The sequence below is a fragment of the Carassius auratus genome, chromosome 15 (assembly GCF_003368295.1).
Source record: "Carassius auratus strain Wakin chromosome 15, ASM336829v1, whole genome shotgun sequence".
Lineage (NCBI taxonomy): Eukaryota > Metazoa > Chordata > Actinopteri > Cypriniformes > Cyprinidae > Carassius > Carassius auratus.
This window is the reverse complement of record NC_039257.1, coordinates 24922537-24994625: the sequence shown is the minus strand read 5'-3', so window position 1 is coordinate 24994625 and position 72089 is coordinate 24922537. Positions and strand designations below refer to the sequence as shown.

General features: G+C 41.0%; 2 protein-coding genes across 10 annotated transcripts in view; both read left to right on the top strand.

The window, feature by feature from the left end:
• The first annotated feature begins 28953 nt into the window (after nucleotides 1-28953).
• Nucleotides 28954-35762, top strand: LOC113115458 (uncharacterized). 5 transcript variants are annotated; one of them, XR_003293891.1, is made up of 5 exons: nucleotides 28954-29138; nucleotides 29237-29305; nucleotides 29559-35322; nucleotides 35421-35489; nucleotides 35743-35762. XR_003293891.1 is itself a non-coding variant. In XM_026283041.1 (3 exons), the coding sequence occupies exon 3, from the start codon at nucleotides 31338-31340 to the stop codon at nucleotides 32466-32468; it is 1131 nt and encodes a 376-aa protein (XP_026138826.1). In that variant the 5' UTR covers nucleotides 28954-29138; nucleotides 29237-29305; nucleotides 29559-31337; the 3' UTR covers nucleotides 32469-35729. The 5 variants fall into 5 exon arrangements, 2 of the variants coding, with proteins under 2 accessions (XP_026138826.1, XP_026138825.1); XR_003293890.1 differs by having other exon boundaries at nucleotides 29559-35489; nucleotides 35743-35758; XR_003293889.1 differs by lacking the exon at nucleotides 35743-35762 and having other exon boundaries at nucleotides 35421-35724.
• Nucleotides 35763-59883: 24121 nt separating this feature from the next.
• Nucleotides 59884-72089, top strand: part of LOC113115457 (elastin-like) — a 64896-nt gene continuing 52690 nt past the window's right edge. For 2 of the 5 annotated variants that reach the window (XM_026283036.1, XM_026283037.1), the window contains exons 1-4: nucleotides 59885-60250; nucleotides 70673-70750; nucleotides 71418-71456; nucleotides 71990-72055. In XM_026283036.1, coding sequence (XP_026138821.1) covers nucleotides 60175-60250; nucleotides 70673-70750; nucleotides 71418-71456; nucleotides 71990-72055 — 259 coding nt within the window. In that variant the 5' untranslated portion in view covers nucleotides 59885-60174. Of the gene's footprint in view, nucleotides 60251-70672; nucleotides 70751-71417; nucleotides 71457-71989; nucleotides 72056-72089 lie in introns of all 5 variants that reach the window. The other 3 variants (XM_026283035.1, XM_026283034.1, XM_026283038.1) reach the window with 3 other exon arrangements.

The window sequence follows — 72089 nt, the reverse complement described above, 5'->3', positions numbered from 1 at the left end:
TGGCAGATATTGGGAAGTCAATGCTTAGGTTTCGCCTTCTGAACTTTTTGGTATTTCTGTTGAGACGGTGATCGAGAGGTTCAGGGAGATGAAGGCGCGCTCCGCTGCTTTCAGATCCTTCGTTCCACGAAGGTCCAGGTCTGAGCCTGAACAACATAGGGGTCCTGGCCTGTCTTAAACTTAGGATCAAATACATGCACCAACGGCTAGTGTCACGACTTGTGCTCCTCCCCCACCTGTGAGCAGGGGTAAGAGGAAACGTGGGTCACAAGGAGGTAAGCAGAAAGACATGTGATCCAGATGAGTCAGCGTTCTCGTGAGCGCGTCAGATACTTAGCCTAATCAACACAGGGGGACCATAATCAAGTAATCAATCCCATAGTATAAATATCGCTGACTTACCTCTATCCATTGACGGTTTATCAGCATGCTGGTTCGCTTCGTCAGTCACCTTATCACAGACCCAATTTTCGTACCAACGAAGAGTGCTACAAAAGGGATTTATAAGACCTGCTGCTTTTGCCGGACCCAAGATCATTTCTACCAAGCCAAACAAGGCCGTTGAGCAGCATTAAGCGCCATCGCGACAGCTGCTCTCCTCGCTAAGCCACACATCGTGGCCAATAGTCCGTGCAAGCTCCATGCTCGCCTCCATCGATACACGATCGTGCCGCCCGAGACCAAGCTCTCGTCGAGCGCTGGATTGCAGCAGAAAGAATCCAACCAGCCTGGGCTGAACAGTTCTAACCACGGCTCAGTCTTTCATCACGGTGTTCCGGCCGAGTGGCAGTTTGAGGCCGCTTCCTCTAGCGGTGCAGACTGCACAACGTTAACCAATACATTTCCAGGCGAAAACACTAAAAACAGTTTCTTATTTTTCTTCTTTGGATTTTTACGGCAGTTGGCATCCAAAGTGTTGCATCTGAAAGCAGGTTCGCGGCTAAAGTTTGTTAAACGACGTCATGACATAGTTCCGTCTTCTTCTACTAGTGTTTTATGGTGGTTTTGGCAAACCAGCGTAAAGGTGCATTACCGCCACCCGCTGATCTGGAGTGTGGATCGCGCATAGATTTGGACTACAGATACAAACGTTCCGTCAGATGATGATGCCACTTTTAACCACGAAGCCAAGGCATTACATTCGCCTTACCGCTCATGTTTAAACCTCACCGAAATGATACAGACATAAGTTCCATGATATATTAAAAAAATAAAAATAAAAAAAACCTTGTAAGTCTCCGGATAAAAGCGTCTGCTAAATAATTAATTTAATTTTAAATTTTAATTTCCATGCAAGTCTTCTGGTAGGACCAAATCATTTAGGGACCTATTTCACCATTCACTGGCGTGATCACTCAAAAATTCATCTAAAACGCATCTGCCCTCGTGTTTTGATGCAGGATAGCAAAGGCCAAATGAGAGGAAAGATGCTTTTCCGACAGGAACATAATAAGGTGGACAAGGATTGAGGAATTGTCAAATCAAGCAACCAATTGCTAAGCTGGTAACACAGTAGGCTACCATTTTCATCTTACCCCATCAAATGTTGCTAACCCTTTTTACTCTTCCCACAGCCAACATCTACAGCAGCCGAAGCAAGTAGCCTTTCCTGTACCTCCTCACTTCTGCAGCAGTGTCTGCTCCCGCAGGAGCCTTTCCCGTTCTCCCCACTGCCGCGCAGTGTCTGCTCCCGCAGGAGCCTTTCCCGTACCTCCTCACTGCTGCAGCAGTGTCTGCTCCCGCAGGAGCCTTTCCCGTATCTCCCCACTGCCGCAGCAGTGTCTGCTCCCGCAGGAGGCTTTCCTATACCTAAATATATATTATATAAAAAATAAAAAAAAATCACACATCACCTCCGCTTAAAGGCATGCCATGCATCCGAGGTTGCGGTGATCGCATCATGTATCGACAATAGCCAAGACGATATTAGGCCCATCCTCCAACCAACGTTTTTTATAATAATCATTAGGCGGCCTACCATAATTCGGCTATCAAACCGCTCCGTTATCCCATCTCAGCACTGCATTTCACGCTCGCCTGTGCTCTCAAAGGATGATGTGAGCCTGTAGGTGGCAAAAAAAGTCTCCATCCACAAATAGACATACATCGTTTGCCGATATAAGGTATTCCATCGTACTTTAACAGGTAATCCGATACGTGCCATTTTTTTAAAGGAGCTCTCACTAACAGAGTTAATGCCACAGTTACATTAGAACGCATCTCATTCTGGTTTCAGGGGTGGCACGTCGGTCCTATCATGAGGCATGTGGTCCAGAGCGCGTATGACCAAGGCATCATTTAAACTGAACTCACTCCAAATATACGAACTTACCGGTTTTTGAATACCTTATATTTAAGGCATTAGTTTACGTCCATATTCGGGTTAAATCGTTGGACTTTAAATGGAATCTACTATCGTATATTTAAAAAAATAAAAATAAAAATTCACAGGACAAGCGAGATGACAGTAGTGCCGACTACATGAACTAGCAGTATTTAAATATAGTATTTTATACTTAATGCCAGTTTATCAGTACATCCGATTATTTGTGATTCCATAGGCTCTTTTCCATAGATTACTTTTTTAAGGGAAGTCGTGGCCTAATGGTTAGAGGGTGGACTCCCAATCGAAGGGTTGTTAGTTCTAGTCTCGGGCCGGACGGAATTGTGGGTGGGGATAGTGCATGAACAGCTCTCTCTCCACCTTCAATACCACAACTTAGGTGCCCTTGAGCAAGGCATCGAACCCCCAACTGCTCCCCGGGCGCCGCAGCATAAATGGCTGCCCACTGCTCCGGGTGTGTGCTCACAGTGTGTGTGTGTGTGTTTACTGCTCTGTGTGTGTGCATTTCGGATGGGTTAAATGCAGAGCACAAATTCTGAGTATGGGTCACCATACTTGGCTGAATGTCACTTCACTTTCACTTTTCACTTTTCGTGCAACTGCATGGTCAAAATGGCAAATAGTAAGCTCAGAGAAGTATACCATACCTCAGCTAATTATATGTAAGCGTGAACTAGTGAAACACACGTCAGCACCAGCCATCTGGGCTCAATGTTCCAGTATTAGGCAGCTGAGATCACAGGTTTCTGCAGGAGCCTCCTTGATCATCAGGCCTGGCACAGCACTGCAGGGAATTTCATGGATGTCCGGCCAGGTCAAACTGAGGGGTCTCCTGGCCACTTAGTTGTGCTGTCTCATCCAGCGGGAAGAGGAGGTGGCAGTTACAGATGTCTTCTTGTATATGCTGCCTGAGGTGATGCTCCCTCGCCAAAGGTGTGCAAAATTTGAGCTTGCCTCTCCTGTGCGGTTCAACACCTCTGCAATGCTTAGGAACATTTAGGTACGCTAACCTCTGTGTTCTTTCTGAAAACCACATGGTGGTCAGTGTGCACGTGAACAGTTTGCGCACTTTCTAAAATCCTGTACGGTAAGGGTTACGCGCTCTGCCTCGTTCCGTTTCTTGAGGCCTTGGTTCTTTGGGCTCAATTCAGCCAGTATGTATTTGCTTATACACTTCAAGCATCGCTTCTCTCAAAATGAGGGGCTATTTGGGGCGATTCTCTTGGTAGTTTAATAGCATTCCCCTCTTCCAAGAAGGTTTGCCTATGAGTGCCCTACTCTGAATTCTGAGTTCTCCTCTCATATGAGACTAAGATCTCTGTTTTTTTCCCCAGAGTGCTCCAGCATTATTTCCACAGATCGAGTTGATGACTCTCAATCATACTGTTTTGAGATGCACCACTCCATATATGAGCTGCTCTGTCAGAGTGCCATGAGAGCCCCTCCTTAAGAACATTATTTGAAAATCCAGGCTATGGTTAGTGTGCACGTGAAGTCTTTGCACACTTCAGTTGAGATAAATCAAGCAAATTACTTGCCAATCTGTCTTTGGTGGCTGGAACAACAGTTCTGCCCAGACGGTAACGCTGAGACATATAGTTAATATCAGTGATACGCAGCATGCACGATACAAGGAAATGGTCGGTAACATCATCACTTTGAGGTACAATATCTATATCAGTAAGATCGATTCCATGCGATATAATTAAATCTAGTTTATGATTAAAACGATGAGTTGATTAGATCAGTAAACAAGTCCTAATGCATAATTTGTATTATCAATGTGAATATTAAAATCTCTGAAAATGTGCGTTTTATCAACTGTAACCAAAAGGTCTGAGAGAAAATCTACAAATTCTTATAGGAATTCTGTAACCACCCCGGTGGTCTATACACTGTAGCCAGAGCAAGAGATACAACAGATTTCTAGAGGTATTGTAACAATGTAAATTATGTGAAAAATAATGTGATTTTCAAACAACCTAGTAATAGAGCCTGTTCTAGTACACCCCCAAAACAAAAGCAAGACTTTGCAAAAGAGCATAATAGGACCCCTTAGGGTCAGAGCCGTCATCTTATACCATGCCAGAGTATAGGGAAAAAAATGAAAGGCTAATTTCCTATTTCACACAGGATGTCTATGCAGAGTGGAATCCATATTAACATGCAAGTAAACCCCCAACCTCCACCAGAAAAGCATGGCATGGAGTAGATGAGGACAACCCAAGCAGGATCGGTAACAGCTCCTTTGTGGAAGGAGGAACAGGAGGAGCACTGCCAGAGCACTCAAAATGAGTTCCAGCAGGCTACTGGTGTGCATTTTTCTGACTAAAAGTTTAGAAACAGACTACAGAAAGACTCTTAACAAGTGTGAGCTTGATGTCCTGCAGTTGGACCTGTGATCACATCTACAGACATTGTCAAGAGTGCATGTAGGGGCCATACACACTACTAACTTGCATTGAGTTGCTCTGAAATTCATTCATGTTCAATCAACCTGTAATTCAATTTATTTATTTATTTTTGACAGTATATAATATTACCAAGGTCACACAGGTTTGTTTGCATATTTAACTTGTGTGCACATTAACACATTGACACATTTCTGTGAATTAATATGTTGTAACAAAATGAAAATGTCCCTTCCTGGTCATAGAAGGTCAAACTAAAGAAACAGCTCCAGTCACAGGCCTGTGATGATAACACTGCCCTTCTAGATGCACACAACCACTTCCATGCACTATGATTTGAATTTCAGCTGCACAAGAAGACTTGACCAACACCTGACAACATAACTGACTGTATAATAAGTACTAAACACACTCAACCTGCTCTAATTTGCTTAGTGTCCAAACTAGTCTATGGTCGATGCAGTACACCTTTCCTCCAGCCTGACCCTTAGCCCCTTAAAGCACGAAGAAGACCTCTTTCATTCTGTGTTGGCCACAACACCTCGAGCACTACTATTCTGATCACAACTTGACTCTGTGTTCTCAGTTCACTGTTATTCAGACTACTGTAACGGAAACAGGTCAATTTAGCTCAAAGGGAATCATTTAATAATTTAAAGGTGAACAGAATCACTGTTTCACGGCTGATCACTGAGACACCCTGCGATTCATTGAACAAGCCGTTTAGCATCAAATCTGCGATGTATATTAATTTCCAAAGTATAGTGAAAACACTATCAACTAGCACAGTAACAAGATCTGCAGTTTAAGACATTAACTTGTAAGCACAAAACACAAGATACTTCTCTTTTCAATATGAATAAGGCTTTATTAGACAAATCTAAGACATATAAGCTAATCTAACACATAAACGCACGCACTCACACATTCACATAAATTGCAGGATTATCGAAAGTTAGGGAAAGATGAGTTTAAGAGAATGGAAATATGGAATCTCAAGTTTACAGCAATACGTTAAATTGCATATACATGACCAACCATCAATCACGTAATTAGCCCTCGCATTGAGTTCCTCAATGAGGTTAAAATTATATTAGATACACCAGTAAAGGTCACAGTCTGGAGGTAAAGTTACTTGCGTCTCCTGTGAAAAAGGAGTCCCGTTGAAAGGGCTATCCCGAGGTCGTTGATTGGCTGGAACTTCAGTCGCTGGAGTGACGTCTTGGGGAGCCCGTGGTTGGACGTTGGCTGAAGATGGAGTGCTGTGTGTGGCTGGTTGAAGTTGAACTCGACGTTACAAACTTAACTCAGAACAGGAAACTCTCAAACGGAAAAGAAAAGAAGTAAAGTTTGACGAGACAAGGTTGTGTTCCTTCTCATCGTGGCTAAGTAGCAGCAGGCATGCAGGCTAAAGCACGCTGCAACCGCGCTCAAAGAATAGTGATGACAAACAGCATGGCTAATAGCAGCAGGATAGCTAGAGAAAAGCAAAATTTTATGGTGTCCTAAGTATTTAAACTGGCCTGTTGGCCACACCTCAAATGTTGTCTTGACCAAAAAGATATTGTCTTGGCTCGGGGGTATCATAAATCATATGTTTATCTTACCAAGCATGTGGTCCGAATTTTCCTGCTCTGGCAGGGTCTAATTTTGGACATGATTCCTATAACACGAATATGATACATGGGACAAATAAATTAGTGTCTGTACTAATTCAAGCAAGCAGATTCGATCACACAAATACCAAACATAATTATGAATCGTTAAGCTATGCCATAGTTATTAAAAGAAACATACACAATAAGTGATTATAACATGATAGTCAAATGTGTGGGTTACACATAAATGAATATGGAGTGAATCGATGGACTGATTCATTTATAAGTCCTTTTGGAGTTCATTTTGGTCCATATATATGTACAAAAGACAGTTTCTTTGTCATTCTCTGACATAGGGATGTTCTGTAGAGACCAGAGGCTACAAAGCCCTTCCCCCTTAGGAATTTCAGTCTGGTTCTGCTGGGTGGGAAGTCAATGGAAGTGTTTAACTCATGGGTTTCCATGTGATGTCCAGCGTTGCATTTCAATTATAAACAACAAATTTGACAATCTGAAAGCTGTTGTGTTGTGTGCATGTTTGTTGTTGACGGCTGTACTGCGTTTGAGCTCCGTCACTATATTCTTTTCTTTGATTATTTTTAACTTAAAAATAAATTTGATACACCATCGTTTCCGTTTATATAACGTGTGAATATATCCTCTATTGTATTCTACAACAAAAACAATCAGAGCGCCTCGCTATCACTAGTTTTATTTTGATCTCCCGGGTCCGCTATTAGCTTTTAGCCAGTTAGCATCAGCAAGCATGTTTGCTGCTAACTGCGCTTACATTGCTAATACTCTATTCACACACATTACCACTGCTGTACTCACTGTTACTTGCTTTAATGGCGGATGAATGTCTCCACTCTGTGCAGCTCGAGCTCGAGGCCGTGGGGAAGCAGATTCACGACCTGGAACAGAGGCAGGCCCAGCTGAGAGAGCGGAGAGCCGCGCTGGAATCATCCCGGGCTGACGCTCACAAGTCCGGGGTAAGTATACAGCGTGCTGTTAACAGTCCCACCACGTCTACTCCGTGTGTTTCTCTGCGCAGGCCCGGTGCACCCAGGACGCGATCTTCCCAGATGTCCTTCACTGCGACGCCGGGACACCACGGACCCTGGGTGCATCCACAGCGGAGTACGCGAGCCGGGTCCCGGGCAACGACTTCTCCCCCTCCTGCCTTCGAGATCTCCATCCACAACCGCTTCGCTCCCCTCCGCAAGACAGGACGCGACGCTGTGATCAACGGAGACTCCATCGTCCGACACGTAAGTGCTACGTTAGCCGAAGGTAAAGTGCACACTCATTGTTTGCCTGGTGCTCGTGTTCTCGATGTTTCTGCGCAGATACCCGCGATCCTGAAGGACGACGAGAGGCCCAGAGCGGTCGTGCTTCACGCCGGGGTTAACGACACCATGCTGCGGCAGACGGAGACGCTGAAGAGGGACTTCAGGAGCCTGATCGAGACGGTTCGCAGCACGACGCCCGCGGCGACGATCGTCGTGTCAGGACCACTGCCCACGTATCGACGAGGACACGAAAGGTTCAGTAGACTTTTTGCTTTAAATGAATGGTTGTTGTCATGGTGTAAAGAACAGAAACTGCTATTTGTTAATAACTGGAATCTTTTCTGGGAGCGTCCTAGACTGTTTCGCGCTGATGGATTACACCCCAGCAAAATCGGAGCGGAGCTTCTCTCTGACAACATCTCCAGGACACTTCGCTCCACGTGACTAGTAAGACAATTCTCAAATAACCATTATGATGAGTTTTGTTCCACCCGCTTAAATGCTAAAAGTACTTGCACTGTAAAAAATATTAAAACTGTGTCTGTTCCCCGAATAGTGAGGTCAAAATATAAATATAATGTAGGATCTAGAAAAAATCTTATCGTAATTAAACCAGAAAATTAAACAATTTTTAAAGTTTGGGCTCCAAAAGACACCAAAAGCAGTTATTGTAAATGAAATGATCACAGATAATAGTTTTGATTTACTCTGCTTGACTGAAACCTGGCTAATACCAAATGATTATTTTGGTCTAAATGGAGTCTACTCCACCAAACTACTGTTATAAGCATGAGCCCCATCAGACTGGTCGTGGCGGGGGTGTTGCAACAATATATAGTGATATTCTCAATGTTACCCAGAAAACAGGATACAGGTTTAACTCTTTTGAAATACTTCTGCTAAATGTTACTCTGTCAGACATGCAAAAGAAATCTAATGTATCTCTTGCTCTGGCTACTGTGTATAGACCACCAGGGCCGTATACAGAAATGATACATTAGGACTTGCGTTTACTGACCTAATAAACTCCTTTGGAGTCAAGCAAAATGTCACCGGGCCCACTCATCGTTTTAATCATACACTAGATTTAATTATATCACATGGAATCGATCTTACTGCAGTAGATATTGTACCTCAAAGTGATGATATTACAGACCATTTCCTTGTATCGTGCATGCTGCGTATAACTGATATTAACTATATGTCGCAACGATGCCGTCTGGGCAGAACTGTTGTTCCAGCCACCAAAGAAAGATTCGCAAATAACCTGCCTGATCTATCTCAACTGCTATTTGTACCCAAAAATATACATGAATTAGACGAAATTACTGACAACATGGGCACTATTTTCTCTAATACATTAGAAGCTGTTGCCCCGATCAAATTGAAAAAAGTTAGAGAAAAACGTACTGTACCATGGTATAACAGTAATACTCACTCTCTCAAGAAAGTAACTAACTTAGAAGTTTTTAGAATTGCATGGAGAAACGGTATGTCCAGCTATAGACAGGCTCTAAAAACTGCTAGGGCAGAGCATATACACAAACTCACTGAAAATAACCAAAACAATCCAATGTTTTTATTTAGCACAGTGGCTAAGTTAACAAATTAAAAATTTGCTAAGACAGAGATACTAATTATTGGACCAAAAAACACTACACAGAATCTTGTAGATTACAATCTGCAACTAGACGGATGTACTGTTACTTCCTCTACAGTCAGAAATCTGGGTGTTATATTAGACAGCAATTTGTCTTTTGAAAATCATATTTCCAATGTTACAAAAACTGCATTCTTCCATCTTAGAAACATTGCCAAGCTACGAAACATGTTATCTGTTTCTGATGCAGAAAAGCTAGTTCATGCATTCATGACCTCTAGACTGGACTATTGTAATGCACTTCTAGGTGGTTGTCCTGCTTCGTCAATAAACAAGCTACAGGTCGTCCAAAATGCAGCAGCTAGAGTCCTTACCAGGTCAAGAAAATATGATCATATTACCCCAATTTTACAGTCTCTGCACTGGCTACCTATTAAGTTCTGTATCAGTTACAAATTATCATTACTTACCTATAAGGCCCTAAATGGTTTAGCTCCTGCGTACCTAACTAGCCTTCTACCACGTTACAACCCATCACGCACCCTAAGGTCACAAAACGCTGGACTTTTGGTCGCTGACCCTCAGAGGACCTCAGATGATGCTAACCCTGAATCAACAAACAGAACTAACAATTATTGCTAAATGTGTGACTGAATCATATAATAACTTAATTAATAATATTGATAGTTCATCGTCTAGCTGACTACGTCTTGTATTATTATTATATTTTATTTTTTCTAAAAACCTGTCAAATGTGCACAAACTACTAGCTACTACTAAATATTGTAGAAACATAATTTTCTGTAAAGTTGCTTTGTAACGATTTGTTTTGTAAAAAGCGCTATACAAATAAACTTGAATGAATGAGTGTTAACAAGTTGGTTGCTCATCTTGCTTGGGACTTGTGGCACAGAATGTTTTATGACTTCCTGAGGAATTCGGCTCCGTGTTTCAAACACAGCTTTGATAGACTCTTTAATTTGTCTGGTTCGACTCATTTCTGTTACACTACTAACACACGACTGCACGGTCAAGTTAAGCTCCAAACAGAATTCAAGTTTACAGATGACACAACTGCTCTACAGAGAGGAAGTTATGGTGGCCCAGTAGTACACAACACAACGGAACTAAAAAAGCAAACATAAGCTCACAATACCAATACATTAAGCCACAACACAATGGAATTCTCAAAACACAATGTAATTAAGCCACAACACAATGGAATTCTCACAACACAACGGAATTAAGACACAACACAATGGAATTCATACAACACAACGGGATTAAGCCACAAGACAATGGAATTCTCAATACACAACGGAATTTAGCCACAACACAACGGAATTAAGCCACAACCCAACGGAATTAAGCCACAACATTGAATTCTCACAACACAACAGAATTAAGCCACAACACAACAGAATTATCAAAACACAACAGAATTAAGCCACAACCCAACGGAATTAAGCCACAACACAACAGAATTCTCAAAACACAATGGAATCATTTTCATAACACAATGGAAATGCTCCTGACCACTAGGGGGCAATTGGTCTACAGAAACGGGTAATAGATTATGTAATTCCTGTGAAATCTCAGGGCGAATAAAAGTTTCCTTTCTGTATTCTGCCGTAGTGTGAGTGCATTACCTGCCGCAAACTTTTGTCAGTAAACGATGACTATGAAACTATATATATATAATTTTTTTCTGTAATAAATATCCATAAATATCTGTGAGTGGTTTACACACTTATTGCTGTGTCCCATTTTGTGAGGCTCCTCAAAGGTTTGTCACACCTCTTCCCTGAATGAAGAAACTCGAAATAAGTGGATTCAGAGTAGTAACATTAGATGTAAGGATTTCAACATCACTTCTGATACTACAGTCTGCAGGCGCCTCTTCATGAATGACTAAAGCATGCATATCTACACTAGGTAAGATCTAAACCCTTACTACATTACCGAGCACAATGTAGGCCTATTGTGATTTTTTTTATTATTATTCAATAAGGACCACTTCAGTCAAGTATATTTAATGACAATTATAATTGCGTACAGTTAGTGTTGGTGGTATGGTTATGTTCTGGGCAACACTCCACACGTCAGGAACAGCTGACTGTCAGCTGATGCAAGCATGACCAACATGACCTGACTGAACTAACGCGATGCTCGATTTCAATCAGGACTACTTCCGTCAAGTATATTTAAAGACAATGATAATTGCATACAGTTAGTGTTGGCGGTATGGTTATGTTCTGGGGAACACTCCACATGCCTGTCCATGCAGCCATGCTCGGACAGAGCGGGGAGAGCAGCAAGACAAACCCCCAAAACCACCATATGCCAAAACTCCCCAACACAACTGATGCAATTTGAATGGCTAGCAATGAGAAATGTTGCTTGATACTATATTTATGGGGGAAGCATCACCCAAACTCGGAGAGAAGCATACAACAAGCATGTTGCTTAGCTGCTTTTGCAAAATATTTGAGAGAACAGTATGGGGGAAGCATACACCCCTAGTAGCAGCAGCAGCCTAATATGATGGAAGTTTGTTTATCATTCAATTTAAGTCTAACATGCTGAAAATCACATTAAGGTGGGGGGTTGGAGCGTCATCCAAAGTTACGCAATAGAGAATGTGCAACAAGTATGTCCTTAAAATGCTTAAGCAACTGTGATTGTAAAGGGGGAAGCATACGCCCCTAGCAGCAGCAGTCTGATATGATGGCAGTATGATCCAATTTTATGTATCTACCATGCTGTAAAAATCACAAAGGGGTAAGCGTCACCCCAAGTTAAGCAACTGAGGATGTGCAACAAGCATGTTTCTTAAAAATGCTTAAATCTCATGCCAATCCCGAGTACCCACAGAGCAGTACGAATCCCCATCTCCAAAAGTCCATAGCCAGGTTATATCTGCAAGACAAAAATACAGCTTCTGATTCTCTCTGGAAAAACCAAGCTCCTGTAGGCATGTTGTGGGCAGAGCTGTAATACTGATTTGTGTTGTTTCCATACCATATTCGCTTATGTGCTGACTTCCAACAAAAGACGGAACCTGATGCAGTTGTACTTACCTGACTGGGGTCTTCCACCATGTTTTAATAGCAAACGATGTGCAAATCCAGCGTCAACCTGGTCTTGTTTATAAAACATCCATCACTGAAATGACATGAACACCACTTGCTACACTCCATTGCTGCCCCAGAAAAGCAACTGCATCCACGGTCCATGTAACGCTAGGTTTTTTGAGAAGCGTGGTAAACTTTCCCCTCACATCCAAAACACACTTATTTGGAGACATTCTCAAACAAATCCTATGCAGCACTGCCAACGATTTCCTGATGAAGCATGTTTAGGGGCGAGGTCTCGCTATCCTCTGGTCGAGATGTGCATGGGCGTGCTTTCCCAAGAGAAATGCTCAGAAGGAGTTCCACCATCGTCTACATCATAGACCCATCATCGAAAACTACCGAAACTTGTAACACCCAGAAATAAGATTTCTCCACTCATCTGAATTGGCCATGTTTAGCATGAAAATCCATCTCTTTAACACTGAACAACTCTGAATCCATGAAAAAGCATTGTAGCCCCCCTTTAAGCAAACATGTGATACGTACGACCCCTTGCTGCTGCATGAGGAACACGTAATATGCATTAATACTGTAGATTGCATAATGGAGGGTGGTAGTCCAGCAGGGGAAGCATGCACCCTTCGGAAACTTAGAATGGCGTCCAGTATGAATGAAAATGCTCCAAAGAAACACCTCTGTCAGAATAAAAATGCCTAAACCGATATGGTAATCTGTTGAGAGGTAGGATAACCTTCTATAACCAAACTAAATTAAAATCCTGCCATGTAAACATGTTAAACTGATTACTTGTACCCATGTAATCGCATCAATAGTCGGTCATCAGAATGGGAACGTGATGTCGGCAACGCTGTGCATTCAGTGATAAGTAGACACTGACATTACAGTAGAGACTGGGAAATCGTGGACAAAGATAATAAAACTCCAGTTATACAATAACACACATTAGAATGGAATCTGGAATCTCATGACCAGAGCAGAAAGCTGATGTAATAAGTGAAGCACAATTAACTGCTTTTCAGCTTAGAAACAACACTATGGCTGCATCTGAAAACATTTTTCAGTTTTCTGATGCAGCCTATGATAGTGAATAGCTCAATGAAAACACTTGACCAAAATTTGCCTGTCATTGTATGAATTATTACAGATTCATAAACCCAGTTGTAAATGTTGTAAGATAGCTCATTGAAAGAACTCTGCATTCATAAGCTGCCCCCTCGTGATTCATGTTTTAACAAAACTTGGTGAGAATCATGTATTTTACAATTTAAATTTACCTCTTTTTTATATCATAATACAATTTATTTCAGAGCTGCATTAAAGAAGGTCTTAGGCTCCAGTTATTTCCCCTTGCTGAATTGACATGCCTTGGTGTTTTCCAGTTTCCTCTGCATGCCATTAACATTATTCTGGATGTTTTCAGCCAGCAACATTACAGAACCTTTAATGTTCTCATGTGTCACACACAATTAGAGATTGACAGTATCAATAAATCGGTGTAACATCTGAATGGATTAAGTGGTTTATCACTTTACATTGTTGTGCAAACGCAGCGCTGCGTGGGAGACTCTGCTCTTGCATTCAGCTGGCGAATGCAGTGCGTAGCACCGCCTCACACTTTTTTGCAGTTTGGTGTAATTTAGAAACGTTGCCTAAAGTGGGGGAGAATTCCCTCGCTTCGGCAATTAGCTCTCACTCAACCGGACCATAAATGTCCCGGTGCACCCGATGGCATTGAGCGGAGTTGTCTCGCTGTAGCGGACACGCGCACTCAGTAGATATTGGGCGGGGAAATACTAGTCTGTCAATTCCAAGCAAGTGCGAGCAGCTATTAAAATATTAATGCCTTTTTTTTTTTTTTTTTTTTTTTTTTTCATGTCATCGTAGCCACTTACTTCCCAAAATCGAAGCACGAGCACATGTAAACACCACATCGGATTAGTACGTCTCATGTGGTCCACCGAATCTTTAAATCTGGGTTAGGCACGTTTATACAAGCATACATTTTTGGCACGTTTTTATAACCCTAGAGCCATAGAGCGATAAATGCCTGCTTTTGAAGCTGCGTGCATCTGAAACACTCACACAGTTAATGTGACATCAACCTTAGAAATAAACACCAGTGACATTAATATTCCGCCGCTAAATACAGCGAACCCCCATTGAAACAGTTACACGAGAATGCTGGTCTCGTTTAACCCTGTTCTCATGGCCTTATCGGCGTGTCCTTAGAGCGATTGCATGCTTTATTTTTTGACGCTGTGATTTAACAATGTTAATAGTGTTAATAGATGATTCAACCAAAAATACAAATAAAGCTGTCATCATATACTCATATGTCATTGTAAACTCATATGGCTTGCTTTCTTCATTTGCATACAGAAATGTTGTAAATAATTTTACCGTCAGTCAGCTATTTAGATCCCACAGAAGAAATTCATAACAGTTTAGAATGACAGAAGGGAGAATAAGCTAAAACCACAGCTAAAGCCTTTTTACAGACCTAGCTTTTTTCCACTTGTATGTCAATACATTATACATTTTTAAAGTATCCTTCAGGTTCAGCGTAGGCAAACAAATTTTTTACATTGTTTGGTCTGTATTTTCTGAAAACACGTGTCATCCAATCTAGATTTGAGAAGTAGAACCATTTAATGGTCTTTTGGAAAGTTATTGAACCTGTATTCCACATGGTTCGTGTGTTCAGAGTGAGGACAGCTACAAAGAGGAGAGAAGTTGGAATAACCGCCAATGCAATGGTAACTGTTATTGTGATTGTATGTTTGTGGCAGAGATTTTTTTTATTATTTTATATTTATATTTACTTTTTGATGCGCGTTACATGTATGTATAATTATTCAACATTTATTTAGACAGTGTCAGTCTCTGCAGTCCATCTATGAGTTCCTCCTCTTCATAGTCCATCCTTCAGTTGGTCTTCCAGAGAAGTATCTGACCTTACACAAAAAACTTGGATGGATGGATTCATTTGGTTTTATTTGTACAGACTACAATATAAAATGTAGATTAAATATTCCAAATATATATGACTTTAATATGATTTCTTCCTCACCAGTGTAATGTAAGCATGTAAATATCCACACTTAAATTTAAGAAACTTTGATATAGTTTTAATAGTTATGTAAAATACAAACACTAATAACTAATAATAATTCATTACATTTATATATTTGTGGGGAAGTCGTGGCCTAATGGTTAGAGGGTTGGACTCCCAATCGAAGGGTTGTGAGTTCTAGTCTCGGGCCGGATGGAATTGTGGGTGGGGGTAGTGCATGAACAGCTCTCTCTCCACCTTCAATACCACGACTTAGGTGCCCTTGAGCAAGGCATCGAACCCCCAACTGCTCCCCGGGCGCCGCAGCATAAATGGCTGCCCACTGCTTCGGGTGTGTGCTCACAGTGTGTGTGTGTTCACTGCTCTGTGTGTGTGCATTTCGGATGGGTTAAATGCAGAGCACAAATTCTGAGTATGGGTTACCATACTTGGCTGAATGTCACTTCACTTATCACTTATCACTCACTTATAGCGCTTTTCTAGGCACTCATTGTGCTTTACATTGTGAGGGGGTATCTCCTCATCCACCACCAGTGTGCAGCATCCACCTGGATGATGCGACGGCAGCCATAGTGCGCCAGAACGCCCACCACACACCAGCTTACTGGTGGAGAGGAGATAATAATAATAATAATAATACGTTTTATTTATATAGCGCCTTTCCAGAGCTCAAGGACACTTAACAATAAACAACAACAATAAAGGCAATTGACAAAGAGAGCAGACAGAACAACAGTAGGCAACTGAGAGTGCAAGTACGGTATATATTAAAAAAAAAAAAACATACTGTGATCAAGCCAATCAGCGGATATGGGGATTGTTAGGAGGCCATGATGGTCAATGGGCGAATTTAGCCAGGATGCTGAGGTCACACCTCTACTCTTTTCAAAAGACATCCTGGGATTTTTACTGACCACAGAGAGTCAAGACCTCGGTTTAACGTCTCATCTGAAGGACAGTGCTTGTTGACAGTATAGTGTCCCCATCTCTACATTGGGGCGCTAGGACCCACACAGACCACAGGGAGAGCGCCCCCTGCTGGCATCACTAGCACCTCTTCCAGCAGCAACCTAGTTTTCTCAGGAGGTCTCCCATCCAGGTACTGACCAGGCTAAGCCCTCCTTAGCTTCAGTGGGAAACCAGTCTTGGGCTCCAGCATGATATGGCTGCCGGCAACTGTGTAACTGTGACTGTGTAATGGTGTGTTACTATATTTTTATAACACTAATATATTTATAACACTTCTGCCACTTGGAGGACTGATAGGTAAGGCAGATCACTGGTGATACCACTGTAAACATTATTCTGAGACGAAAAACAAAGGCATCGTGTAAATTGACCATTTAAGAAAAATAAATGTTTAATTTAAACAGTTTAAACAGTTTAATTCGAGCTGCGTCCTCTATGGGTCGCTATGGGGAACACCTCGTCGTGACCCGTGTCTGAAGCATACATTGAAAAAACACCAACTTGTTGGCTGGCTACAGCCTCTGACGTCACTACCGGCGTGACTATAAACAAGCACCAGGAGAATGCACCATTCTCTTCTTCGTCTTCACTGACTGTTCTGTTTGAAGCTTGCATCTGAAAGAACTTGCATCTCTGTATATCATGGCGACTACTAGTAAGTGTTTAGACAATGTGTGCATTTGTGTCTGAGTTATTTGACACCCGATGACACATGCGATCTTTGCATCATTTGTTTGGGTGAAGAGCGTGCACTCGATGTCTTTAAGGAGGCAATCTGCGTGCATTGTGAACGTTTTTTCAAGAAGAAAAGCTCCGCTCTCGTTCATCTCTCTTCCGGGGAAAAAAAGGCAGCCATCTGCTTTCCGTGGTTAAGGACCTGCTGCTGCTGAGGCACGGAGGAGAATGAGCTTGTGAGATGACAGGTGTATCTGTTTGAATGTTTTAAAGAGGGATTTTCCCTTTTGCGCTCGTAATTATGGCGGATGAGAGAGAGCCTCGGGAGGATGATGTTATATCTTTAACACTATCTGATACTTAGATCACTATCTGATACTTAGATGGCTTTGTTACACACGATGGTGGTGCTTCAAGCATATCAGGCTGATCTTCTAAGAGACCTGGATGGGGGCAAGGGCCTCTGATCAGGTAGCTGCGCCACCCACGGACCTATCTCCATGCTACCAAGCAGGCCATCTGTGGATGAACCTGGCAGACATCGGGAAGAAAGAAAAGGCTTTCTTCTCAAAACTCAGGTTTCACCTTCTGAATGTATCGGTATTTCCTTTGAGACAGTGATCGAGAAGTTTAGGGAGATGAAGGCGCGCTCTGCTGCCTTCAGATCCTTCGTTCCACGAAGGTCCAGGCCCGAGCCCCCGAACAACATTGGGGTCCTGGTCTGTCTCAATCTGAGGACCAAAGAGGTGCACAGAAGGCTAGTGTTGCGACTCGCGCTCCTCTCCCCCCAGCAGCAAGTGGTAGGAGGAATCGTGGGTCACAAGTAAATAAGCAGAACCGAATGGATGTGATCCAGACGAGGCAGCTTTCTCATCCGAATCTCATACCGAGGAATCTACTCGTTCCCTTCAGGGATTTTTAACTTCTGCTTTTATCCTCCCCTTCCTAATTCCCCTGTAACCACCAGTTCTCCACCTGATTGAGGTTAGGTGGAAACCTCTCGCATAACAGTTTCCCTATGCTACATCTATAATGTTTTTGGCTGTTTTTTTGTTCATAGCAACCACCTTACTGATGGTCTGAACTAAAAGGAGGTGCCCCTTGAGTTGGGCTCCAGCGCAGAAGGGTGGGTGAGAATGTAACCCTCTCTGTATATACTTATGTGTATTACATTGCTGGTGGTTATGTGTCTACTAATAAACTCTCTGAGTTTCCTTTGCAGTGCTCAATTACAATGTTTATTAAACACTTGCCAGCAATTACCAGTTCCGGTATTAGGTGGCTGAGATCACAGGCTTCTGCGGGAACCTCCTTGATCATCAGGCCTGGCACAGCACTGCAGGGAATTTCATGGATGTCCGGCCAGGTCAAACTAAGGTGTCTCCTGGCCTCTTAGTGGTGCTGTCGCATCTAGCGGGAAGTGGAGGTGGCAGTTACAGAAGTCTTGTATATCCTGCCCCATTTGAGCTTGCCTCTCCTGTGCGATTCAGTGCCTCTGCGATGCTTAGGAACCTTTAGGTACACACGCTAAGCTTTGTGTACTTTCTCAAAACCACATGATGGTAAGTGTGCATGCAAGACTCTGCGCACTTTCTGAAATCCTGTACGGTAAGGGTTTCGAGCTCTGCCTCGTTCCCTTTCTTGAGATGATTAGACCTTGGTTCCTTGGGCTCCATTCAGCCACTGTGTATTTGGTTTTACAATTGAAGCATCACTTCCCTCAATATGAGAGGCTATTTGGGTGATTCTTGTGGTTATTTAGCAGCACACCCCTTTTTCCAAAAACTGAGAACTGAGTTCTCTGTTTTTCCCAGAGTGCTCCAATATTGTTTCCATAGATCGAGTTGATGACTCTCAATCATACTGTTTTTCCATCTATGACCTGCTCTATCAGAGTGCCACGAGAGCCCCTCCTTAGAACAGCATTTGAAAATCCATGCTATGGTCAGTGTGCACGTAAAGTCTTTGCACACTTTCTGAAATCCACACGCTAGCATTCTGTGTTCTTTCTAAAATCCTATATGGTGAGAGCTTTGTGCGGTTACTCTGTGCCCTTTCTTGAGTTGGTAAAAGCCCGTTCATCTTTGGCGCCACTCCACCTATGTATCCTAGGATATCAATCTAAACAGGGTGTTGCTACTAGAGAGACTTTAGACAGCTCTTTCAGCGAAATTATTAGCAATAAATTTGGGTATGTAGCTTAGGGCTTTGGCTGTAAGGGGTACTGCCACAGACAGCAGTCTAAACATCCCAGGGGCAACTCCTGTGGAAATGGTAGAGTTGGTGCTTAGTGCTAGCCATGATTCTGGCCTGCACTCGCCTCAGCATGGCGGCGTGGGTATACTGTTCCCCATAGTGACCCCTAAAGGATGCAGTTCGAAATTCCCTTGAAAGGGAACGTCTCAGGTTACAAATGTAATCATGGTTCCCTGCATCTTCTAGCTCCCTGCCATGCTTCTTATGCAAGCTTCAGACAAAGAGGTGAATTACGTGTTCTCCCGGTGCTTTTATATAGTCGTGCCGGTAATGACATCAGAGGCTGTAGCCGGCCAACAAGTTGGTGTTTTTTCAATGTATGCTTCAGACACATGTTACGATGAGGTGTTCCCCATAGTGGCCACTAGAGGACGCAGTGTCTCGTACCCTACTCAGGGAACCATGGTTACATTCGTAACCAGAGATGATTTCCACCATCATTACAAGTTGCATGCATAATGAATGGAGCCATAATCAATATGATTGTGTTTTTGTCTTTTTTTTTCTGCCAGGATTAATCAAATAGGCACCTATATATTATGAATAAAAGCAAGATATGAAAAGATGATGAAGGCATACCTATGGGGCATGTTAATATTATAAATCATACAGTAGTTTATTAATTATGTCATACATTAAAGAATTGAATAATTCTCTTACCATTGTTCTAGGTTTGTGCCTGCTCTGTTCCACTTAGTGCAGCTCTGTACAACAGGAACTGAACACTAACTATCGATGGCTTGACTGAGGAGAGAGTCAGCAGCTCTAAATTCCTGGTGGTGTAAAACATAACAAAGTTACCCACCTAGACCAACAACACCACATCACTCTAAGAGGCCCATCAGTGCCTCCTCTTCCTGCCCCAGCTGGAAAGCAAGATTTTCTCAACCTGTCCTCACCACATTCTACAGGGCCACAATTGAGAGTGTGTTGGCCAGCTGCATCACTGTCTGGTACGGGAACTGCATGCCGGAGACTGCAAGACCCTACAGCGCACAGTGAATTCAGCCTCAAAGATCATCAGTGTCCCTCTTCCCTCCATCCTGGTTATTTTCCTTGCACAGTGTGCAAGTAAAGCCACAATTCTGCCATCAGAAAGATGGTACCGACGCATCAGAACCTGCTCTGCCATACTGCTCAACGTCTCTATTGACTTGACATCACTTGATATGTTGGCTGTGAAATGACAGTGACTTATTTGCTCACTAACATTGCTAAATGCTAACTGAAATTAAATCCATATCCTACATTTCTTAAAATCATCACCAAAATGACAACCAATTGAATTTGAAAATTGTTATACTTGCATTTATACTTTTTGGGCAATTGGTTTTTGGACAAGATTTTAAATCTTGAATTCGAATGGCTTTGTTTTAGACAATTACGTAATAGATGTACAATGATGACAAGGAAAGCCAAAGCTGATTTTTTTTTTTCATTAAACTACTCATAATCTATTTTGATTATTTTCCGGTGTAAAAATAAAAAATTAAATGCTGCAGGATTTCCCTTATGCTTATTGGACAATACCATCAAAATCTCGGAATAAGGAACTATGCTGAACTGTTTTAATAAACATTTTTTTTGCTGCAGGATCATTGTTTAAGGTACCTAAAATTATAGACGTGAAAAACAACATGGAAAACAGGAATGTTCAAAGGAGGAGAATCATCCAATATGAATAACTGTAACTATAGGCCGATTTCTAAACTGAATTTTGTCTTAAAGGTTTTTAAATCTCTCTGTAAGGAGCAACACAGCACGACCACAGACTAGGGTTATAAAAGATATCACTGAGGTGGTTGATAAAGGTCATTATTGTGTATCACTTTTATCTAATCTGTCCAAGACTTTCAATTCTGCTGATTTTAGTATATTAAAAACTAGACTGAAAAAAAAAACTGGATTGTAAAATGAAACAATCTCTTGGCTTGTAAGCTACTTAGTGGGCAGAACACAATAGCCACTTTTCCACTGTCGGGCCAGTGTGAGCCAATTCTTTCAAAGGGCACCGTTCTCTTCGCACACAGGACTTGTGCTCTTTTTTGGTAGTTTGGTTGTCTTTTCAGTTTGTGGCAACATATGACTGGAACTGTTTACAATACAACTTGAAGTTGCAGACCTTAAGTGATGGTGGTTGAGGAGAGACTCCCCACATGACTGTAAAGTGCTTTGGGTGTCCAAAAAAATACACAATAAAGCACTATATAAATGCATCATTCATTCTTTCATTCATTCATTCATTCATTCATTCATTCATTCATTCAAGTGTCAATGAAATCTTAGATTCTTGATCTATGAGCTGTTATAGAAAGAATCAACTTGTAAATATTTTTAATTGTACTTTGATACAGTGTTTTTTGTGTTCTTTTTCTTATAATGTGGCACTCCATCTTACCCAGGTCACTTCCAGGCCAGGTCAATTTTTTTACCCTGGTTAAATGAATGGATGAATTAATTTGCCTGAAATACTTTGGCACTGATGTCTGTGCTAGACAAAATAATAAACACAATGTAGCTACAGTGGATCTTAAGCCAAAGGATAATTTACAGTATATCATCTCTGTATTGTCCAGCCCTGAAAATCACTCTATGTTCCATTACTGACACCATGACTTTCTGTGTAGCTGTTTTGAAAATATATGTTCTGTGAAAAGCACTGTCCAAGTAAATTTGACTTGGCCTGAACAGACCTGTAAAATAAAGTGTTACTCAAATTCTTTTAGGGGTATTGCTTGGAGACCTTGCATATAAGTTCCACCTTGAAATCTTTTGACAATTTTCAATATTTTGGCAAAAGAACAAAACACTTCAAGGGGAGATGCATCAAACGCAAACATATAGTTTGAATAGAAAAGAGCATAAAGAAAAAATGAAGTGTGCCAAGCATCAGCCTGTGGCCACTCTCTCAGGCTAATCAATAGAGTAGTGTGACATTTATTTGGCTGCAGAATCAGAAACATATTAGCCCCTGCAGATTTCTGGGAACAGTTCTCTGTGCCGAAGACTACATGTTTTCTCTCCTAAAAGTAGCGGTGATCTCATTGACTGAGTATACAGAAAATGAGAAGAAAGAGAAAAAAGCAGAGATAGAATATTCATCAGATGGTCACAAACTGTAAAGTTATGACACCATAACATAACTTCAGACACATTTTTGGCTACACTGAATGGATTGTTCTTCGTGTGACAAGAAAGACTAAAGTGTTGATTGCATATTGTTTAGTCTCTTATGAGTTTGCATGCTTAGCTGTTGTGCATGTAGCCATGGTTTGATTTCACGAGGTCTCTGGCTTACGGAGAACACATCTGGCAGTGGAGAGCAGAAAAGAAGTCAAAATCTTGTCACGGTTGGTTGCACTGAAAAGTCAACTGTATAAAATTACAGCTCAGTCTAAACCGAAGGTTCAAGGTTTGGCCAGTTAGCATGGCCCAGTTAGTCCCTATGCTATACCTACACACAATGTTTCCAAAAACATCATATTCCATTGAAAGTTATTCAGAAGTAGCTGTGTACTGCTCTTATGGTTGCAGACACCAGGAGGGCAAAACATTTATGGATGGCTTTGTCCAGATATTAAAGCTTCTTGGTCTAAACAGGCGAAGGTGTGAATTTGTTAGTAAACACAATGGGTCTCATTCATGAAACATGAGCAGAACAAATTTTTGTGTAAATCGCGTGTAAAGTGGTTTTGGCGTAAATTTTCGGATTCGTTAAAACGTTCGTTTTGTTCAAGTCCCGGGCCGGCAGGAATTGTGGGTGGGGGGAGTGCATTTACAGTTCTCTCTCCACCTTCAATACCACTACTTAGGTGCCCTTGAGCAAGGCATTGAACCCCCAACTGCTCCCCGGACGCTGCAGCATAAATGATGAACACTGCTCCGGGTGTGTGCTCACAGTGTGTGTGTGTGTGTGTTCACTGCTCTGTGTGTGTACACTTCAAATGGGTTAAATGCAGAGCACAAATTCTGAGTATGGGTCACCATACTTGGCTGAATGTCACGTCACTTTCACATTCACTTTTTGTCACTTTAAATGACAAATTACCAGACGCCACCTGATTCAAATATTCCACCAACGTTAAATAGTAATGACTTTATGAATTTCTTCACTGATAAAATAGATAACATTAGAAATACATTAGCGAATGTAGATTCTACAACATCTAACACTTCAGTTTCATCCATCGCACCCAAAGATAAACTGCAGTGCTTTACAACCATAGGACAGGAAGAGCTAAATAAACTTATCACTGTATCTAAAACAACAACATGTTTATTAGATCCTGTACCCACTAAATTACTGAAAGAGCTGTTACCTGTAGCTGAAGAACCGCTTCTCAATATCATAAACTCGTCGTTATCTTTAGGTCACGTCCCAAAACCATTCAAGCTGGCGATTATCAAGCCTCTTAATTAAGAGACCAAAACTAGATCCTAGTGTACTGGCAAATTATAGGCCTATTTCAAATCTTCCATTTATGTCAAACATTTTAGAAAAAGTTGTGTCTACTCAATTGAGCACCTTCCTGCATAAAAATGATCTGTATGAAGAATTTCAGTCAGGTTTCAGGCCCCACCATAGCACAGAAACTGCACTTGTTAAAATCACAAATTACCTGCTCCTTGCCTCAAATCAGGGCTGCATCTCATTTCTAGTCTTACTTGATCTTAGTTCTGCGTTCGACACCATAGATCATGACATACTCATAGATAGATTACAAAACATTCAAGGGCAGGCTCTAAGATGGTTTAGATCCTACCTGTCCTATGGCTACCATTTTGTTTACTTAAATGGGTTGTCATCTCATTTATCATCAGTACAATATGGAATGCCACAAGGATCTGTCATAGGTCCCCTTCTATTTCCAATATACATGTTTCCCCTTGGTAATATTATTATACAGTCTGGATCCAGAACACCTGAGAAGAGATGATGCTGACCCTCAGAGGACCCCAGATGATGCTAACCCTGAATCAACAACAGAACTAACAAATATTGCTACAAGTGTGACTGCATCATATATCAATTATTAATTAATAATATTAATAATGTTCATCGTCTAGCTGACTACGTCTTGTATTAATTTTTTCTAAAAATCCTGTCAAACGTAACTGACAGTCACCACCATAAACTACTACTAAATATTGTAGAAACATAATTTTCTGTAAAGTTGCTTTGTAATGATCCGTATTGTAAAAAGCGCTATAGAAATAAACTTGAATTTAATTCAATTGAAAATTGCTTTCAATTATTGGTTTGGAAACCAATGAGAAATTAAGGTGTAACGGATATCCTAGATAGTTATGGATCAACTTCTGCTTGCCTTGAAAATAGCATATCTATTGTGCTTTTACTGTATATAGTTATAGAAAAAAAACAAAGCCTTACATTATTGGACACATTGCACATTTTAACTCCCACTTGGCTTGTCACTGAGGCAGAGTTATGGCTTGTGTGGGCCAGTGCAAGCAAAGGTGTTTACCGAGGAATTCTTGCACACATTTCTTTTGGTTCTTTTTCCCCTTCTTTTGAACACAATCATCTTTTGGAACATTTTGTGATTATTTGTCAATTATTTCATATTTCACCGATTTTTTTTTATTTATCGGCACTGTTAATATAACTAAGTAAATGTTTTCCTTTTACTGTAATTGCAATATTAAGTCAAATTTTATCTGTCCATCACCAAACTAAATCTCTTAAAGCTTAATACTTTTAAGTAGAATCTTTAATAATAATACATATATATATATATATATATATATATATATATATATATATATATATATATATATTAGAAAATTCCCTGCACCAAATTGGTCTGAATAGGCCTTTTAAAAGCTCCAATAGCAGATATCACACAATACATTTTCTATAGTGTAACCACTCCTATCATTACACTGTGCTGTTTTTACTTGTAAAATATGGGCCTGACTCAACGGACAGCAAGTAATCGTTTTTACATTGCCTAAAAAAATTGGCCACTTTGGTGTAATGACAGTCTCTGGTGAATTAACTTCATCATGACCTCTGTAACTTATCTACAACTTTCAATAATTTCATGCTTAATACCTCACATGTCCAAGACTGCATACCTGTGCACATGCCAAGAACAACCCTATCCTGAATAAGGCCTGTATGTTAGTACATCACTGCCATGTCATTTCTGATGGCCATAAATATGTGGGATTTCTAGAGTAATGGTTACAAGCTGGCACCAGCTCATATAGTTTGACTAAACATCTTGGCATTTGTCTGAAATGCCTTGTAAAGCTGTTGACCCTTTTTTATTTTTTTTTATTTTGAGCCGGCAGAAAGAAAAATGGCTATACAATTTGAACCGTATGTCTTATTCTCTCTTTCCCCATGATTTTATTATGAACTCAAATGGTAAAATATCGTGTGTCACAATTAATCCTACCCTTTTTAAAAGCCTTGATTTTCAGGATAGTGTTATTTGTTTATTTATTCTTGTTATCCATGCTTATTCAAATGTAATTTCAGTGATCTCTCACCCCAGACATCCACACTAATCACCAAATCACCCAAATATAGATGCAACATTTGATCCAATAAGCCCTCTTTGCATACTATTTCCTCTGCTGAGAGAAAGCATAGAGGGAGGAAGTTTTGTTCCTTTCTGAATAATTCCTCATGTTTCCACTGAGAGGAGATTGTGCTGTAGATTTCCTCCATTATCCCAGTGCAGTGCCAGCCCCTGTGGATCGAGCTGAGGTGATGGCTGAATAATATTTTTCGGATTCTAGCCAAGTACTGCATTTCATGGTGATTGATTTGACACTTAATTGGTTCCCAAAGTGATGGCCAATCCGACTCAATTGTTATAAGAGGGCTTGCTGGCAAATCATTCGCTGTACATGGGGACCCACCCTGACTTGGCGTGGGTAAATGTGAGAATAATTCAGTGAAAGAGCGGGGAGCTGATCTGGCCGTTGTCCAGCAAGTGTGTGGACAGTATCAGAAATGAGAGTTTGTATAGACGCCTGAGAAGTAGGTCAAGGATTTGAGAGCTCTGTAGTGGAGCTGGAGATGTTTTTCACTATGAGATGTTTGAAAACATGTACAGTAATTTACTTTTCACATTCAAGTTGTTTTAAACACAAATTTCTTTCCATCTATGTAACACAAAATTTTATATGTTTAGCATGCAAAACAAAATTCTCAACACGATGAATTAACAGCAGTTTATAAGTAATCAGCTATCTAATGTTGGGGATTAGTAAAATTGTGTCTTGTTCATTACATAAATCTATGAACTACTCAACAGAGTGAAGATTCTTATAAATTCTCACTTTGTACTTTAGTGCTCAAGTATAACAACAGAATACAGAAATCATTACAGAATTTGCTTTTTTTTTTTTTTCGGGTGAACTAGCCCTACAGTTAAGAACCTCTATGACATTTTTTGACTTCATTAACAACCCTCAAGCAACACCCTTTCCACAAGCAAAACAGTGATACATTTCTCCTAATCAGCTGCAGACATACAGAGATAAGCTAAGCCCTTTTCTTCACTGCTTCTAAACAAAACATTCTCAGTTTCCATGGTCTGACATGCCCTGTGCATTTGAAGAACTGAGAAAAGTGGCACAAAAAAATCTGTCTAACATGGCAGTCTCAGTGCATTCCAATAGCATTCTGATATGGCTTAGCTTTGCCAAGCATTGTAGTCGTAAGGTCTTCCTTGCGCATGATGAGCATGTGTGTATTTCTTAAACTAGATGAAGAGTTCTGTGAGAATTTGGGTGGGGAAAACGAATTGAGGGTGGGTGAAAGCTGGTGAAGAAAGATGTGAGGTTTATATGCAGACAGGATTTGAAGGTCAAGGCAAATGCTTAAGCAGAGCTGTAGGGTGGACAGAACTCAACACCCTCTTTTACTGGTCTTCATCTCATCTGTGATGGCCAAGCTATGGAGCGAGCAATTTGTAGAAAGGCACTTAGATCTTCCTGCACAATAAACTATTAGGAATCATTTCACTCAATAAAGTGTACAGTTGGTAGTTGGTAGGTCAAAAAATATGACAAAGTTAAAGAATTGTATTTGAAATATCTAATCTATTAGGAGGAAATGTGATTGACTGACTCTGCCCAGACCACTGTAATGTACATATATTGTATGGTTTTCAGTATGGGATATTGGTTTGCTGTCATCTACACTCGGCTTCTTTAATGAAGCAAAATCTCTTTTGACTTTGCTTTGGTTAGGCTGATCCCACAGGGAAATGTAATATATGACTTCTGTTCACCTATATTAAGAGTGATATTGCTACATAGGAATGGGTGATACATTGACTATTAGCGATGATATCAGAATAATTTGAAGACGATGTAAAATGTGAAAATATCGGGAATATTGAATATTTCAAATTCAAGTATACTTTCCCAAAAGAACTTCCAAAAAAGGAACATGTCCCTGTGGACTGCTCTACGTACCTCTACTACGAGAGCTTTTATGAGAGCAGTTGCCAGATAACAAGAGTTATCTGCTGAAACTGATTTAAATCCCTGAATCAGAGCTTCGCTGTTACAAGGACACATTTTCTGGCTTAGTTTGCTTATTTTAAGCAATCTGGCAACCATGAGCATGTGCTTACTCCTCATCGCGGAAGTGCTGCCGACGATGATCTGAAAACACTAACAAGCTGGAATTTAGCAATCTAATGAAAGTGTCGCTCAGCTGGTCTGTGTTCTGTCATGAGATCTCGACTGTATTGTTTGCGATTGTGATTGCTGAATTAATGCACTTACTCAATTGCTGTTTGAACAGAGAAACACAGACTATTGTCATTACTATTAGGGAAAATAAAATTAATATAAATTAGGGTTATATTTACTAGTTTTCATAATATAGACAGAGAGTGCAAAAGTATTTGGTATTCATTTACACTATATATAGAACAGTGGTGTGTAGTAGAAATTAGTAGTCAATTTAAAGCTGCTGTTTACGTGTCAAAATCAAAGTAAGGCAAGTCAAACATCTGGAAACAATTCTCATTTGTTAATGGAAAAAAATGTGTTTTATTTTGAGCATTCCCACCAGAGCATGTGATCCGAGCGGAGTGGTAATATTTCCTTTAGAGTGCTGAGCGCCTTTCTGAAGATTCCGCTCCGCTCGGTCAAAACAGCTCATAATCCAAGCCTTCTTTAAGTGCATTTTATTTTACTTTACTTTAAGTGCATCTTGTGTGTGCTTTTCACAGGCTTAATAATCTAGGTGTATTGTTTAAAGATCTACGCACATTTAATCCCGTATGTGTGCGCACGTTTGTGTTTTAAGGATTTTGAATGATCTGTTGCACAAAAATGGCAGCTATTTTCACGGAAATAAAGTGATCGAAAATCAAATACACTTCTTCAGTTTTTGCATTTTATTCAGGATATGTTTGCTAAGGTTAGATTATTACATTGGATAAATTTTAATTAGCCTTATAAAATGAAGTTTTGAAAGATTGCTATTTATCAGCATGCATTATTTTAGACAATTATGCAGGAATTTAGACATAAAGTGTATCTAGTAGGCTTAATTTATATATATATATATATATATATATATATATATATATATATATATATATATATATATATATATATATATATGTATGTAGCCAAGTGAAGAAATTTAACAAAACGTAACGTTGAGCATAAATTGGTTGCGGGTCCTTTAAGAAACTGTGTTTGCAACACTTGCTTTGCGGCACTCCCGCATGTATCGCATGTGAACGTTTTTCAGAGTGAGCAGAGCAACATAAGCAAACGGGTGCTCAAGTTTGGTGCCATTATCTTGATTTTGGCAAGGTAAATGTACATTCTTGCAGGAGTTGTGAACAAATTGCATAAAGTGTGTATATGAACATAGTATGCTACTCATGAATTTTTCATGGATCGCATTTTAGGACGTTTATGGATTTGCATGTGTGAGGTGGATCGGTTTGATCACATTTTGGGACACGTGCAAAGACTGGGTATGTACAGTGAATGTTACTGAAGTTTTATTTTCCTTATTTAAAGCCAGTGTATTTTCCTGTCGTTGAATCTGTTTACATGGAATGTTGGAATTCATGTTAGCAACAATTATGAGTGTACTTAAAACATATCATACTTTGATAAAATTAGTAGAATGTATTAAAAGATTGTGTTTTTTGTTACTCATGTATTTCATGAAAACGGTGGAGTTTACTGGTGGGCTAATGTGCTGTTATTGTTATTCAATATTAGGCTCTACCGTATTTCATTTTATTTTATTTTACTCCATTTCATTTCACTCAAGGGTGATTCAGAAATACAAAAATTACCCATATTTGTACTCTGAACTTTTAAAGTTTGAGACTATTTCTGGATTGTATTTCTCACATTTTGAAATCAGTGCTTGATCTTTTGTTTTTTTGTCAAATAAGCACAACAGAGTCCTAAGATTTACTTTATTTTATGATTGTTTTTCATCAGTACTTACTCCCATCGATCGCTGTCCTTCTGAGAGACAGCTGTCAGAATAAAACCCATAAAATATACTTTTTTTGTATTGTGTGGCGTTTCCTTATAATCCATAGGCCACATTTTGGTACCAGGAGTGAGGTATCTGACTGTTGGGAGTCTATAGTTTTTTTATGTCTTGAAATACGGTAGAGCTGAAGATAGGTGCTTGCGGAACACGGAGTGAAGGTACTGTACTGCTAAGCGAGAGGAAGAAGAGTGCCTTATCCATTGTGGTCTGCATCGTGCTTTCCGAGGAGACACCTATGAAGAGACTGTCTAAAAAGGAAGTGGGGTGTATTCTATGAGGAGCTGAGAACATATCCTTTGACTCCCAAATAATAGCGAACTGATTAAGAGACTATTTTTGTCCAAAGCAACTGTTTCCATTTTGTTAAACTGAAGAAAATTGTATACTGCAACAATGTCACAATCAGATGATGTTGCTCCACTTTTACCAGTTGATGAGTATGGTGATGAACAGGGTGCAAGTAGTGGTAGGCATGACATGTACGTACAAATTCAAGAACTTAATAGAAAGCATGAGGAAACTATGGCAGCAATTGCTAACTTAAGTAGAGAGCCAACCAGGTCTTACATTTATATACCAAGAGAACGTCACATATAACCATTCAGTGGTGATTTGAACAAAGATGGGAGATATGTTGACGAGTTTATTGAAGAGGTAGAGAGGGTGATGCATGCTAGAAGTCAGACTATGGAAGACCAGTTAGACTTTGTCCTCTCACTTCTTAAAGGGGCAGCTTTAGAGGAGGTCAGATTGCGAATGGGGAATGATGCAAAACATCCATGTGACATTTTTGAATATCTGAGAGAAGCTTTCAGAGAAAAGCGCAGTGTATCTCAGCTATTGCAAACATTCTATAGCCGTAAACAATTAGAAGGGAAGGATATTCGTGCCTACTCCCATGCACTGTCCCAGATTCTGAACTCTATTCAGAAACAATCAGCAAATGCTGTTGCAAATGCGAGCATGGCAATTCGAGATCAATTTATTGAGTGCATTAGAGACGCTAGCCTTAGGAGAGACCTTCGAAAGCTGGTTAGAGACAAGCCAGAGTCAACACTTATTGAAGTGCGAGATGAAGCTCTCACGTGGTCTTTAGAAGATCCCAAGCCTCGTGTCCCAAAAGTAATCAGCAATCATAGTGTTGTATCTGAGACCGTTGAAGCCCAATGTGCTGCTGTTGCACCTGAAACAAAAACAGTTAGTCTTGAAGAAGTTTTGAAAATTGTAGCAGAACAAGGAAGAGCTATAGGAGAGCTAACCCAAGCTGTGGAGAAACTCACCACAAAGTGCTTCAAGTCAGAGCCTGTAACCCAAAGCAACCCCAATGTGCAGCCAAGGTTTACAGATGATGGGCAGCCAATTTGTTTCCGGTGTAATGGTGTAGGACACATCGCTAAGAGGTGCATGAGAAGAAACAAACAGGCTGTTACAGACCAAGCTACTAGCTCTGGGCCCCAGGGAAACACCCGCCCTCGGTTGCTGTGAGCCAGGCAATGCGAGGGCAGTCAGTTGGCTCAACTAGTGTAGATACTAGTCGTGATAGACTACTTGAACGTGCTGTTGGAAAATGTCCTATTGCTAATCTCAAAATAAATGAGGTGAGTGCCACTTGTCTGCTGGATACAGGAAGTCAAGTCAGCACTATTTCTGAGAGTTTTTTCAGGGAACACCTGTGTGGTGAGGATAAAGATATGCTCTCAACATCAGGATGGCTGAAAATAACTGCGGCCAATGGTTTGGACATACCTTATCTCGGTTACCTTGAGTTGAAAGTTGAAACCATGGGTATTGTCCTCTCTGAATGCGGCTTCCTTGTAGTCAGAGACACACTGAACTCCCCTCTTGTACCAGCACTAATTGGCATGAATATTATCAGCAGATGCAGACAACTGGTACATGCAGAGTTTGACATCACCCTTGGTGGGAAATTGCAGTCTAATTGGAGAGAGGCATTTCAACAACTGCACCATGCAAGTAGCCAAGAGAGAAGGACAGCTGTTTGTCTAACTGGAAAAGACATGGTACACATACCTGCTTCTTCAGTTGCGACTGTGCTGGCTAAACGTACAAAACATATGTCACATGATGACTCATTTGACTACCTACTAGAGCCACTGAATATACCATTACCAGGTGGATTAATTGTTGTTCCCTGTCTGGTGGCCGCAGGGAAACAGTTGTTTCCTGTGCAAGTGGTGAATCTTTCCCCAGAAGACATCTGGTTGCGGGCCCGAACCAGGCTTGGGACTGTAACTCACATTGAGAATTTGAAATTGAATGAGACATGTGAGGTTAAGTTCCAACGTATTTCAGCTGATACTGAGGAAATAACTGTTAACACCAAAAGTGATCAGGTATTGGAGAACAGCTCAAAAGAGTTCCTCAGTAAGCTCCATATCGGTGGTACCCTTGAGCAGCAAACAGAGCCGAGTAATTTGTTGATGCAGTATTCTGATGTGTTCGCACTCGAGGATGAAGATCTTGGTTTCACTGATAAGGTGCAACATGAGATCCATGTAACCGATGATATTCCAGTGACACAGCCTTACAGGCGTATACCACCGACACAGTACAAGGAAGTTAGAGAACATATCAGTAAGCTTCTCAAGAAAGGAGTGATCTGAGAAAGTAACAGTGCTTTTGCTTCACCTATTTTACTGGTAAGAAAAACGGATGGTAGCCTCAGGCTATGCGTTGACTATAGACAGCTCAACTCTAAGACACAACGAGATGCATTCCCTTTACCTAGGATCGATGAGAGTTTTGATGCACTTCAGGGAGCAACATTTTTCTCTTCGATTGACCTGGCGAGTGGATATCATCAGGTTGCCGTTCATGAGCGTGACAGACATAAGACAGCCTTTACAACTCCATTTGGAATTTTGAGTACTGCCGTATGCCTTTTGGGGTTTGTAATGGCCCATCAACATTTCAACGTCTTATGCAGACTACAATGGGTGATCTTATTTTCCAAATCATGTTAGTATATCTGGATGACATACTAGTGTATGCACCCACTTTCGCAGAGCACTTACAGAGGTTGGAAACAGTCTTTAAGAGGTTAAAGGAAACGGGTCTCAAAGTCAAGCCTGGGAAATGCCACTTCCTGCAGCAGAAGTAATCTTTTTAGGTCATCAAGTGTCAGCTCAAGGAATTGCTACAGATCCAGGGAAAATTGAGGCAGTAAAGGAATGGAAAGTCCCCAACACAGTAAAGGAACTGCGCTCGTTCTTAGGATTCTGTAGTTACTACAGAAAGTTCATAGAGGGTTTTTCGAGAATTGCTGGTCCCCTTCATGATTTAGTGAGTCTGTGTATTAGCCAGTTCGGCCAAGAGAAGAAGAATTTCTGTGCTTTGTGGTCATCTGAGTGCCAGTCAGCATTTGAGCTACTGAAAGAGAAACTTACCACGGCTCCTGTATTAGGGTATGCAGATTTTAGTCTCCCATTCATCTTGGAGACTGATGTAAGTCATGAAGGCTTAGGGGCAATACTGTATCAGGAGCAGGGTGGTTGTAAGAGGGTCATTGCATTTGCAAGCAGAAGGCTTCGGAAAGCAGAAATAAATGACCGTTACTATAGCAGCATGAAACTTGAGTTGCTGGCTCTCAAATGGGCAATCTCTGAAAAGTTTCGTGGTTATCTGCTAGGTTCTAAGTTCATGGTTATCACAGATAACAACCCTCTGTGCCATCTTAAAACAGCCAAACTTGGTGCAGTTGAGCAAAGGTGGGTTGCTCAATTATCTGTGTTTGACTTTGAAGTTAAAAACCGCCCAGGCCGACATAATACTGCTGCTGATGCCCTCTCTAGGCAGCCTCTAGCAGGGGAGCCTACCACTCCGGACGAGTATGATGACTGTGTTGCCATCTGTAACATAATCAGTAAAGGGACATTCCTGGAACCTGACTTGGTAATTGCCAGTGAAAGGTGTTACAGAGTCCGCCAGATTCGTGCGTGGGAATCTGGTGGAGAGGCAGACAATGATAATCAGGGAAGCATACCTACTCTGCCAAGCTACACGACTGCAGAACTGGCAGATTTCCAGAAGAACGATCCTACCATCAGTTCTGTCAGACCGTTCTGGGAGAGGAGGAGACAGCCTTCCCATTGTGAAAGATCTCATCTATCAAAGTCTACATTTTCATTGATAAAGCAGTGGAAAAGTATCTGTGAACGAGATGGTTTGCTTTATCGTGTTGTAAACGATCAGCGCACTGCACCATACCGGCCTCAGGGTAATGCCCAATGTGAGCGCTTTAATCGAACGCTCCATGATCTGCTGCGCACACTACCCACTGAAAAGAAAAGGCGGTGGCCGGAACACCTAGCGGAGTTGGTTTATGCCTACAATGTCACACCACATGCAACCACTGGATACTCACCATACTACTTACTGTTTGGAGTCCATCCACACCTTCCAATTGATGCCCTGCTGGGTCATGAGCAACCTGTAGACAGAAAACAAGACTGGTTAGTGATTCATCAAGAGAGATTGAGAGAGGCTCACGAACAGGCAAGAAAATATGCTGAACACAAGGCTGCTGAGAGGTTGGCCCCTTTGAATGAAAAGGTCTATTGTCCCATTATCAATGTTGGTCAACAGGTATATCTGCGTCACCGGCCTTTGGGTAGGAACAAGATACAAGATTCATGGGGTCCTACGGTATACAAGGTTCTAGATGTGCAAGGTACTACATATACTGTTGAGCCCCTTGAGGGTGGTCCTATCAAGAGACTTCATCGAGCTGACTTGAGACCCTGTGTCAATTCTGTACCTGAGCTGGATTTCACTGAGAACTATCATCCTAAAACACAGCAAGAGAGAACAGCAGAGTCTGAGCAAGTTGAAGTTCAGTCTGATCCTGATTTTGTTGTGCTAGAAGAAGTCACTTACCCTAGTATGCAAGAGAGAAAAGCGATTGGAAGCTCTTCGGCAGAAGGTGAAGTGCTTGTAGGTCAGCCCAAAATTATTCTAGAGGATACTGACCCGAGGTATACTGAACCTGAGCAATTTATGCCTGACACCAGTGCCACTCTCAGTGTAGAGGAAACCCTGCTGAAAAAGCCTGTACCGACCCCTAGGAGAACAAAAAGAGCCAATGCGGGTGTGCATTCAAAGCCTTTCAATGAACCGAAGTCTGCATGTAATACAGTCTCACTCAGTCCTGAAGTCTTTTCACAAGTGTTGGCAAGCTTAGGGAGTGTGTTCTTTAGGGAGGCTGTTAAAGAAGTAAAAAAATGTATTTGATCATTGAGGACAATGAGGTTTAGCAGGGGAGAATGTAGCCAAGTGAAGAAATTTAACAAAACGTAACGTTGAGCATAAATTGGTTGCGGGTCCTTTAAGAAACTGTGTTTGCAACACTTGCTTTGCGGCACTCCCGCATGTATCGCATGTGAACGTTTTTCAGAGTGAGCAGAGCAACATAAGCAAACGGGTGCTCAAGTTTGGTGCCATTATCTTGATTTTGGCAAGGTAAATGTACATTCTTGCAGGAGTTGTGAACAAATTGCATAAAGTGTGTATATGAGCATAGTATGCTACTCATGAATGTTTCATGGATCGCATTTTAGGACGTTTATGGATTTGCATGTGTGAGGTGGATCGGTTTGATCACATTTTGGGACACGTGCAAAGACTGGGTATGTACAGTGAATGTTACTGAAGTTTTATTTTCCTTATTTAAAGCCAGTGTATTTTCCTGTCGTTGAATCTGTTTACATGGAATGTTGGAATTCATGTTAGCAACAATTATGAGTGTACTTAAAACATATCATACTTTGATAAAATTAGTAGAATGTATTAAAAGATTGTGTTTTTTGTTACTCATGTATTTCATGAAAACGGTGGAGTTTACTGGTGGGCTAATGTGCTGTTATTGTTATTCAATATTAGGCTCTACCGTATTTCATTTTTATTTTATTTTACTCCATTTCATTTCACTCAAGGGTGATTCAGAAATACAAAAATTGCCCATATTTGTACTCTGAACTTTTAAAGTTTGAGACTATTTCTGGATTGTATTTCTCACATTTTGAAATCAGTGCTTGATCTTTTGATTTTTTTTGTCAAATAAGCACAACAGAGTCCTAAGATTTACTTTATTTTATGATTGTTTTTCATCAGTACTTACTCCCATCGATCGCTGTCCTTCTGAGAGACAGCTGTCAGAATAAAACCCATAAAATATACTTTTTTTGTATTGTGTGGCGTTTCCTTATAATCCATAGGCCACATTTATTTATTTATTTATATATATATATATATATATATATATATAGTATTATTTATTTTCTTTTGTTTTGCAATAGCCTGTTAAGCAAGCTGTTGTGAATGTGAAATTTGTGAGTTTTTTTTTAAAGCATTGTATTTTGTTGTGTATTTGTTTTGTTGAGATTATATCTAGCATATTTTCAAAATAATCTGTTTTTATTTAATATTAAAGTTATTTTCTAGTTAATCGTTTGGTGCGTGTATACAGTAGGCCTTGCCTGCATTTGAAAAAACTGATGTGCTGCTAGTTTCGGTTTTGTTTTAATGGTTAATGTTCTATAACGCTAATAAAAAAAAAAAAACTGAACAAAAAAACAATTTATGTGTGGCACTTTGGTTTAGGATCGGTTACTTCATATTATTTAAATGCAATCATGTTTAAAATCGGTTATTCTGGATGTTAACTTGAACGAATATTGAGTACCTATCTGTACATTTTTCACAAGCTCTGAGTTAAAGTCCGCGGGAGTGGGCGGGAGTCGACACAAACATTGCGGGTGCAGGTGGGAGAGAAACACATAGTTTGTGGGAGCAGGCGGTGGTCATACATTCAGTGGGAGCGGGCGGGTGCGGGTTTAAGTAAACAGTCCTGCGCAGGGCTCTAATGTGCTTTTTTCAGATCTAGAAAGTTTCTTCCTTAACTTCCTTAACCTTAACTTTCTATTCGCTGTGTTTTAGTAATTTATTCTGATGAATGTTTACATCCCTACGCATGCGCACATGAGCTCAGCTTTACAGAAACTCTCTGATCAGATCACAGAGACAGAACAACAACACCCGGACTCTGTTCTAATAATTCTTGGGGAATTTAATAAAGTTTTAAATTCTTTAAAAGGTTTTAAATGAACTGCCAAAATACAGACAGCACATCACATGTCCCACCAGAGATATGAATATATCTATACTGAATATAGATATACCAGAATATATTTGATCACTGTTACACCACAATAAAGGATGATATCACTCTGTTCCACGAGCAGCTTTGGGGCGCTCAGATCACTGTTTGGTTCATCCTATACTGACCTACAGGCAGAAACTTAAATCAGCTAAACCTGTATTAAGGACTGTAAAAAGATGGACTAATGAAGCTTAAGTAAATGAATTGCTCCAGGATATTGGTTTGTTTTAACTCAGAGGGAGTGTCAGCCACATTAAAAAAGTTAACAGCTTAAATCATTTGTGGATTAATACTTATTGAAGACGCAAACCATTTCAAACGATTCAGTTCAATTTGGTGAACTGGTTCAGTTAAATCGAATGATTCGTTCGCGAAACAGATTTCACTAAACTGCAGTGTTGTGAACGCGCTCACAGCAGACCTGGAAGAGAAGATAATGCTGAATAAACTCATAGTTTTTGCTATTTTTGGACCAAAATGTATTTCCGATGCTACAAAAAATTCTAACTGACCCTATGATGTCACATGGAAAACTTTGAAGATGTTTTTATTACCATTCTGGACATTGACAGTATACCGTACATATATTTTCAGTGGAGGGACAGAAAGCTCTCAGACTAAATCCAAAATATCTTAAACTGTGTTCCGAAGATGAACAGAGGTCTTATGGGTTTGGAACGACATGAGGGTCAGTCATTAATGACATAATTTTAATATTTGGGTGAACTAACCCTTTAAAACTATCATCCCAAACCTTCTTCTGCCCAAACTAACTAAGCTGTCTGTGCCCACCTCCGTCTGTCAGTGGATCAACAGCTTATCTCTAAATTTTTGTTCTCTTTTTTTGCCTCATTTCATCTGAAATGTTATCATTACTATGCACCTTACAAATGCTTCAGCCAAAACCTCTGCCTTTTCTTTGTTACTAGTAACGTGTCTATTTCCACTTATTAAAACTGGTATCCTGTTAAAATGGTGAATCCCTCCCATTTTTCTAATCATGCCCTGTACATTGCTAATGTCTACATTACCAAAGTGTCCTTTCACAAACTTCCTACTTCTCTTATTCTCTGATCTAGAGAAACTTCACTGATAATGGCTGTGTCCAAATTCAGAGTCTACATCCTTCGGAGGACGCATTTGAAGGATGTTACGTCACAGCGCCGCGACGAAGGCTGTCCAAATTCGTAGGATCCTTCAAATGCGGCCCACAAATGCGTCCTCCTTTTCCCCGAATTCGAAGGATGGGTGTGATGGATCCTTTCGCGTCCTACCTATCCCATAATTCTTTTCGGCAGGACGAAGCGAGCGGTAGCGGAGTGGGGGAGGAGTATTATTTTCGATGTTTTTTAAAAACTGGCTTTTACTTTCGTAAACTAGCTTCATCCTTACTGCCTGTGTGAATATCCCCTTACACACAGCTTATTTGTTAGTGATTGAAGCTGTTTTAACGCTTCTAAGGACGAAAGAGCAGACAGAAGTGTTTATAAAGCTCCGGGGAGAGAACGATGAGCTCTTCACCCGCTTCTTGCTTGGCGCTGTCACGGTTGCTAGGCGACAGGATATGAGCAACGGTTAAGGGAGGGAACTGAAAGAAGAGTAGGCTGTCCAAATTCACAAACACCGACTTCCGGTTTTTGCGGTCGTCGGAGGACCCATCCTCCTTCAACCGGGTAGGAAGGATCCTAAGGAGGATGCAGACCCTGAATTTGGACACAGCTAATGACTCTCTAATGCCACCTTATGATTGGGAGTAAAATAACCACTCACTTTAAATAAGAAAGTAAAGTAACATCTTTCAAATCTTCTAGAGCAGGGGAGCCCAACCCCCCAGGTGTGTTTGATTAGGGTTGGAGCCAAACTTTGCAGGACAGTCGATCGCCAGGAGCAGGGTTGGGCACCCATGCTCTAGAGAATGTTGGAACTTTTCAGACCAGTTCCATGGTCCCTCCTTCTTCTTATGTGCATGGAGTGGAGCAGTATGTTCTGAAAAACATGTAATAAAGTGATGATACCACAAAGCGAGACCTAAGAATCGCTCCACTGTATTTTTTGAAGAGAGAGTGTATGGTGTACTGTGGAGTTTGGGCAAAGAGAGATACACACACAGGGCTGAGTATACGAATATCTTTATTGGAGCATTGTGTTCAGATGCATTGTGTGATGTGAAGTTAGCACCCATTGAAGATCTGCTAGGATTGCAGGAAGGAGATCGTGCTGCCAGTTGTGTCGGATGTCGGTTATCTGGAAGAGAAGTGGAAAGATCCAGTGTTAATGAAAGTGTGAGTACACTGAAATATTCGTCGTGTCAACAGTTACTTTGCAAGTGTGGAAAATCCATATACCTCTTGTGAGTTGTGACCAGTGTGAGCAGCCCCACCGTAATAGGATTGGTGGGTGAGCCGGGACCAGCAAAAAAAGGAGTCTGGTGCCTTGTCGTGGCTGTGACGTTTCCTCTGGCCGTCTGTTGCATCGGTGCCCCCTACGTCCAGGAACTAATCCCCGGTCCTATGTGGTTTTGACCCTAATTCACTGTGAGTGTGTGGAGTGCAGTGGGTGAGTCCTTTACTTTGCTGTGTGTACACTTGAAGTCTGCAGTGTCGTGCTGTGTCATGTCGTCAGCAATCACCCTCTAGGCTGGGAGAGAAAATCCTGTGGAGAAGAACGTGCACCGGTGTTGTGAGACGACCGTCTTTTATATACATGCCCGCTCGTGGCTTTGGACCCCTACTCCGCCGAGTGGTGACGTGTCAACAATAGCAAGTAAGGAACAGTGTGCATATTGTGGGGGACGACGACTGAGAGAAGTGTTGGCTGCTATACGAACATCCAGCTGTGTAGCCCTTGTTTATGAATACCTGTTTGTGGAGTGCTTTCAGAGGTTCGCCCCTGTCTAGATCTCTGGTCCGTTGTCTGGAAGAGAGGAGAGGGAAGCGAGTCATTCCTGAGGTACATACCCGGTGGCACAAACCTACCTGAAGTCACCCAGCGTGGTGGCACCAGCTGAGGCCATGGAAGGCCCAACGTGCAGCAACTTCAATCCGTACTCCTGTCCACTCTTGGTCAAATTCGAGAGGTGGTGCGTCCTTCTCCATATATTCACTGAAGCTAAGTAAATTTGTGAAGGAATTCTGTCTGTCTGTTACCAGTCCTACAGGTCTGAGCTTGAGGCTCTGAGTCGTCGTGGGAGAGTTTCCACGGTTGGAGGTGACCGTGTTGAGTGTTGGTCTGGGAAGTCTGCCCCGGTGAGGAAGACCACAGTTGTCGTGAAATATACACCCTCTCTAGACTCCTGAGCTGAAAAGTGCTTAAGCCTGACGTCCACCTCTTCGAGGGTCTGTGAGTTGTATCCATTCAGTATTGTCACTGTATACCCACCTGCATGCCCAGAGCAAGCTCCAGTTGCCCCTGTATACCTCTCTGTACGCCTAAAGTTAAGAGCCTGCGTATTGCCCTTGTATACTTACTTGTATGCCCAGAGTCAAGCTCTAGTTGCCCTTGTATTCTCACCTGTACGTCAAAAGTAAAGACCCAGTTGTCCTTCTGCATACTTACCTGTACGCTCCGAGTGAAATATCAGTGCGTCGCCCTTGCATACTCGCCTGTAAACTCCATCCATAGGGTTTACCTGGACAAAAATCAAAGTTAAGGATTGTGTATCTTTCTTGCATATTTAACTATACACCGAAGGCCAAGACCCCAATATATTCACCTGCATACTTACCTGTGGACCTTTTAGGTGTTTCCAACCGCGGACCCAGAATCTCTTGGCAAACAGCGTCAGGTATGCACCCCACCCAAATTCATCAGAATTACTTGCCTTCTTTACTCTGCGTGCAGGGACTGGAAGGCCTGCCTTCACACCTTTTTAAATAATTTAAATAAGGTTGTTTTAATTATACTCTCTCTCGTGTGTCTGGTCATTGGGGTGTTCTTGGGACCTCCTCGAGGTGGAAACTAGGGAGTAGAGGAATGGGCTCAGCACACAGCCCTGTGGTACGCCAGTGTTAAGTGTGATGGTAGTGGAGTGGGTGTGGCCTGACTGAACATGCTGAGGCCTTTTGGTCAGAAAGTCCATAATCCAATTGCAGAGGGAGGTGTTAATGTCCAGGTCTCCAAGTTTTGTGGTCAGCTTGGAGGGAATGACAGTGTTAAATGCTGAACTGAAGTCAACAAATAACATCCTAACATACGTGTTGTTATGGTCAAGTTGTGTGAATGCAGAGTGCAGCACTGTGCATACTGCATCCTCTGTGCTCCTATTTTTGCAGTTTTGTCTCTTCTGGTGTGGCAGGAAACATGCTGGTGAAATTTGGGGAGCACTGTTTTTAATTTCTTTTATTTTTTTTATATCTGCCCGGAACGTGTAGCATCCGGCTAGCTCAATAGCATTATTGGGTACGTCGCTGTGTAGCTATGTTTCTGTGAAAACCATGACATTGCAGTCCAAAAGTCTCTTACTGTGGGTGATGCGAAGTCGTAACTCATCCATTTTGTTCACCAGTGACCGCACATTAGTGGACATTAATAGAAATTGCTGAGACCTCCGCGGTTCCCCCACCTTTGTTTACGATCTCGACGCCGCCTGCAACACTTCCGCCCGGCTGGGTAGAGTGCCTAGCCTCGGGTGCTCTAGCGATCTCAGGGATGAGTATAAGATTGGTGATAAAGCTGTTGGAAAAGTCCTCACTGATATCCAAAAGCTCCTGTCGGGTGTATGATGTTAAAGCAAAGCTGTTCAGTACGTACAGACCCAAGATGAGCAGGAATAATACTGCAAAATTGCAAAAACTGGAGAGACGCTGAGCCTTGTGATGTGACCATCTCGGTCATAAACAGCGGGTTACAACATCAATGCACAACAAAGAACAAAAGCACAACATGACTAAGACAACCAAAGAGAAGATAGACTAGAAGCACAGCTTGACGCACAGCTACAGATGGCGATCGGCGAGAGTAGACGCTTGCAGTTAGGGGTGGAGTTGAAAATGTAGCCATCAAGCTGGACACTGCTCTCATTAGTAACACTCAAGCAGTGTTTGCATACTTTATCACAGATGAAGTGAATTAAATGCAATATTTGTCAAATACACAGATGTTTCAGAAACATTTTCATGATCAACAGAAACACTTTTTATATAGTGCTTAAGTGTTCCCTATTCTAAAGTGTTACCCTGTTTTAACTGATAAGTAATGGGAGTCATAAACTTAACAGGCCTTATAAAATACATTCAAATTGATGGAGAAGATTATACAATTGTTTGGGGCAGAAAAAAGTGGCATGAACCCAAACCAATAGCAAGATGCACAATATGTCTAAAACTTTGAGAGATTTGCTGAGCTTTTTGGCTGAAATGGCAGAAGCTGTCCAGACATCAACAAACTATTCAGCACTTAATGGAGTTGGCCTCTTTGGGAAGTTGATCGAAGGAAGCCACTTCTGAGAAAGGTTAACATTAAGTCATACTGGTAATTTGCTTTTGAACCCTTACACAAAACCTGAAACCTTTTGGCAAAAGAAGAATATGGTCTGATGAGCTGACCTGAAAGCACAGCATTAAGTTTGGTACAAACCAAATGCCCAAAATGGCATAAGACCATCTCTGCATTCAAGCATGGTGATGGCAGTGTGATGCTCTGGGCTAACATTTTCAGCTGAAAGGACTGGAAAACTTGTTTCCATCAAGTGCAACCAGAAGTCAAATTCAGACAAATCGCTAAAGAGATGTCATCTAGTTCTGCAAATCTACACTTAAACCAATGACACATTTTCTTTCTTGACAGTGGCCCAAAGCAGAAAGTACTTTGAAGAAATGTTGGTATTGTCCTGCTCATAGTCCAGACAAAATTCCAGTTGAAAATCCATGGTGTGACCTGATTGTTTCAGTTCACTTACTGTATTTTGCACTGGTTAGAGTTGGATTATCATACAAATAAAAATTGTTCAAAATCTGTTTGCACAAAAATAAAACATAGGCACCCAAGAAAACTGTAAACTTTTAGCAGTATGGCACCATTGTGCAAGACTGGTGTGCTAAGGAGTTTGTTGATTGTATGTTTATTCGATAAACACTTTTGAACATCAGATGGTCGGCTGAAGGACTATTTAATCAGGAACAGAATGGCTCAGAGAAAAGAGCTGCTGAGGAGGAAAAACTTCTTAATGTTTTATTATAGTGACCAAATTAGAGTACATTTCCGGTATGAGCTCACTGGAACAAAAACTGGATCGCACCTGTTTTATGTGGTAGTGTCTCCTGGATCCATCATATGTGTGTAATATCTGTGGAAAAACATGCAACTCTGCATTTCCCTGTATATCATCCATCTTCGCCTTTGGTGTAGCTGCATGGACAGACATCCATGTTGTCAAATTATAGGACTACCATCAGTTTTTTTAAGATACTTTGATACACAGAACCATTAGATGGGAGAAATAAAGTACTTTTAAACTTCAGTTGATGGTACTATAATTTTACTTTGCAGTTGCTTTGGTACACCAACTATTAAAAAAACCCATAACGATTTGCTGATTTCCAAGATGAGTTAGCTGTTTGCAGAATGCAGTTTTTAACATTCATTGTTGCTGTCCAGTAAGCATAGTGGCCAAATGATTTTTGCTCACACTTAATTTTAAGGTCCAAATCTCACTATTAACAAACCATTTATTATGACTTTTGCCTCAGTAAACTCATAAGTTGCTGCTTATTAATAGTAAGGTAGTTGTTAAGTTTATAGGTATGGGGTGGATTAGGGATGTGGAATATGGTCATGAAGAATATTTTCTTTATAAGTACTCATAAAATGCCAACATGTTAATAATAAGCATGCAAATGTGTAATAGAAGAAGATGAGTATTCCAAGACAGGAGAGAGTGGATGGCGAGTTATTGTTATCTTTGTTATCTTAGAACAGATTTATTATCACATGTTCTTAATATAATTTCATTATGTGATCTGGAGTGTCCGTTTTCTTCCACATTTGTGAGTTGTGAGTTATGGGTCAGAGCCCATTAACTCTCAAGATCCTCCGTATTAAAAAAAAAAAAATATATATATATATATATCAAGTGAAATCTATTTCTATACATGAAATATCAAAGCAAATAGACATATGATTATGACAATATATTTTCTGTATATGTTTTGTGTGCAGCTCATGCTATTTTCTAAAACAATATAGGATGTTTATGACAATAAGCAGTATGGCGTTATTGTATAAAGAGTGCTTGTCTGCCTATTGTAGAATTAAAATCAAGTACAGATCACAAGTTATTACAAGCACTTGATGATGGTTTAAAGTGGGTTTTAAGCAAAAACATTAATAATTAACATATATATTCAGATATATATTTTGTTGCCTGATGCTTCTTCTGTTTGTATTTTAAGTGTTTTCTTGTAAGCATTATGAATAGTTTGTATTTCTGGCATAGAAACAAACTTTATTATCTAATAAAATAATCTAATGCTGTATATTGAGCAGCGGACAATGTTAAAACCATGTACTGTATAAGACGAATATCTGAGGAAACATTAATTGTTGGTCAGCGCCACCTAGCTTGCAGGCATGAATTAGCAGAAGGTGATCGATCATTTTGCGCTTTGTCATCAGTGATTCGCTTTACTTTTTTGCATTGTGCTCAGTGTGAAATGGACTTTACATGTTTGTTTTGTTTAATTTTGTTTCGGTCTCCCCATTTCGTTCTGCATGATTTCCGTTGTTAGTTTCAATGGTTTTTGATTAATTAGCTCTAAACCTGTTCTGTTTTTCCCTGATTATGTTCCCTGTGTACTTAAGCCCCAGGTTTTCCTCAATTCTCTGTCCGGTTTTGTTTGTATTGATGTTTTTTACTGTGTGTTTTCTCCTTTTTTATTCAAGTACTCTTTGGATTATGTTCCTTCATTGTGTGCTTTCTATCTAGTTGTACATTACAGAATACTGGATCAAAAGTGAATAATTTGTGGCATTTCTCTTTGTTTATGTCTTTGTTTTGTTTCTCTCATCCTGGAGGAATATTCCATTGTCCAGCTCCTCCTAGAACAAGGAGATTGCTCTCTCTAGGACCAGCCTCAGCGAGCAGCTATTTGTGGAGTGGGTGCTGGAGAATAATGGACTGAATGTTTCCATCTGTCTCACAGAGGAAAGTCATGGCCTAATGATTAGAGAGTTGAACTAACCATTAGATAGTTAGAAGGAAAGCCTTCGCCACACTCCCGCCACTGTGATTGAGTTGAGCCTGTCCTCTAGAGCTTATTATGAGGAACTAAGGGACATTAAGAAAAGGACAGGAAAGGTTATCCCCAATTTACCTGCATCTCCAGCACTCCCAGAATATTCTGTGTTACTGTTGCTTCCATCCCTCTCTGAATCTCCTGAGTTTTCTAGATCTCCAGATTCTCTACTGGTTCAGCCCAGCTCCTGTTTTCCCTTCCCCCTCCATATCCTGTCTCCTCTCCTAACACCAGACAATTCATCAGCCCTGTCAGTCCTTTAGCTTGTCCTCAGTCACTGCTGTCTGAGTATCCCCTGTGTCTGCCTCCAGCCTCTGAGTCCTGGACCCCACCTCAGCCCTCCGACCCATTGGCTCCGTCATGGCTCCTTGCTCTCTCATCTTCACAATGACTCATCATCCCACTGATTCCACCGGGCTCCCTAATCCCTGTAAGTCAAGTAAAGTCACCTTTTTTATACAATGCTTTTAACAATAGAGATTGTGTCAAAGAAGGTTTACAGTTTTAAATGTGAAAATAGTGTGTATTAATGCAAAAGGACAACCCTAAACACAAAATTTTTCTGTTAAAATCAGTTCATCATTGATTCAGTGATGTCATCGTGAAGCTCAGTCCAGTTCAAATAGTATCTGTACAATCAAGTTGACCATTTTGCTGGAAATAAGTGCCTAAGTGCCCTCATTTAAGCAAGCCAGATGCGAACGCATCAAGGAAACAAAACTCCATCGCTTACAAAAATCTCCTGGCACCTGCACCCCTCGACCGGCCTCCTCAACCCAGTCCTCAATACCGAACGAAAGAGCCCCGACCACCACCCCCTCAGGAAGAAGGCCTCGACTGCAAACTCCCTCCCTGGGGCCGCGAACAGGCGAGAGAGGGCATCAAGTTTTGGTGTTCTTAGATCCCGGCCGGTACGAGAGGGTGAAGTTGAATCTGGCAAAGAAGAGTGCCCAGCGGGCCTGACGCAAGCTCAGCCTCTGGGCCGAATGGATATATTCCAGGTTCTTGTGATCCGTCCAGACCAAGAAGGGCTGCACCAACCCCTCCAACCAGTGAAACCACTTACCCAAGGCCAATCGTACCACCAACAGCTCTTTATTGCCGATGTTGTAGTTAAGTTCTGCAGGGCTGAGACGATGACAGAAGAACGCACACGGGTGGACCTTCCCGTCATGGAAGGAACGCTTAGACAGAACTGTGCCAACCCCAACGTCTGAAGCATCAACCTAGACGATGAACTGGGTCTCAGAATCTGGAACCAACAGAACAGGTGCAGAGACAAAATGGGACTTTAAAATGTCAAAGGCTACCTGCGCCTCCCGTATCCATCTGAAGGACACCTTAGTGGAGGTTAAGGCTGTGAGCGGTGCAGCGATCTGACAAAAATTCCTAATGTATCGCTGGTAGAAGTTGGCAAAACCCAGGAAACGCTGCAGAGCCTTACGGGAATCAGGGACCGGCCACTGGGCGACAGCTTCTAACTTAGTGGGATCAGGCTCGATCCCTCCCGTAGAAATAATGTGGCCAAGTAATGCAACAGACTCAGCGTGGAATTCGCACTTCTCCGCCTTGACAAACAATTGGTTTTACAGCAACTGCTGGAGAACCTGTCTGACATGCTGGGTGTGTAATTGGAGAGAGGGGGAGAAAATCAGCATATCATCCAAATACACAAAGACAAATTGATTAATCATGTCACCCAACTCGCTGTTGACGAGTCCCTGGAAAATGGCTGGAGCATTGGTAAGACCAAACGGAAGAACCAAGTACTCAAAGTGTCCTGAAGGGGTGTTAAGCGCCGTCTTCCACTCATCCACCTCCCGAATGCGCACCAAGTGGTAGGCATTGCGCAGGTCTAACTTGGTGAAGACCTGAGCTCCCTGCAACAATAAAAAGCAGAAGACATTACAGGTAGTTCTTTATAGTAATGTTATTCAAACCTTTGTAATCAAACCTGGGGCGCAGGGAGCCGTCCTTCTTCTGAACAAAGAAAAACTCAGCACCAGCGGGAAAGGAGGAATGACGGATGAGCCCAGTCTGAAGTGTCTCACGTATATACTTTTCCATGACCTCTCTCTCAGGACCCGAAAGGGAATATAAACGACCCTTAGGTGGAGAAGAGCCCGGGAAAAGATCAATTGCACAGTCGTAAGGGCGATGCGGAGGTAGCGAGGTAGTTCGGGCCCTACTGAAGACCGCCCGAAGATCATGGTACTCCGCCGTAACACCAGTCAGATCAGAGGAATCCTCCTGTGAAACACAAGACACAGAGACAGGAGGAAAAGCAACACCCAAACACGACACGTGACAAGACTGACTCCAAGCTAAAACTGAATTACTAATCCAGTCAATGTGTGGATTGTGCTTATGTAACCACAGGTGTCCCAGTATTAAATGAGCCTTCGGGGAATCAGTGATATTCAGTTCAATCTGAACCATTCAATCTGAATGGTTGCCAGCAATGTGAAGATTAATCTTGGGTGTGACATGGGTGATGGTGGTAAGGGGACTGCCCGCTAATGACCATACTCAATTCAATTCAATTCAAGTTTATTTGTATAGCGCTTTTTACAAAACAAATCGTTACAAAGCAACTTTACAGAAAATTATGTTTCTACAATATTTAGTAGTAGCTAGTAGTTCGTGCACATTTGACAGGATTTTAGAAAAAATAAAAATAATAATACAAGACGTAGTCAGCTAGACGATGAACTATCAATATTATTAATTAAGTTATTATATGATTCAGTGACACATTTAGCAATAATTGTTAGTTCTGTTTGTTGATTCAGGGTTAGCATCATCTGAGGTCCTCTGAGGGTCAGCATCATCTCTTCTCAGGTGTTCTGGATCCAGACTGAAGCTTGTTTAATCCTAGTTACCACGGGATGTAAATTCCGTGGCGAAACATAGAAACAAAATACAGACATCATTAGCATAGCTGCTGATCCAACAAAGTAAAATTAGTTTAACCCCAGCTAATGAATAAAAAAAGCACTTTTGATCAGATGCAACTACACTCACAATTTAAAAGATACATTATTCGAATGCTTGGCGAAAGAGATGTGTTTTTAATCTAGATTTAAACAGAGAGAGTGTGTCTGAACCCCGAACATTATCAGGAAGGCTATTCCAGAGTTTGGGAGCCAAATGTGAGAAAGCTCTACCTCCTTTAGTGGACTTTGCTATCCTAGGAACGACCAAAAGTCCAGTGTTTTGTGACCTTAGGGTGCGTGATGGGTTGTAACGTGGTAGAAGGCTAGTTAGGTATGCAGGAGCTAAACCATTAAGGGCCTTATAGGTAAGTAATGATAATTTGTAACAGATACTGAACTTAATAGGTAGCCAGTGCAGAGACTGTAAAATTGGGGTAATATGATCATATTTTCTTGACCTCGTAAGGACTCTAGCTGCTGCATTTTGGACTACCTGTAGCTTGTTTATTGACGAAGCAGGACAATCACCTAGAAGTGCATTACAATAGTCCAGTCTAGAGGTCATGAATGCATGAACTAGCTTTTCTGCATCAGAAACAGATAACATGTTTCGTAGCTTGGCAATGTTTCTAAGATGGAAGAATGCAGTTTTTGTAACATTGGAAATATGATTTTCAAAAGACAAATTGCTGTCTAATATAACACCCAGATTTCTGACTGTAGAGGAAGTAACAGTACATCCGTCTAGTTGCAGATTGTAATCTACAAGATTCTGTGTAGTGTTTTTTGGTCCAATAATTAGTATCTCTGTCTTATCCTAATTTAATTGGAGAAAATTATTTGTCATCCAATCTTTTACATTTTTAACACACTCTGTTAGCTTAGATAATTGGGAAGTTTCATCTGGTCTCGTTGAGATATATAGCTGAGTATCATCAGCATAACAGTGGAAGCTAATTCCGTATTTTCTAATAATATTACCAAGGGGCAACATGTATATTGAAAATAGAAGGGGACCTAGGACGGATCCTTGTGGCACTCCATATTTTACTGATGATAAATGAGATGACTCCCCATTTAAGTAAACAAAATGGGAGCGATCGGACAGGTAGGATCTAAACCATCTTAGAGCCTGCCCTTGAATACCTGTATAGTTTTGTAATCGATCTATGAGTATGTCATGATCTATGGTGTCGAACGCAGCACTAAGATCAAGTAAGACTAGAAATGAGATGCAGCCTTGGTCTGACGCAAGGAGCAAGTCATTTGTAATTTTAACAAGTGCAGTTTCTGTGCTATGGTGGGGCCTAAAACCTGACTGAAATTCTTCATACAGATCATTTTTATGTAGGAAGGTGCTCAATTGAGCAGACACAACTTTTTCTAAAATTTTAGACGTAAATGGAAGATTTGAAATAGGCCTATAATTTGCCAGTACACTAGGATCTAGTTTTGGTTTCTTAATAAGAGGCTTGATAACCGCCAGCTTGAATGGTTTTGGGACGTGTCCTAAAGATAACGACGAGTTAATGATATTGAGAAGCGGTTCTTCGGCTACAGGTTACAGCTCTTTCAGTAATTTAGTAGGTACAGGATCTAATAAACATGTTGTTGGTTTAGATACAGTGATAAGTTTATTTAGCTCTTCCTGTCCTATGGTTGTAAAGCACTGCAGTTTATCTTTGGGTGCGATGGATGAAACTGAAGTGTTAGATGCTGTAGAATCTACATTCGCTATTGTATTTCTAATGTTATCTATTTTATCAGTGAAGAAATTCATAAAGTCATTACTATTTAACGTTGGTGGAATATTTGAATCAGGTGGCGTCTGGTAATTTGTTAACTTAGCCACTGTGCTAAATAAAAACCTTGGATTGTTTTGGTTATTTTCAATGAGTTTGTGTATATGCTCTGCCCTAGCAGTTTTTAGAGCCTGTCTATAGCTGGACATACTGTTTTTCCATGCAATTCTGAAAAGTTCTAAGTTAGTTTTTCTCCATTTGCGTTCAAGACTACGAGTTACTTTCTTGAGAGAGTGAGTATTACTGTTATACCATGGTACAGTACGTTTTTCTCTAACTTTTTTCAATTTGATTGGGGCAACAGCTTCTAATGTATTAGAGAAAATAGTGCCCATGTTGTCAGTAATTTCATCTAATTCATGTGTATTTTTGGGTACAAATAGCAGTTGAGATAGATCAGGCAGGTTATTTGCGAATCTTTCCTTGGTGGCTGGAACAATAGTTCTGCCCAGACGGTATCGCTGCGACATATAGTTAATATCAGTTATACGCAGCATGCACGATATAAGGAAATGGTCTGTAATATCATCACTTTGAGGTACAATATCTATAGCAGTAAGATCGATTCCAGAATCAGAATCAGAATCAGAAAGAGCTTTATTGCCAAGTATGTTTGCGCATACAAGGAATTTGTTTTAGTGACATAAGCTTCCAGTACACAGAGACACCAACACACAGACATAAAAAAAAAAAAAAAAAAAAAAAAAAATGGTAGTCAAATAAATAAGTGTATAAAGATTGCCTGGGGGAAGAAACTGTTTTTGTGCCTTGCTGTTCTGGTATTTGCGGCTCTGAGACGCCGGCCAGATGGCAAAAGTTCAAAAATGGGGTGACTTGGATGTGAGGGATCCAGAGTGATTTTATGAGCCCTTTTCCTCACTCTGGATGTATACAGTTCTTGAAGGGTGGGCAGGGGAGCACCAATAATCCTTTCAGAAGTCCGAACAGTTCTCTGTAGTCTTCTGATGTCTGATTTTGTTGCTGAGCCAAACCAGACAGTTATAGAAGTACACAGTACAGACTCAATGACGGCTGAGTAGAACTGTTTCAGCAGCTCCTGTGGCAAGTTAAACTTCCTCAGCTGGCGAAGGAAATACAACCTTTGTTGGGCCTTTTTTACAATGGAGTCAATGTGATTGTCCCACTTCAGGTCCTGAGAGATGGTGGTTCCCAGGAATCTGAATGACTCCACTGCAGTCACAGGGCTGTTCATGATGGTGAGTGGGGAAAGTGCAGGTGGGTTTCTCCTGAAGTCCACGATCATCTCCACTGTTTTGAGGGTGTTCAGCTCCAGGTTGTTAAGACTGCACCAGACAGCCAGCTGCTCAACCTCTTGTCTGTAAGCAGACTCATCACCGTCCTGAATGAGGCCGATGACTGTAGTGTCGTCTGCAAACTTCAGGAGCTTGACAGAGGGGTCTTTAGAGGTGCAGTCGTTGGTGTACAGGGAGAAGAGCAGAGGGGAGAGAACACATCCCTGAGGGGCACCAGTGTTGGTGGAGCAGCTGTTTGATGTGAATTTCCCCAGTCTCACTAACTGTTGCCTATCTGTCAGAAAGCTGGTGATCCACTGACAGATAGAGCTAGGAACAGAGAGCTGGGTCAGTTTGGTCTGGAGGGTTGTTGGGATGATGGTGTTGAAAGCCGAACTAAAGTCCACAAACAGGATCCTCACATAAGTCCCTGTTTTGTCCAGATGTTGCAGGATGAAGTGCAATCCTATGTTGATTGCATCATCCACGGACCTGTTTGCTCGGTAAGCAAACTGCAGGGGGTCCAGTAAGGGTCCAGTGATGTCCTTCAGATAACCCAGAACCAGTTTTTCAAACGACTTCATGACGACAGACGTTAGAGCCACAGGTCTGTAGTCGTTAAGTCCTGTTATCTTGGGTTTCTTTGGGATGGGGATGATGGTGGAGTGTTTGAAGCAGGAAGGTACTTCACACAACTCCAGGGATCTGTTGAAGATCTGTGAAAAGATGGGGGCCAGCTGGTCAGCACAGATTTTCAGACAGGCTGGTGTAACACCATCTGGGCCTGGTGCTTTTCTTCTTTTGTTCTTCTTGAAGACCTGGCGCACATCATCTTCACAGATTTGAAGAGCAGTAGGTGTGGAACGGGGGATTGCAGGAGGTGTTAATGGTTGTGCAGGGAGATGGTCAGAATGGGTGTTGGGGGTTTCAAATCTGCAATAAAACTCATTCAGGTCGTTAGCAAGCCGTTGATTAGCCTCAGTGCAAGGGGATGGTGTCTTGTAGTTTGTGATGGCCCTCAGTCCTCTCCAAACTGAAGTTGAGTCGTTGGAAGAAAACTGGTCTTCCAACTTTTTAGCGTAGTTCTTTTTAGCCGCTCTGATCTCTTTGTTCAGTGTGTTCCTGGCCTGATTGTACAAGACCCTGTCCCCATTTCTGTAGGCATCCTCTTTGGCCTGACGAAGATGTCTGAGTTTTACTGTAAACCATGGCTTATCGTTGTTGAATGTTAAATAAGTCCTGGTAGGAATGCAAACATCCTCACAGAAACTAATATAGGATGTTACAGTCTCTGTGAGTTCATCCAGATCGGTGGTAGCAGCTTCAAAAACACTCCAATCAGTGAGGTCAAAACAAGATTGTAAATCCTGCTCCGTTTCGCTGGTCCATCTCTTCACAGTCCTTACTACAGGTTTAGCAGATTTAAGTTTCTGTTTGTAGGATGGTATAAGATGAATCAGACAGTGATCAGAATTTCCCAAAGCTGCTCGTGGAACAGAGTGATATGCGTCCTTTATTGTAGTGTAGCAGTGATCCAATATATTACTGTCTCTGGTGGGACATGTAACATGCTGTCTGTATTTTGGCAGTTCACGGGAGAGATTGGCTTTATTAAAGTCCCCCAGAATGATTAAAACAGAGTCCGGGTGTTGTTGTTCTGTCTCTGTGATCTGATCAGCAAGTTTCTGTAAAGCTGAGCTCACGTTCGCTTGCGGATGGATGTAAACACTAACCAGAATGAACGAGTGAAACTCCCGCGGGGAATAGAACGGCTTGCAGTTGACAAACAGCATTTCTAGATCAGGACAGCACATCTTCTTTAACACAGTTACATCTCTACACCACCGCTCATTGATGTAAAAGCATGTCCCGCCGCCGCGCGATTTCCCCGTGGATTCTGATTCGCGATCCGCTCTGAACAGCTGAAAGCCCGGCAGATAGAGCGCGCTGTCCGGTATGGTGTCATTCAGCCAGGTTTCCGTGAAACACAGAGCAGCAGACTGAGAGAAATCCTTATTTGTCCGAGAGAGCAGAAGGAGTTCGTCTGTTTTGTTGGGTAGAGAGCGGAGATTTGCCAGATGGATGCTAGGCAACGGCGTTCGAAATCCGCGCTTCCTGAGTCTGACGAGCGCTCCCGCTCGCTTCCCCCGTCTGCGCGTCCTGAAGCGCTTGATCAGCGCCGCCGCTCCTCCGATAACAACGTTCAGTAAAACGTCTGAATAATTGAAATCCGGTAAAACATCTTGTGGTGTGTTCTGCCGAATGTTCAGCAGTTCATCCCTGGTGAAACTGATAGTGTTTGTTAAACAAAAAACAGGAAAAACGAACAAAAACAGTACAAACACTGGAGAGCCAAGCACTGAAGCAGCCATGCGCGGCGCCATCGAGTATAACTCGCCATCGAGTATTCCATGCGATATAATTAAATCTAGTGTATGATTAAAACGATGAGTGGGCCCGGTGACATTTTGCTTGACTCCAAAGGAGTTTATTAGGTCAGTAAACGCAAGTCCTAATGTATCATTTGCATTATCAACGTGAATATTAAAATCTCCCATGATTAGCGCCTTATCAACTGTAACTAGAAGGTCTGAGAGGAAATCTGCAAATTCTTTTAGGAATTCTGTATACGGCCCTGGTGGTCTATACACAGTAGCCAGAGCAAGAGATACATTAGATTTCTTTTGCATGTCTGACAGAGTAACATTTAGCAGAAGTATTTCAAAAGAGTTAAACCTGTATCCTGTTTTCTGGGTAACATTGAGAATATCACTATATATTGTTGCAACACCCCCGCCACGACCAGTCTGATGGGGCTCATGCTTATAACAGTAGTTTGGTGGAGTAGACTCATTTAGACCAAAATAATCATTTGGTTTTAGCCAGGTTTCAGTCAAGCAGAGTAAATCAAAACTATTATCTGTGATCATTTCATTTACAATAACTGCTTTTGGTGTGAGTGATCTAATATTTATGAGCCCAAACTTTAAAAATTGTTTTTGTTCATTTACTTTACATTTTTCTGGTTTAATTACGATAAGATTTTTTCTAGATCCTACATTATATTTATATTTATATTTTAACCTCACTATTCGGGGAACAGACACAGTCTTAATAGGTTTTACAGCGCAAGTACTTTTAGCATTTAAGCGGGTGGAACAAAACTCATCATAATTGTTATTTGAGAATTGTCTTACTAGTCACATGGAGCGAAGTGTCCTGGAGATGTTGTCAGAGAGAAGCTCCGCTCCAATTCTGCTGGGGTGTAATCCATTAGCGCGAAACAGTCTAGGACGCTCCCAGAAAAGATTCCAGTTATTAACAAATAGCAGTTTCTGTTCTTTACACCATGACAACAACCATTCATTTAAAGCAAAAAGTCTACTGAACCTTTCGTGTCCTCGTCGATACGTGGGCAGTGGTCCTGACATGACGATCGTCTGCCACAGCGTGGTGTAGTTAACGACCGCTCTGGGGCTCTCGCCGTCCTTCAGGATCGCGGGTATCTGCGCAGAAACATCGAGAACACGAGCACCAGGCAAACAATGAGTGTGCACTTTTACCTTCAGCTAACGTAGCACTTACGTGTCGGACGATGGAGTCTCCGATGATCACAGCGTCGCGTCCTGTCTCGCGGAGGGGAGCGAAGCGGTTCTGGATGGAGATCTCGAAGGCAGGAGGGGGAGAAGTCGTCGCTGTGGATGCACCCAGGGTCCGTGGTGTCCCGGCGTCGCAGTGAAGGACATCTGGGAAGATCGCGTCCTGGGTGCACCTGGCCTGCACAGAGAAACACACGGAGTAGACGTGGTGGGACTGTTAACAGCACGCTGTATACTTACGGCATGACTTGTGAGCGTCAGCCCGGGATGATTCCAGCACGGCTCTCCGCTCTCTCAGCTGGGCCTGCCTCTGTTCCAGGTCGCGAATCTGCTTCCCCACGGCCTCGAGCTCGAGCTGCACAGAGTGGAGACATTCATCCGCCATTAAAGCAAGTAACAGTGAGTACAGCAGTGGAAATGTGTGTGAATAGAGTATAAGCAATGTAAGCGCAGTTAGCAGCAACCACGCTTGCTGATGCTAACTGGCTAAAAGCTAATAGCGGACCCGGGAGATCAAAATAAAACTAGTGATAGCGAGGCGCTCTGATTGTTTTTGTTGTAGAATACAATAGAGGATATATTCACGCGTTATATAAACGGAAACGATGATGTATAAAATTGATTTTTAAGTTTAAAAATAGTCAATGAAAAGAAGATAGTGACGGAGCTCAAACGCAGTACAGCCGTCAACAACAAACAGGAAGTGACGTCTAAACTGGCTTCCATACTGATACGGGACTAACCAGAGGAATGAGCGGCATGTTCCGTCAGTGAGCAGAAGCAGCATCGAGGAAGTTCCCCTCAGCCCCTGAATTCACAAGGGCGACTCCAGTGTGTGAATGACTCTGAAAAGAGAGTTGGAACGGCAGCTGAGTGCGTGCTGCTGGAGAGCTTGAACTGAGAATCATGACACCAGGACTCTCTGCCTCACTGGTGGGCCCTGGCTTTTAACAGGCTCTGAAGGGCAAAGTGGCCTCCTTTGCCACAGTATAGGCATGCCACCAACGACAGACGCTCCTGCTTCTGTTGTGGCATAAGCCAGAGACGACCCAATTGCATGGGCTCCTCCTTCGAGAGCTGACGGCTGGTTTCACTAGATGAAGAGGACTCCAGGTGGTGCCACGGAGAGGGAGTTTGCCATAGTTTGCAGCGGCGGCTGAGACTGCCCTCTACACGGAGTGCAATATTATCCAATTCCCGCGGGAGCTCTATGGCCACGAGTTCATCGGCAATGGTCCAGTCCAGCCCTTCAAGAAAACGTGCACGCAGCTCGCTCTCATTTCAGCCACACGCCGCGGCTAACGCCTGGAACTGGATGGCATAATCAGTGACTGAGTTTCTCCCCTGCGACAGGCCTTTGGTCTCTTCATCTGCTGGGGCTGCAGAGAGAACACCAGCGAGCACTGGGAGGGAAACGCTTGACAGGCATTTGGACCGCCTTCGTAGACTGGCGGATTGTTGGGACATGCCGGTGTGAAGAACGGACCCATCGCTTCTCGCTGAAGGCTATCAACCTGTGTGAGGAGTTAGTGGCACTAAGAGCATCCACATCCTTCAAGGTGGTGTTGAGCTGGCTGGCATGCTGACCTAATAAAACTCCCTGCTGTACGAGAGCCGAGCGAAGTGGATTAGATCCCCCTGAATCTATAATGTGGTCAGACTGTTCTGTCAGGAGAAACAGTCAGGATAAGAATTAAATTAGAAGAAATGGAGATCAGGTGGCAAACAATTAAGGTTAACAACGGAGAAACAAGGAGGGGGGGGGGGGCGGACTCAAATCAAACAGACAGATGCAGTGAGCTGTCAAACCATCCAAACACACAAGACATATTCACAACCCCAAAAAGGCAGGTGATTAGCCCCGAGACCAAACAGTTACCTCATCATTGTTTTAGTTGCTCCACCTGTGTTTCTCCCTTGCTCCCGGACTCATTTATCACAGACTATATATTCTTGTCTCACGCACCACTCTGTCTGGCTGTGTTAAATGTTACTTGTTAATTGTGTTTTGCTATGGCTCTTGTCCCTGTTTAATCTGTTTCTGTTTTGTTTTTGCCTTGTTGGCTTTTGGTTAATTAAAATTAGTTTTTCCCCTGCATTTGGACACAGACCCTTTTTCTTCTGTGGCATTTTTTGCCGTGCCGTGACAGTAAGTGTAACAGCAGCAATTACCAGGCCATTGGTGCCCTTTGCAAGCATTTGTAATAAAGCAAATTGTTAATTTTGTATTAGCTACATTATGCATTTTAACAGTGTTATTCAATGAACCCATATAACATTATTATTAATTAACCAATAATTATTGCCTCATTGTATTAAGTCATGAGAACTAGAATATTGCGTTGTTGGTGGTGGTGAAACTACATCAAAACATGTTACTAATGTCAACAGTCCAAAAAGTTTCATAGGATTAATGTAGCTACCTGAAAGTGATGCATGGGATTCATCTTGGGCTTTTTTATTTTTCTTTTCTCTGCGCTGATGTCTTTCCCCAGGTATAGGCAAGTCACCCAATAATTATGTTGATAATTTATATTCAGTCACAAACAGGAGGTGAGAAATGGCACAGACTAAATACTTGGGGTTTCAGAGGTTGGGAGCAAGAGCGGACGCGGGCGCAGATGCGGGAATGATGCGTCATGTTTGCTTATACCGCAAGCTATGTGATCCTGTATGTAATACAACGAGTCAACTAAACTTGACCTATTATTTTTAAGATATAACCACAAATACTCTGAGATGTGTCCAGACTTTTTTGAATGAACTGTTGAATGTTTTAACAGCTTAACTATTTGACAAATGCAGGTCTGGATAATATTCACATGCTCCTTGGATTCGTAAACATGCTAAGTCTTTTGGCATCCCCAATATGCTGAAAGGGCAAGCACCAGACATGAGCTAAAATAGAAAAGCTGACAAAAAAGCAGAAAAAGGTATTTGACTTTCAAAAAATGCACTTAGTGTCTTAACACGGGCTCATTAGGCAAAAGTTATTATCCTTAACCTAAACACAGGACTAATGCAGTTATGCAGGATGCAAAGAAAGTTTCAGAAAAAGTGTTCACAATTGCAAAGATGGGGGTTCTCACAAGGGTAAATCAAGCTGAAGTTGGTAAAATGTATTACAGGGTAATCATGGTTGTACTGATTGGTCAAAAATGGTTTTAAAGATCTGTCGAGTGAACAGTGAGGATCAAAGGGCAAATCTACTGAAGACATGTAAATAAATGTCCTGAAATGGCATTAAGTTAAAGTTCTATTGGAATATATATATATATATATATATATGTGTGTGTGTGTGTGTGTGTGTGTGTGTCTTTAAATTTATTTAGCTTTCTGATTAAAAACTGAAATCCACTCTCTGTCTGTCTGTCTGTCTTTATCTATGTTTCATTAGCAGCGAGAGTTCCAGTGTGACCCCCTTCTTTCCATCTTACGTAATTTCTGGGAAGAATTACACCAGAGCCATTAAAATCTGTGGAGACCAAGCTTCCTTGAGGAAATCATCCTCACCATGCTTTGATGGCCTGAAGAAGATTGAGAGAAAAAAAAAAACGAACAAAACTTGGACTTAGGCTACAATTTATTTATTTTTTGGAAGATACTAAGGCACATCACCTAGTCCATGAAGATTTTTCCTGTGACCAACCGCCTTAATTGTCACAGTCTAATAAGTCATCATCTTAGTTAAAGGAATAAATAATAAACATTGCATAAACTGTTTTGCGCCACATAGAGCACGGTGTGTTGCTTGAATACAGCTTTCTTTGAGAGGTTTTCTTGAACTGGTTGGAGTCCTGTATGTATGTCTTTGCTAGCGACATGTCTTTAGATCAGAGATAGGCAACACCGACTGGAGTGTCACTGTCCTGCAGAGTTTAGCTCCATCCCCCAAAAAACCTCACCTGCCTGTAGCCTTAGTGATCCTAAAGGCATTGATTAGCTTGTTCAGATGCATTTATTTAGGATTAGAGCAGAACAATGGCACTCCAGAACCGACGATGCCTATCCCTGCTTTGAAGGTGAAGGTGAAGTGACATTCAGCCAAGTATGGTGACCCATACTCAGAATTTGTGCTCTGCATTTAACCCATCCGAAATGCACACACACAGAGCAGTGAACACACACACACACACACACACACACACACACTGTGAGCACTCACCCGGAGCAGTGGGCAGCCATTTATGCTGCGGCGCCCGGGGAAATTGTAATAAGTATAAGGTACAAGTAAGTGAGAAGCACATACGCTCAGGCTGGCAGTGATCTCATGCTGTACTGAGTTTGGCCATCCCAGAGCATCTCTCCCATCCATTTTCTCTTTTTCTGTTTACTCTTGTTCACTCATTACGAGTGCATAATGCTTATATTTATGAGAATGATTGCTTTCTTGTAGAATGCCCAGATTTTTTCTCTTTTGACCAAGAGTTGCTCTTCTTTTCTTTCTTTTTTACTTGACCCATTAATGTCTTATTTTGTTTTCAGCTTGCAACAAGTTTGTGTGCATTTTTGAAATGCTTCATGAAGGTCTTTTATTAGAGGCAACATGCAAGCAGTCACACTTTCATGTGTAATGAGTGTCAGTACAGTTACTCCTGGCAGGTGTAACAGATGCATTTCAAAGCATTCGACATGCCCTTCTCAGAACAATGGGCTTCATTTCCCCCAAGTCTTTTAGACAAATATTGGTGAAGTTTCCCTTGACTGAGCAGCCTTTGAAAAAGAAAAAAAAGAAAAAAGACTCGTCATATTACAGGAATGAGAAGTGTTGTAACTACTTGAGGATCGATGTGATGTGCGTGAGCAGTTGTAAAGAAGAAACCCAGCGACGGAGTGAACATCATTACCCTAGTACTGATTATGTTTTATTCCTCTGCTCTTATAAAAAAGTGAGGTTCTCTTTAAGTCCATGCAAATGTCTGGCAAGACAGTGAAATTCCTCTTGGACAAGAGAGTGGGAAAGCAGGTCTCTCGCTCTCCCTGTCTCTCCTGTTCTCTCTTCCTTCTCTTCCCTCCCCTCTCTCCTGTCTTTCCTCCCTGCATGTCTCTTTCTATTTCTCTCTCTCTCACTCACTCTCTTTCTTTCTCTGGCAGGACTCAGCTTTTTTGGCAGGAGTGACCAGAATAAAAACAGCAACACCAGACATAGAAGAGAAAAAAGTGCAATGATCCATCGAACCAAAGGCTTTGCCCTTTCCTAATTACGTCGTGTCCAGTATCATTTTCTTTTTTCCTCCCCTCTTCATTTTTTTTAGACATTTTTGAAGTGGTAATTAGCTCTTGGAGAATAAAACCAGCTGATTCAGGGAGACCCAGTGCATTTTAGGGCGAGATGGCTAACAGGAGGGTGGCGTTGCTCCTTCTCGGATTCTTCCTCATCTTACAGCTGAGTCCTTCGCTGCAAGGAGGTAGGTGTGCACTTTGATGTTTCGTTTAGGAGATCCTGAGAAGCATTACTGGTGTAGCAGGGACACTGTGGGCTTCCAAAGTGCTTTTTTCTGCACATTTTGTAGAAACCTGAAGTGTGCACTATGCAGAAAGTGAAGCTGGAGGACTTGTGCAATTGACCAGCGCTAAAGGTGGTCATGTTTACTACTGATTGTAGATGTGCATTTTAACTGGAGGATACTTGATAGGATACTAATAACATGCAAGCAGCCATGCATTCAGAATAATGAGTCTCATTACATGTACCTGTGCCTGGCATGCTAACATGACAAGGATGATTACAAAACAATATTATACAAACCCTACAATGCATAACTCAGAAAAAAAAAAAGAAATCTATAGTAATTCAGAGGCATCCATCAGTTCTTGAACATTACCATGATGCATGTTTACTGAGGAATCTGGTCCACATTAACTAGAAACAATCAGTGTGGTGACATTCACATGATTCACATTTGAGTACGTTTTGCTTTTGCCTAACAACATCCAGGTCATTTTCTGACCAAAAGAACGATGTTTTATTGCTGAGAATACATTTCTGTCAATAAATAATGATATGATTCAACTGGTGTTTTAGTTGAAATTAATTCTTCATATTAAACTTTTGTGGATCATATACATACACTTCATATACTTTTGTGGTTAATACTGTATGCATTCAAATGCTTGTTTAGGTGGGTCACCCCATCAAGTTAAACTGCAGCATTTTTTGCAATCAAATTCAATGATTTCAAGCTTGCAAATACTGTAGTATGAACCAGCAAATGCGGACTGCAGATATTTTATAACTAAATATCATAAACTTTAACTCAGCTACAGATGTTAGTTTAAGTTCTCCACAGTCTTGTGCCAGAGTGCTCGACTGGGAATATGAATGTGGTCAGAGCTGTTCCTCTTGAAGGCCATTCCCCTCGATCGTAGAGCGCTTTGCTTGGCTGACGAGGAGAGTTGTGATGAGTTTGTTGTTAATCGAAAACACAGCTCATGTGTACTCAATTTATGAAGACTACAGATGGACTCTTTCTGTCAGCTTGTGTAGACTTGACAAATAAAAAACCTTCCTGGTGGACATCGATGTCCAGTGAGACGCACAAGTGCCCATTAGGTTGCTGTCTTTGGTTGTGCCTGGCCAGAAGCTGGCTTTGCAAGTAGCAAGGCAAACTGTGGTGCGGAAGACGGAGAAATAAAAAAATCTCCAACTTATTTTTTTGGCCCCATCATTAAATTGCAGTTGTTTTGATGTTCTTGGATGTGCGTCTGTGCAATGTTTAGTCGTGATTGGAAAAGATGTGGGGGTCTGTTCCCAGTTTCCAAACAAAGCCAGAGTATTTCACAATGATTTATTTATTTTCACAAAAATACTTTCTTCGGCACTTGCTGATGTATTTGTTTCCAGGCTGCTCCTAAAAGAGAGCTCTCTCAGCTCGTCTCACTGATGCTGAATTAATTTATATTATGGAGAAATACTGCTCTTGTTGCCTGTGAGGATTTACAGTTGTGATATGTTTCCCATAAAAGCCATCAGGGCCGCATCTTAATTTTAGCAGTCTGCTATGTTCATTTTAAGAATTGTATTGGAGGCCATAAAACAGCTCAGCTATTTCCTCCATACATCTCAAGCTCCATGACAAATTGCTGGTCTGTTCGACGCAGGCCTGTCTGTAGGGCATCTGTGATATTTGTATGCCGAAAGTGTAAACTATCAAGGCCATGAATGGGGAAAGTGTTTTTAAAATGACATTTTATCCTCTTGGCATGCATTTATCAATTCGTCTCCAAAGCCAATGCTAAGCAAAAGGCAATGCTCTTTGTAGCACAACGCATATACAAACATTCAGACAAACTGACACAAAAGAATCTAAAGTCAACTCCCATTACCCCATAGAAATGTTTTTTCCAGTGCTGTGCACATTGAACACATTGCTTTCTGGGTGCATTGTTATCGAAAGACGTTCGTATTGGACAGCTACCAAAATGTTCATCTGAAATTCAAAGTTCAGTGTCTGTGAGTCTGTTTGGATGGCTCGTGCAGGTGGAATGCTTTATGTAATGGTGTGAGTGAGTTATGGGGCAGGTGGGAATTTCAGGGCCTTGGGAAGTTACTATACCACCAGACAGGTTGCTGTTACTGTGATGGTTTAAGCAAAGCCTAAATGTCTCTCTGCTTCCATTCCTGCAAAATGGTGATAGTTCTGATACATGGAACAGCCCCTGTCGGAGCTTAAGGAATGTCATTTTGGAGCCAAAAGGCTCACATCATGCACTAAATTGACCCCATGAAAGCTATATTCAAGGGCTCAAGAGCACCCACTGTGAGACTTCATGTTAAACCATATAGTGTTACAAAGTATGTAATAAATGTTGTTGAGTAATGACCTTGCGGGATCCCAGAGTCTGTTTGCTTTATTGGAGCTGGCATTATGTCTAGTGTATCTAAACTGTTGATCGATTGTGTAAGCCTCCCGATGCAGTTGGCAGTCACATCATACACAATGGAAAGCACACGGTGGAAGTACCAATTATCACGTATCAGCTTTCTCTCTCACTCTCCAATACCCTACTGTGGTAATTTATCACTCAGAAGTCTGTCATACGTTTAAGTTTATGACAGCCAATCAGTATTTTTTTTTTCAAACCCATTGTTGGTTGGCTTTTAGAGCAGATGCTTCAAATACAGCAATGCATGGTACACGGGCTCCAGGTTTTGCTCCTGCAGCCAAAATAATTAGGCTGTTTTATGACAACCGCTATTAATGACATGCGAGCTATGAGAGGAGAGCCAGGGCCAGATGAAAGGAAAGGAAAGCAAAGTCTTGCCTCCTTCTGGTCTTGTAAGAATTAAGAAGCCTTTCTTTTCTCACACAAAAGCTTGAAATAAGGAGGGCACATTTTAAAAGGCACCACTTGGCGTAAGTCTTTGGCTCAGAACATCAGAGGAGTTCAATCCATTAGGTCTCCTCCTCACTGACATTCAGCTGGCTCTTCTTGAAGGTGTATGAAATCACCCCCAGATCAGATGGCACACCTCTGCCGTCAGATGGGATTATGATAAATTGCCCACCCTCCCCGTCCACAAGTTCTCAATCAGATTAGCGACTCCTCCAGAGGTGCTTTAAGGCAAATGTGTGCTGGGAGCGCCTCTCTGGACTCCATCCTGGAGATCTTGTTTTCCAGAGCCGGCTGTGCTTGCCTGAAAGGAATTAATGTCTTGTGGTATGTCTGGTGGCGTGTTGATTGATTTGAACTGAGCGTTTGCCATGCTGTCTGCTGACTGGAGCCGTTGTTAACACTGTAATGCCTGTGATAGACAATGCATATGATGCTTTTCATGCACCAAGGCCAGTTTATGTGCTGGTCTAGCTGGTGGCATAATTTCCACCAGCAAAACTGTACTTGTTGAGGACATCAGCATCTACTGGATATGCTGGAGACCAGCTAAATAGTGAGGATTTTTAAGGAGAACAGATAGGGCTGAGAAAATAAATTGTTGCATCGCGAATGAAGAAATTATATAGATTCTGAGATTTTCCAAATACATGGCGGTTCTTTCTCAATTAGATTCTGAGCTTAGTTTTGATCAGCAGATGGCGCTGCATGCTATAAAAACAGCCGTACTCTGCTTGTATCCAAATCCTTACACCCACTTGAAGCTAAAATAATCGTTTATAAGATTAGAAAAGTTTGAAGCAAATTACAAGGGTGTTCACAGTGGGCTGTGTTTACATCAGTCTGGCGTCATAAAGCCTTTCTGAGCTGAGGTGAAATTACAGACGCACTCTTCTTCATGAGCATTTGAGTGTCTGGATAAAAACTAGATTAGAGCACCAGCTGCTGTTAAAATCTACAATTAATGCAATCCATGAATCGATTCAGCATCGATTTATTGTTGCAGCCATGATAACAGATGCACACCACAGAAAGTAGCAGAGCAGGTCTGAACAAAACCATAGTTCAACATATGAATCTTTCCCATCCCATCTGAACCTCTGGTTCTGGTAGCCTGAAATACCTCACTTGTTTCCTGCACTCCAGTTAGCTATCCAGCACATGTACTTGTTGACTGATGTGATACGCTCTAAGTGGCCTTGTATAGCGAGAATAGAGCAGGCCTGGAGAAAGAAGGCCTTTGTAGAGCGTTATATTATGACCTCAGCTCTCGACTCCATGCTCTGTTGGGCTCCTGCAGTGTTGGCAGTGACTCTGTAGGAATGCTAGCAAAGATAAGCGGCTTCATTTAGCTACATGAATTTATACCTCCTTCTCATTCACAGTCTGAGGCCGTTAACAGATCTGTAGGTTTATCTCCTGTATCTTTGGCATTTTGAAACACAGCTCACTTGCCACACACTCATATAACTAGCAGTCGCCGGCCCATCACAGGATGTCATTGCTTTGAAATCACCAGATAACAAGACCAGTCTGCTTAATGCAAGCTGTGGACAGTATGTAATGTGAGTTTCAATATAAAAGCAGGCTCTTTAGAGTCTTATTTAGGTTTTGTTTAAACACAAGCATGGAAGTGCTTAGCATGCCTATCTCTGTTCAGAGTGGTGGTAACAGCAATTCAAGTGGGTTAACGACAGCTTCAGTGGTCTTATTTACAATAAAAGCATTTTTTCTGATAAAGCTGTTCACAGCTATTATGTCCTAAACTATATATAACTGATATTCCAGTGTTACAGCACATTAGAATGTTATTTGCTCTATAACCACAAATTCCAGTGAGGCTAAATGTCAAAGTGAGAATCCTGTCTGCTTCCACTGAGAGAAGACGGAGCCAAGATTTAAACAAAGACCTGCACTTAAACCATCCCGGATAGCTGTCATACCAGCCAACGTCAGAGACAGACTCTAGTAGGGAGAGGATATGGACAGGGTTCCTGGCTGGAATGTGCTTGGTCATGGGGTTAGGGCTTGATCTGATATCTGGTCTTCATAATACTTGTGATGAGACATTTTCACAAACTCTGAGAGAAATATATTAAAGGAGTTCATACATTTTATTTTCCATTTGCATGTTTAAATATGATATTTAGCCTGCAATAAAACAAAGTTGACAACATCCGAGAAATAAGAATTCACAATAAATTTCATGTTTTCAGTGACAGCTTATGTTCAAATTACATTAAACCAGAACTGTGTTAAAACTGTATAGTTTGGCTTTTAGGGAACAGTATGACATAATCTTTCTTAGGACTTGATTCAAAGTGTCCAGAAATGGTTCATTAAATATGTTTTTGTATGACACATTTACAAGTTTTTCATAAGCAGCAACCTCTATTTCACTATTCCTCATTATTATGATTATGATTTTGGTTGGAAATGTTGGAACAATCAGCTCACCCTTTACTAGTTATGGAACCTGTGGTGTTTCTCTTCCAAATGAAACCTGTAAAGCATGTCTAATAGCAAATCCACTCCTATTACAGCAAACCAAGCAATGTGTGCTTCTGTCGCTTCATCGAGATCGCTGTAATTTCATAGCCCACTGGCAGTGTTGGGGAAAGTTACTTTTAAAAGTAATGCATTACAATATTTCCTTCCTAAAAAAGTAACCAATAACGTTACTTAGTTAAAGTTTATTGAAAGTAATGCGTTAGATTACTTTTGCGTTACTTTTTAAATCTGGGCTGGGCTCGCTTGTTTGATTTTAATATAAAAATCAATTAATAAATCTTGTGTAATTTTTGCTTGTAAGTTTGGTTGAATTGGACCATTGAAGCTCAACAACAAATTGGTTTATAAAATGGGATTAAATACATAAAGGATACTTATATTATTTACCGTATTAATTATAGCAGCTTTGAGTCATTTTCCGAGTTTTATTGTTTTTATTAATTTTGAGTAAAATTAAATCAGATTATTCTGTGTGTGTGTGTGTGTGCCTGGGTGCGTTTGTGTAAGAGAGATTAATTAATACATGTTCACATTTATTCTAGAACTAAAGTAACATCTTACTCCCGATTTCTCACATTTCTGTCAATCAATAAATGGGGGAAAAAAACTAACTGCCGTTACTTATTTGAAAAAGTAACTCAGATATTCTCTTGTAAATTAAAAACTAATGCGTTACTTCACTAGTTACTTAAAAAGTAATCTGATTATGTAACTTGTGTTACTTGTAATGCGTTACCCCCAACACTGCCCAATGCTAATGCTGTTTACAAAATTCAAGCCTTTCTAATCTAGCTGGATAAGATCTTTCTGGAGGAGGCTTGTGCTGATATATGGAAAAAGAAAAGGGAGCGCTTATCTCTGTCTGTATCATTTACCTTCTCAGCCAAGGGAGAATAGAGACAAATCATCTTGATTTTTAAGCGACTTGAAGAATGTAGGACAGTCTGTGTATCATATGTTTATTTGCCTTTGCATTCCTCAAAGTTAACGCTGTCTCTGCACTGCAGCTCGGCTTGTGCCCAGGAGAAGAAAAGCAGGGAAGGGTGTTTCCCATCACAGAGATTTACTTTTCTAATTCTCCGGCTCACATCTTTCAGCCATTCATCATCCTCCTGTTTATATTCTTCAAGATAGGAATCTAGTGTCAAGATGTGACAAAATGTAGGTTTACCTACCACATGCTCAGCAAAGCAAGCAGTCTTTGAGTTCAAAATTATTAATGTATATGAAAATAAAGCTACACAATCAGTATATTTAATCCTCAAGATGTCAGGCTCACATGCTCATTTACAAGGCTTGCAGCTTACTCTGTATGTACTTACATGATCAATCACAAGTTTGGATTTCGTTCACTAAATCATTTGTTGTATTAGTTTTTTAACTGATCAATTGTAGTGATTGTTCATAGTGACTTCTGCGTGCAATCTAGACAGAAGTTCAAAAATAAGTGTTTATTTCTGTCACTATGTTATTTTCATGTCAGTATTTAATCAGTTAGTCATGTCAAATCTCTTTCAGATTTCAGATTTGACACAGTATTGCATTTAAATTAAGGAATTAATAAAAAATTAAGTCTTAAAAAAAGTATTAATCAATATACTTAAAATTTTGATCAACAAACTCATATGTTCCAAACAACGCTGTAAGCTGAAACTGTCAATCATTTGCAATGAAGCGTTGGTGCTCTGAGTCATGCCTTCATTAATGTGTTAATTAGCCGTTACCTGGATGGGAATCAAGTCGTCCCACATAGAGAATGTGTTAATTTAATACCAGTCATTTATTTGCCAAACAAGTCACCAAAACAGCCTTAATGATTCCCTGTGTGAATTAAACCACCATTCAAAGCTTTATGACATTTATTCATTTATAACATTATGAATTACGTCACTGATATAATTTAGATGTCCCAAAAATCATAGCTTAGAGATTCCTTAATATATCAGTGCCTTTATGAAGGGCCTTAATGAAAGGGTAAAACAGCAGTTGCACTGGACTAAGACTGCAGGCATAAACATCACGCTTTTTCTTCTGTAAACACAAAACCGTCCTGGTGCCAACTTCTGGATCAACTAGCAGCTTGGATTCTTATAGCATTCATAATAGCTTTTTGTTCAAATCCACAAAAACATTGAATGCAATAAGTAGGTCTAAAGTCATTAACTATTGGACGAAAGCAAAGCATGACTGACTAAATGTTAGGAGCTACTGGACTTATTTAAGCGTGTGAGAAAGTGGAAAATATGAGCTGTGTTTGTCTAGATAATCAGCTAAAGGTACATTTAAACAGCGTAGTTAAAGCATATTTGAATTTGATCATGTGGTAATCCAGGTTTCCTTGGAGAGAGACATAATTAGGTTAGATGAGTATAGGTACAGTATTTATGTGAAGCATTCGTATAGTTTGTATTTTTTTAGTTTATGTACTGTATAGGTAAACTTTTATATATAGTATATTTATAGTCAAAATCTGTCAGTAGGTTAGTTGTGTATAGGTTTATACTGTTTTACTTCATTGTTGTATGTCTGTATTTATGTAGCACTGTGTTATAAGTGAGGTATCACAAAATCTGCTCTCACCACTCCAACAGAGACAGGAAATCCTCTGTTCAATGCTGATACGAGGCTCGGTTACCCCGGTGAACGGTCACTTTCTGTCCAGAATGTGTTCAGGGGGTGGAGCTTCTCTCTGCACTCACCAATCAGCCAAGAGGTGGTTATGTTTTCAGAGCAGATCATTGTCACGCCGTGCGTTCGCTCAAATGTTCCACTGCACTCAAACACAGCCCATTGTCTGACAAGCATCAACACTTTCCCCCTTTTGAATATCTGACATGTGCTTCAGTTACATTAGACGCTAATTCTTCAGATAACTTTACTTGACTTAAAACAACAACATTTTCACTATAAAGTGAATTAAATATGAGGATTTCATATGCCCACATTATCATAGACTACTGTATACTGTAATAGCATACTAAGTTTTATTTTTCTTATTTTTTTTCAAAACAAATGTAATAAAGAATTATTCCTTCATCCCTAGTTTTAAATGCAAAAAAAAGTCATTTTAAGAAAACAATTTAATTTGCCTTTAATTCTCAGGAAAATTAATGTACAGTAGCAATCATTGAAAATGTCCAATATTTATTTGCTAAGCCTAGATGATGTCATACCAGCACAGTAAGTTCATATAACATCAAAGGGTAATATAAATCTATTTTGATCTCATCGCTTTTTGCATTTGCCTCTATGCATATTAATGTTATTAAGGAAGTGTTCCCCTTAATGTGATAAAGTTCAGTTTACTGTTACTGATATCAGTAGTAAGTTATAAAGACACACATAGCGCACAAACTTGCACCACTTTGAAGGTAAATGAAAACCCAGCTTGTAAGCTGAATTCTTCTTCAACAGCAAAAGTGTAGCCTGCCTCAGACTAAACATTTTTGTCACTCCTAATTGTGTTTTGAAGCTGTGCGATAATGTTCTGTCCTAGCTAAGCGTGTGAAGGTTTTGGCAAGAAGACAGTATATGTAAACTTTCCACTAGCGTATTAAAGATCTTTGTTCCATTTCTTCACTGCCTCATCTGCAAGTCAATGCCAGGGCAGTTCACAGCTTGCTCTTGTAGTTTCAATCTCTGATCTGCCGACTGTGAGTGATTCTTCCCATGTGTGGCTTTCTCTTTCACATGACAACACTGACCTTGAGTGGCCTTCTTCTTATTTTTTTTCTTCTTTTTATTTTTTTTATTTTTTGCAGACCACAAAATAATAACAATAATGAAATAAAGCATGTATAATCCTTTACTGAATAATGACAGGTTATTCGTGCAACTCCATAATAAAAGTCCATGTTTACTGCATTGCTTCTAATAAACACCAAAGAAGCTGGGACATATGGATTTGATTAAATGGCCTTCGAGGAACATGCAAAAACTATTACAAATCTTTGTCCTTGGAAGGGCTTTTCACATTCTCCATCAAACCGGATCTGGCTTCGAAATGTAGCTAATTGATGCCTGGGCTAACAAGACCTCCTGGGAGGCTGTTAGCAGTCGTAAAGCATTGGACCCACCGGCCCACCCATCATGAGCCTGTCCCGAGCCCATGTAAAACAGCCCACTACATGAGACTAAGCTTTCTTTACTGATATGCTGATGAAATGAATAATTACCATGTTGATCTATCATGGCATGAAATGTCAAATTATAAATGCAATTACTGTAGTGTCTTTCAAAAACATTCATGACATCACAAAATTGACATCTTATGTTATTAATATTTCAATAAATATAAAGAACAATAAACACAAACTCATCCATGTATTTGCAGATAAAGTTTGTATTTGTGTTTGCACTTAATTAGTCCAGGTTAACAAATTAGTTTCAGAATCAAAGTAACTTTGTGATGAAGTTGACTGTGCATAATATTTAGTTTGTACACATTTAGTATACTGCTGATGAAAACTAAGGACAAAGCTTTCAGGAAAAAGCACTTTCAACTTTTCTCTCAGCATTTCTCCTCTTCCCTAGCTTGCTTTCTAATCTAGTATTTTAATGATCCTGATATTGTGTAGACATATTGCTTTGTAAGTGGCTTTAGATGAATGCATCTGCTTAATGCATGAATGTAAAATACCACTCATGTAGCTGATTCATAAGGACAAGGATGACAAAACATCAGTTTCAAACATAACACAAACCCATTCAGCTGTATAAGTGCTTGAAAGCATCCTGTTTTGTCAAGAAAAAAAAACTGTAGATAAAAATGAAATGAAAATGAGTTGATTTCAAAGACTTCACTTGAAGGCTGTGTGTGATTCCTGAACTCATGAGGAGTTACTGACTTCAGCTAGATGTCCAGAGAAATGCCTGAAAAAGTCTTCCGTGTTTTCAGAATCAGATTTCTTCTCCTTGCATATCTGTTAGAGTTTGGGTTGGGAAACATGAAAGAGATCCTCACGATGCGTGTTTTTCTGTTACAGGGGTGTATGTGCCACCGGGTTCAGCTGGAGCAGGACCAGGAGGTGCTGGATTGCTACCAGGTGCTGGATTCTTCCCAGGTATAACCAATAACACCCATGATCCACTCACCGCTTTCATTTATACCAAATGAAGAAATGACACTGGCCATGATAGCTGATTTCAATCAGAGCACAGAATATATTTCACGCATATCCTGATTTTGCTGAGTTCGATGTGTTCCTAGGTCAACATATTTTGTTGACCCTGGAACAACATTTTACTCCAAAAATATATTCTTAACCATATCCCTACACCTAAACCTAACCCTAACCATGAGTAATCCCTAAAATCAGAGGAAATGATAGATGAATGACACTCATGTAGAAGCACCTAACATTGCTTGTAAGCGTAAACTTCACAAAATCTATAAACTGGTTCTTCAAATTTGATTGGTTAATCACAATGTTGTTCCAGGGACAACAAAGATGTTGTCCCAGGAACATGTCTCACTTGGTAAAATCAGATTCTGCTATATTTCACATACAACAGTCTGATGCGATTTACGTTATGCATACTTGAAAGTCAATCTTTTGTTTGCTTGCTACTAGGAGTCTCAAATAAAACTCTTGAAAGTCTTCCAAAGACTAGATACATTTCTCACGCTTTGTGATGTCTGAGAGTAAAGCTGAACCATCTTTATCTTACACTTGACAAGATGTGAACACCTCTGCGCTGAGAGTGCTCTAACTTTACTGGTTTTAACAGGTGCTGGGGCGTCCCAATACAAAGCAGCAAAAGCAGCAGGTAAGATCATTTTGATTTGACCATAAACACTCTAGAAGTGATTTGAGTCCACTGAGATCAGAATCATGTATTGTTTCCCATCTTCAGACCTCATTGACTAATTTTTCATCTGCTCCTTTACTCACCTATTCATTCATTCAATCAACCCGCCAAACATCCAAACATCCAAAAAAGTTGTCACTAATAAATTTGACAAATGTTCAATAGCTTTTTATTTCAGTTCCAATCTAGCTTACTACTATATTATAAACCTGTTGTTCAGCAAAGAGGTTAACAATAGTGTCTTGTTATCCTTTGTCAAACGTAAGAGCTATGGTACAGTCAAGTTGCATGTGTTGGCTGGCAGGCTGTGTCAGTAAAAGTGAGCTGTCATTGCTTATAAAACTGCCATAAAAGTCAAAGACCACCTGTGTGACATTTGGCGAAGTCACATCTTGCCATTTGCAAATGAGTAATGTGTGCTGCTAGAGGAGTCTTTGATATAGCATGTGATAAGCATGAGATGGATGCTAATGAAGCAATCTCTTGTTCAGCAGGAGGATATGGAGGTTCTGCTGGGACTCAGACAGGAGCATTAGGGGCTGGAGGTTATGGAACTGGTAAGAGCTCTTCAAGGTCATCCATACATGTACA

Coding starts and splice junctions, on each gene's coding strand:
- LOC113115458 (XM_026283040.1), top strand. CDS start 32,941: ATGCCACTTCCTGCAGCAGAAGTAATCTTTTTAGGTCATCAAGTGTCA.